Below are 72,089 nucleotides of genomic sequence, written 5' to 3'. Positions count from 1 at the left end.
ATTCGAGCCCAGAAGTACTTGCGTAAGGAATATCGTGCATTCCTGGCGCACGTTGTCGATACGAACCAGAAAACAAAAGACCTAAAAGACCTCCCCGTAGTGCGCGATTTTCCCGACGTCTTTCCGGAAGAACTCCCAGGATTACCCCCGCAACGTCAAGTCGAGTTCTGAATCGACTTAATTCCAGGAGCGACCCCCGTAGCAAAATCACCCTATCGTCTAGCACCTGCTGAGATGCAAGAACTATCCGGTCAGCTTAATGAACTGCTCAGCAAGGGCTTTATAAGACCAAGCTTCTCACCCTGGGGAGCACCAGTCTTGTTCGTAAAGAAGAAAGACGGATCGTTCCGTATGTGCATCGATTACAGGGAGCTCAACAAGCTTACAGTCAAGAATCGTTACCCTCTTCCTCGCATAGACGATTTATTCGACCAGCTGCAAGGGGCGAGCTACTTCTCCAAGATTGACCTGAGATCCGGGTATCACCAGTTACGAGTGCTTGAGGAGGATGTCCCGAAGACAGCCTTCCGAACTCGTTACGGGCACTATGAGTTCGTAGTGATGCCATTCGGACTGACCAACGCGCCCACAGTATTCATGGACTAAATGAATAGAGTATGCCGTCCTTAATTGGATCAGTTCGTCATCGTCTTCATTGATGATATACTTATCTACTCTCGAAGTAAGGAGGAGCATAGCGATCACTTACGACAAGTCCTAGGATCCTTACGATCAGAGAAGCTTTATGCGAAGTTCTCTAAATGCGAATTTTGGATCCGAAGAGTCGAATTCTTAGGACACGTGGTTAGCGAAGAGGGAATCCACGTGGACCCTTCTAAAATTAAAGCCATCGAGAACTGGTCAGCACCGAAGACGCCTACAGAAATTCGTCAATTTCTAGGCCTCGCTGGCTACTACCGCAGATTCATACAGAACTTCTCTCGGATCGCGAAACCCCTTACGACATTGACCCAGAAAGGCATGACTTTTGACTGGGAAGAGAAGCAGGAGAAAGCGTTCCAAACGCTAAAACAAGCCTTGTGCACCGTACCGATACTGTCCCTCCCCGAAGGGATAGAAGACTTCGTGGTCTACTGCGATGCATCCAACCAGGGACTCGGCTGTGTTCTGATGCAACGAGGTAAGTTCATCGCCTATGCCTCAAGACAGCTGAAGACACACGAGGTAAACTACACCACACACGATCTCGAATTAGGAGCGTTTGTGTTCGCCCTAAAGATCTAGAGACACTACATGTATGGTACAAAGAGCACTATCTTTACAGACCACAAAAGCCTACAACACATATTCAACCAGAAGGAGCTCAATATGAGACAACGACCGTGGGTCGAGCTACTCAATGACTATGAATGCGAAATTCGTTATCATCCGGGTAAAGCCAACGTAGTAGCAGACGCCCTAAGTCGGAAAGAATATTCTGGTCGAAGAGTCAAGTCATTAACAATGACTATCCGTTCGCATCTATCCGCACAGATTAAGGAGGCTCAGCTCGAAGCCTTGAAACCTGAAAATGTAGCGGGAGAATCCCTGCGAGGAATGGATAAGAACCTGGAAGTCAAGGGTGACGGAGCCTTATATCTCATGGATCGGATCTGGACCCCGAAACACGGTGGCTTCAGAGACCTGGTCATGAAGGAAGCACACAACACTCGATATTCCGTCCATCCAGGTTCAGATAAGATGTATCTGGATCTCAAAAAGTCATACTGGTGGCCTAACATGAAAGCAGAGATTGCTACCTTCGTGAGTAAATGCCTTACTTGCGCTAAGGTCAAGGTCGAATACTAGAAACCGTCAGGTCTACTCCAGCAACCGGAGATACCTGAATGGAAGTGGGAGCAGATCACTATGGACTTCATAACCAAGCTACCCAAGACAATGGGTGGACTTGATACCATTTGGGTCATCGTCAACAGATTGACCAAGTCCGCACACTTCCTACCCATCAAAGAAACTGACAAAATGGAGAATCTCACAAGAACATACATTAGAGAGATCGTACGACTACATGGTGTTCCTATATCTATTATCTCCGACAGAGATAGTAGATTCACTTCGAGGTTCTGGCAGTCACTACAAAAGTCCTTAGGAACAAGGCTGGACATGAGCACAGCCTACCATCCACAGACCGACGGCCAAAGTGAGAGAACTATCCAAACCTTAGAAGATATGTTGCGAGCCTGTGTGATCGACTTTGGGAAGGGATGGGATACTCACTTACCCCTCGTAGAATTCTCTTACAACAACAGTTATCACACGAGCATCAAGGCTGCTCCATTTGAAGCCCTCTACGGTCGGAAGTGCAGATCCCCTCTGTGCTGGGCTGAAGTGGGTGACACTCAGTTAGCTAAAGGACGAGTTCCTGAGAGCACTCTCACGGGTCCGGAGATCATTCGGGAAACGACAGAGAAGATCGTTCAGATTCGTGAATGATTGAAAGCCTCTAGAGACCGACATAAAAGCTACGCAGACAAACGGATGAAACCTCTGGAATTCCAGGTGGGAGACCGAGTCCTTTTGAAAGTCTCACCCTGGAAGGGCTTGATACGCTTCGGAAAGCGTGGAAAGCTAAATCCAAGATACATAGGGCCTTTCGAGATTCTCACTAGAATCGGCCCCGTAGCTTACAAACTCAACTTACCCCACGAGCTTAGTAACGTACACCCTACCTTCCACGTCTCGAAACTTGAAAAAGTGCCTATCCGAAGAGACTCTTCTAATTCCACTCGACAAGATCGAGATCAACGAGAGCCTCAACTTCGTGGAAGAACCAGTAGAAATCATGGACCGAGAGGTCAAACGAACCAAACAAAGCCGTATCCCAATCGTGAAGGTTCGCTGGAACGCCAAGCGAGGACCGGATTTCACTTGGGAGCGCGAGGATCAAATGAAACTCAAGTATCCTCACCTTTTTACTTAGTTATTTGTAATAACTTAGTTACTCGAACTCTAATTTCGGGACGAAATTCCCTCTAACGGGGGGATGATGTGACAACCCGAAATTTTCATTTGTATAAACTCTGCAGTCAAACACTACTAATAATAGTCAAATTCATTTTTGGAAATTTTTAGCTGGTCTTAAGTCCGTTTGGGTGTTTTTATTTTAATTTTCGTCAAACGAACAAATAAAGGGAAGTATCTTTTAGGAGTGTTGGATAGCAAATAAACAAACAACACCTTAGCTAGGTGTTTACGGCCAAACATGAGGAGTTTGGGCCGTAAACTCCTTTTTACCAAGGACTCATGCATATAGCATGAGTTTACCCATTTTTCCCTCACTTCTCACTTCCTAACTCAAGAACACCCACCATTCTCTCTCAACTATCATAAGATCATCTTCCAAATCTTCCAAAAATGTAAGTTTTTCTTCACTTGTTTTGTTGTTATAACACCTTATCTAGTGTTTATGCATAATTTCATCCATGGATTCTTCATTTCTACTTATATCTTCACGTGTTCTTCAAAACACCAAGAACACCAAGAACACACACTAGTGTTTTTGGCCCTTAAACACTCTTACAAGCTTCCTATAAGTAAGTACACTCCTCCTAACTAGTTACTTGCATAGAATACTTGCTAAACCATTGTAGAACACCAAAAACCCTCAAGAACACTTGTGTTTACGGTCAAGGGATATCCTTGAACCGTAAACACCATCAAGTGGTGTTTAAGTGCCCCTAACACCTTCTAAGGCTTGGATATTGGACTAGAACCTTGCATGCATGAGCTAGAAACCCCAAAACACGAAATGGTTGAAGTGACCATGAGTTTACGGCCGTAAACTCATGGGTTTATGACCGTAAACTCAAGGGTTTACGACCGTAAACTCCCAAGGGTGATCCAAGGACCGTAAACTCCAAAGATGAGCCATTTTGTGCCCTAAACCCTTCCTAAGCCTTTGATTCAAACCTAGAACACTTCCTTGAGGGGTATAAGACCTTAAAGCTCACAAATGCACCAATTACCATGAGTTTACGGCCGTAAACTCATGGGGGAATTGACCAAAAACCGTAAACACACGTAGGGTTACCAAATGAGGAGTAAACTCCAATGTGAGGCCATACTCTCCTTAGATGCAACCCTTAACACTCCTAGCACTTGAAACAAAGTGTTTCCATGTATTAGGATGTCTTTAATTGATAAATTAGTTGTTAAATGACTAATTAGATACATTTACGTACCACTACATGTTACATAGGATCCGTGTGTGTGTTCAAGTCCTCACTTGACACCTAGCATCCTACCCGACACTTCCATCCAAACCACTCACTTCAGGTGAGTTCATACCCCTTAATTAACCTTTTAAATGATTTTAAATGCTTTTATAGGGGGCGGGGAATACAAGTTGAACATTTCTAATTATTGCTTTAATCACATGTGATTAAGAACTAGAACAAACAGAAAGATTTACTACTGTTTTCAAATTGCTATCAAACTTATGGATTTTCAAGTGTTACAAAGCTTTTATTTAACTCTTTAAATGTTAAAACTGCTTTTAAACTCTTTTAAACTTTCATTATTTTCAAACTCATATCTACACTAATATATTTATATAAGTAAGACTTGAAGGACTTAGGACTGATAGCTCACCTTATTTCGTGTTCCTTGTTTGGTTGTGGACTTAGGGTACCCTGTTATTCGTCCGAATGTCGTTTAATTCTTAGCTATATATCATGTATATATGTGTTGGATATAAAAGCTTTCACTTCTATTCAGTACCTTTGTAAACCAAAGGCATCCAAACAACCTTACTATTTAACTATTATAGGTAAAGTTTAGGGAATACTACTCAATACTACTATTACAACGACCCATACAAGAGTCAATACACTTATGAGTCACTACAAAAGTACTACATTGAGTAACAGAACATACTATATACTATACAAGAGAACATACCATACACTATACAAACATTAAATACGAAAACAGAATGTGACATACTACTTCTCGATACGACACTTCATTGTGCTATCACCGTGTAACCAGAGTCTCCTGGAGGGAGAACAGGCATTATGTGTATAGATCTATACGGGACAGACACTCCCACATCCCGACTGCTAGCTATAGTCCGAGCCGACTAGGCCCAGGGGTGACAAAATGTCAGCATACTACGTGTGACCTGGAGGGGTGACAAAACGTCATCAATTATTCTGCCGTCGATCAACATGGTTACATACGAGTTCACATTGAAACCTTAAATTAACTAAATAAGGATTTAAGGCAAAAATAGACTTTTCGAGGCGTATTGTTCATTCAGTACCACTTGGAGTCTGTATTTCATTACTTTGTGACTTTGTCACATACTCGTTTCAGTAAACTATATTTTTATACTAATAGTTTTTACTAGGGAAAACCCTTACATTTACAAAAGGACAATTATACAAACACTCGGGTCTTGGTAGAAGACTACCTTTTTACTGGAAAACATAGGGCTTTCTAGGGAGTATACTATTTACAAAACATTTGAAATCGATCACTACACTACATTGTTATTAACATTTTTATACAAGCAATGACACTAAATACTTATGAACTCACCAGCTTTATGCTGATACTCGTTTTCAAAATAACTTGTATTCTCAGGTCATCAGTAGACAGGTACAGATGAAGCTTTTGAGAAGATGGAGCACATACAAGACTCATCTTTTATTTTGATTATACTTTTGGTGTCTTACAAACTATACATAACACGCTTGTATTACAATTATTATATTAATGCAATGGATGTTGTTGCTTGTCTTTACTATTATGCATTGTTGTGATACTGTACATGACGTCCTCCACCCCAGAACGTTTCCGCCGTTCTCCGGTTTTTGGGGTGTGACACCTAACATAAGGAATCATGGATCATAAGCCCACATATATAAGAATGAATGATTTACACAATCAATCCCCATATATTTAATTAGTCTCTTTTGATCACTAAATCAATTCCAAATTAATTCTTGATCATACTAATTAAATAATATGATTTCATATTAATATATTAGAACTTATAATATATTAATATGTCGCAAATATCCTCTTCTCACAAAAGGTCTATCCAAATGTCCCGATGCCATGCAACCCAAATGGACCATGCCGGGTCGGGTCAAGTATATACCAATTATAGTTATGGACTTAGACACTAATCCAATAGTCTCCCACTTGGATAAGTCTAATAACTATTATTGCAAGTACGACTTCATAACCCGACCAACAATCCTAGCTCTTAAAAGCTGCTGTCGAACTCTGAACAAATAACTGACGCGTCTATTAGATAAGTGATCATATATTCCTCCATTCTAGATATCATATGGACTGATACATGGATTATAATCATTCTCTCTGTCCATTTATTGTTTCCCGATTTCTGATTTGTGACGACCGACTAATTGAACAAATCAAATTAGTCCAGGCTTGGCCAAGCACTTAGGGTGTCATCACTAAATCATCGAGGGGCCCACATATATCGCTTTTATCCCTTTAAGGGTAAAAGGAATGGATACACTTTGACTCATATGCTAGTACTAACTACTTGTTGAATCATACACAAAGGCACGTTTTATAACATCGAGTTACCAATGCGTTTTCGTTCAATCAATGAATAACCAACTCATAGTCAACAACTCATATCTCTAGGTTAGAAGCATATAAGATATTATCATCTCATGATTTACTCGTGATAAAATCCATGAAGTGATTCAAATGAGCATGGGTTGAATCCAATACTCAGAACTTATGAGCACTTATGAATGTTGTAGCAACTTTTGCTATGTCCAACACCTTAGACATCTACAAGCAAACTTCATGACAGTCTTGCCTAAATACCTACTTCCAATGTATTATCGACTGTGGATGGTTTGAATAATTTAGTTATTCGGGAAGTCAAAACATGCAAAGTGAAACAAAAGAATAATACTAATCCTATATGGACCCAACACTTTGAGTGTAAATAAAAACACCTTTTTATCTAAGAACCATACTGATTACTCATTATTGATTGTATAACGTTTCGATTTATCAACTTAATACTTGAATAAGAACAATAGTAATGCCATGCTCCAAGCATACACACTATGTTTGTTTAAACAATAGCTATGCCATACTCCAAGTATGCACACTATGTTTGTCTTATGATCCTTACTTTGTGAACAGATCAATTGACAATATTTCAATGATGCTCATTTCACAATCCCAATGCTTATTGTAAATGAAATAATACCAAACTCTTGCCATTTACTATAATCTATTAGATTATAAACTTATATGCAATGATCCCCTTGCAATGAATATGCAGACAAGTCACAAAGACTTGGCTACATACATTACAAAGTATTCCAATGGAGAGCAATTCCATGGAAACGAAGTCTCACATTCAAAGTGCATTCCTTTGAACACCCTTCTTGCATTAAGTTTTCTAATCTTACACAGATTCAAAGAATAACTTCCACCTATGGAGATAATACCGTATTCCCATTTTGACTATCACTTCGAAACAAGAGTTGCTTCCTTTCAGAATATGTCAATATGGTCCTATCTCTATACTTCCAATTGTCCATGAGCAACCAATCTTTGGCAAACCTCATATTGTCCTCGACAATTGGTTAATCATTTTAGTCAAATCCAATTCTATTCCTTTTTCCCTCTTAACGCCCTAGGCATTTGGAAAATTTAGAATGGATAAATATTATAGCACATGTAATCAATCCTATACACGAAGCATATGGGACCCGATTCATGCTATAATTTTTTTTTTATTTATCATGTTCTCAAAATTCGAACTATGAAGTGGGATGCCGTAATCATAATTTAATTTTGAGAATCCAACATATATAGAATTTACTTAGTTGAACCATTCCAACATAACATTCATATATATCATTGACTAAAGTTGATTAAAATCTCAATCTATGCTTTTATAATTGGAATGAAGTATAAATCTTCCCCCTTAATTATAGCAAAACAACTTTTCAAAGCGAATTGAACCTTTTGTTTTCTATAATTAACATTGCTAATTTGCAACACTAACCGTAATAATCATGCTCCCACTAGCACAATGATTATTATCTTACTAGCACAACACTTATGCTCCCACTAGCTTTGACATGTACTCAGAAATCAACTGGACTTCTAGAAATCAATAGTTTATTGACTTTCTTGCCAAAGTTTAGATTTCTGATACAAGATTGCTTTGATAAGACTTTATCAAAATCATACACCTTTCCTTAGATAGCTTACATGCTTGTCTAGACCTATTGGCATTCTCATTAGTTAGTGTGCCGTTTAACCACACACGCTCCACTAACGACATGAGAATGCAAATATCACAATTGCTATGTACTTAAAATGTACTTAGTGAAAGCGTTTCCTCACCATCATTTTCATGAATCAGAGAGAAACCTTATGACACTTAGATTTTTTATGGTGTATGTATTCCTATCCATGTGAATTTGTCAAAAACATAATCACAAGACAGGGTTAGTGACAAACCCAAACTCATATGGACTGAACTTGTTCAATCTTAATTTCTTGCCACTTGGCAGCTCAAGGGCCTACCATTGCTTCCACATTGTTATTCAAACAATTGAGAACTCATAGAACTCACAAGTATAGTCAACTTTAACTGGAATAGGCACAGAAATAAGAATATGTCAACACGATAGGTTACAAACCTCAAGTCCTAGGCTAGTGATTAACAATACTCTTGATTAGTTCTTAAAACTTTCTCAAGATCCTTTAAGACTCCCACTGACCTCTTGACATATAAGATTCTCTTGTCAAGAACCATTCCTTGACAAAACAAATATTCAAGAGTTAGTGCAGATTCTTATCAAGTTAAACACTTCATACAATTGGTCTTAGTTGGTCTTTGTTTTATCCAAAACATCACAACTAATAAACTTCAAATATACAAGAATAGGAAACATCTTACTCTACATTTAACAAGTGTTATAAACTTTCTAAAGATTATGTCACTCAAGTTACAATCTTAGAGTATGACTCTAAGATTTGATTTTGGAACGAAGTATGATTTATATTTTGATTTAACCATTTCAATAATTCACGATTCCTCTCCTTAGCCAAACAAATGCACTAAGGTGTCCTTAGAGGATCAATTGTGATATGGTTTCATAATCACCAAGATAACCATAAACCAAGATACTTAAGCACTCTCCCACCTTTTCATATTGGAGAAACTTTTATCTTTCTGCCTAATTTGATTCTTCTCATTCGTCCTACCATACATTGAAACTCTTCCAATGTTTTAGAATTACACTTAAACTTGTAAGTATAACCATATTTACAAAACTTTAGTAAATCATGACGAATAATCTTATCATTCCTTGTGGTCGACTTGACCAGCGCACAACCAAGTGTACCCAATCCTTTAGTCCTTCACTTTACTCACATATACATGTGAGAAAGGACTTAGTCTTAATTTCCCAAAAAATGAAAATTCTTACTCATGATACAATACAACTTGCATGATTCGAAGTCTCTATCCAACTGAAACTTGGGTGATGAGAATCTTTCCTGATTTGGTAAATTATGACACTACCACAAATGAAAGAATCAAATCCATTTTCCAATATTACTTATCAATGGAATCATATAAACAACAATTTTTTCACAAATGCCATTGTAAGGATACTTAAAATAAATAAAATCAAAACCTTTTCTTTTATTTGAGAACTTGTGGAAAAATCTTATCCTTATAATGCAAATACACATGAAAAACATGTTGTTTTCTATTCCTAAGCAATATATCATAACTCTTAAGTAGCAGCTCAAAATTCTGATCACCGAACCTTGCGATCGAAATCCATCTTCGCGATCAGAATCAGCATACTCTTTCTTTAGGTTTCCTTTGATTCTTCAAAACATCAAAATATAATTTACATTATATCATGTATTAAGAATCTCCAAAAGAGACTTCATAGAGTTAGATAATGGACTTTACCTGAAGCAAAGTCAAACTTTTTGACTTTTACCATCCTTATGAACTTTTCAGGAAAATTTGGCAGCTTCGCAACCAATTTCCCTTCCTTTGGCAAAAGAAACGTATGGACCTTTTGGAAATGGTACATTTGATTTTCTCAAACTTAGCCTTTCTCTTTACCATTGGTCAAATGACTTGACCATGGCCAATCCCTTTCTATTGGGAAGAGAAATTTTTTCTGGACTTCCAATGTCACCATTGTTAATGTCCAAATAGGTTTGGGAAGTAGATCTTCCAATCTAATTTTCTTTACCAATGCTCCAAATCATTGCTAATTTAGCAGCATCAAAAAAATAGGTAAGATTACTAAGGGTCATGTCGTGATCTGTCATCAGGGAGTGACTGAGGAACGAAGTCAACAACCAGCTACCTCGAGACTTCGACACCCGACTCTCCCGGCTTGCCAACATGTGACTTAACCTCCAAGATGTAAGCACATATAGTCTTTGCTTGACAATAGGGATTGAGTGACTTAGAACTTTTCAAGTCTTGAAAATTGTGGGATAGGGAGAATTATTGGAGGAGGTGGAGGAAGTGAAGCATGATTTCCAGTCACATTAATACACAACAAAGGGATTAATCTTTCACCTTGATTGCCATGTGGGATATCATTTTCATTAGGAAGGCTTGTTCGTAAAGATTTAGGAAGACCATAGTTGTCTGAAATAGACATTTATGAGGGAGAAATTCAAGTTTAGTTGATTTAAGTCCTTAATATAACACCCAATATGAAATATTAAGGCTAGGCACCAACAAACTATTTATAACTGGAAGAGGGATGCCGTAATCCAAGTTATAAAATATTTGAAGGTAGGTAAATGACGATTTACCAATTTCCACAATGAAAACGAAATATAATTAAGTTTTAATTGGATTTGAAACTCCTAGATCTTTTGAGATACATTGAACTTTCAATGGCATGTTTGAATCTCGATTGTGCCCTCTCAAGTTTGTGACTGGGATGCCAAGGATCACAAACAAGGTGTGAATAACAATGCAAATTTACTTGGTACCCTTAACTTTATCACCTAATTGATGTGCCGGTTAACCACACACGCTCCACCAGTCTATGATAAACATTAAGTTACCCTTTGCCACACATTGTCAGTCCCATGTTAGTGTGTCGGTTAACCACACACCCTCCACTAACGACTTAACAAAGGTGCAAAGTGCAATTTCATGGGTTAGCACCTTTTCACATTTTCCTAAGTAACTAAGATTGCGAATTTATAAGTGTTTAGTTACTTAGTACTTATCATTATATTTTTAATGACGGGAGAATTATAGTCCTTATCCTACCCGTTCGGCTAACGACCCTCCACCAGTCAAGGAAGCGGTGGGTGAGAGTGGACACCCATTAAACTGCCATTTTATAGGCATTTACCTTATACCCCTCTTATAGACCGACTTCGTGAATGAGGCCTACTAACGGTAAGATTGACTTTATCTTATACATATCTATATAATTAAAATTATAATAATAGGATAAGGGTTGAATTTTCAACTTTTAAAATTCTAGGGTTTGATTTTGAATTAAAGCATTCATAAGAAAAGCTTTACAAATTCCAAAACTTGAGGGCAAGTATTGAAACTTTTCAAAACTCTTGGATTTTCATAACTTATGAGTTTAATTGAAGTTTTAAAAACTTTAATGAAGAGACTCTTGAACACCCATAACTTGTGGACAAGTTATGAAGTCCATAAAACTATTTATGAGAAAAAGTCTCTTCATTTTGTAACCTATAGCACTTTTATGAGTTTTAAGATTCATAAATGTGACTTTTCATATAACTTGAGGACAAGTTACAAAAACACATTTTATGAACTACTTTTAGATCAATTTGGATTGAAAACAACTACCACATAATTTTTTCATTAATCTAAATTAACTCATAAAACTAGGTGACACAAAAACTTGGTAATCCATAACTTGAGGACAAGTTATGGAGTCCATACAATGTCATTAAGATCAAGAATTACACTAACAAACAATTTGCACATAATTCCTATGATCTACCAAAACTCATAAGCATGAACAATCCATATCAACAATTTTCAAGAATCATATAAACATATATAAAACTTGAAACTTTGATAATAACTTTGAAATTGGTTTACCATAATTATTACCACATTAAAAAAAGTTTATAAGTTCAAAAACAACTTAGGGTAATGATTCTAGACCAATTCCAACACCAAAACTCGAAGATATGCTGTCAGGGGGTCCAACTCGTCGAGTGCATGAACCAACTCGACGAGTTGGATGAATTTAGGGATGGACTCGTCGAGTCCCTTAATGGACTCGGCGAGTCAGCTGTCCCGACAGCATACAAACTTCGATTTTCTGCAATTTGCATCAAGTATAAGTGAAAACAAGGCTTGTCTCTGATACCACTGTTGGGTTTTGAGCATTCTAACACTCCTATGGTGTACATGCAACCCTAAATACCTTGGATCTATGTTTTCTCTATTATACATGCAAATATCAATTTTCCAAGGTATTGTTCTAACTAGCATAATATAAAGTACATGTAATATAAAATCTAGTAGAATTACATACCTCTTTGTTGTAGCTTGATTCCATGGAGCCTAGTGCCCCAAGTGCCTCAAGTGTGACACCTCAAATGGTTCACACAACATCAAAGCAACTTTTAATAACCGTGAGAAGAGATACTTCACTCTAGAAATCGGTTTGCCCTCTTATGTATGAACAAGTGCCGATTTCACCAACCAATGGGGTCTTTATATAGTGTGCACATTAGGGTTACACCATGTAACCCATGACTTTACCCATTCCTTATGCTCCATGGGTTTTAACCTCCATGGAGTATCCACGGGTCACCACATGGGTTAAACCCATCATAAGGAATCATGGATCATAAGCCCACATATATAAGAATGAATGATTTACACAATCAATCCCCATTTATTTAATTATTCTCTTTTGATCACTAAATTAATTCCGAATTAATTCTTGATCATACTAATTAAATAATATGATTTCATATTAATATATTAGAACTTATAATCTATTAATATGTCACAAGTATCCTCTTCTCACAAAAGGTCTATCCAAATGTCCCGATGCCATGCACCCAAATGGACCATGCAGGGTCGGGTCAAGTATATACCAATTATGGTTATGGACATAGACACTAATCCAACAATAGTAAGTGGTATAAACTGTTGGGTTTTGAGCATTCTAACACTCCTATGGTGTACATGCAACCCTATAAACCTTGGATCTATGTTTTCTCTATTATACATGCAAATATTAACTATTCCAAGGTTTCATCCTAACTAGCATATTATGAAGCACCTATACTACAAAGTTCTAGTTAGATGACATACCTTTTGATGTAGCTTGATGTCTTCAAGCTTTAAGAGCTTAGCCCCAATAGTGTGGAAGCCTCAAATGGAATCACAAATCACCAAAACACCTTGGAAGAACTTGAGAGAATATGTATGCACACTAAAATCGGCCCACTCTTATTTTCACACACTTGTGCCAATTTTGTGAGCCAAGGACCCCTTTATATATTATGGATGATTAGGGTTACATCCATGTAAACCCTAATACCCATGACCTTTCATTTACATAGGATCCATGAGTTAAAAGCTCCATGGACCATCCATGAAAGCTTAGCCCAACCTAAATGAACTTGGCCCATTCCATATATATAAGAGTCCATATTTAATCAGTTCTTTTTGATCACTTAATTAATTCTAAATTAATTCTTGATCAATACTAATTAAATAATATGATTCCATATTAATATATTAGAACTTATAATATATTAATATAAATCATAAATATACTATTCTCAAAAGACTATCCATATAAATTGTGCCGGTGAAGTGCAACCCAAATGGACCATGCCGGGTCGGGTCAAGTACATAACAAATATAGTTATGGACTTAGACATTAATCCAACAGTCTCCCACTTGGATAAGTCTAAAACTATTATTGAGTATGACTTCAAAACCTAACTGGCAATCGTAGCTCTTAAAGCCGCTGTCGAACTCTGACCTTGCCGGGTCGGGTCAAGTACATACCAAATATAGTTATGGACTTAGACATTAATCCAACATAAACATCCTAGGATCTGCTTAGGCACTAAATAAAAATAGAAACCCTTAGGCGCACATAGCAACCAAGTTACATTAGGCAGCTGAAATGCTTCTAAACTCTAGGATTCCATATGTACGGTTTAGTTAGGTCGAACTCTATGTCTCGCTGTGTCGGATTGGGTGACGTGTGAGGATACATTATAGGATGTGCATTAGTTAACTAATATAGTATGGAGATACAAAAGGACCCCTATATGGGATCAGAGTACGGAGAGGAGGTTAGTAGTCAGTTACCTACCCAGGAGACCTACGCACTATTCAGCTGTGTCATCGACTCCTTAGGTCGACATATTCTTCGTCCTACACCACATAACTTACCGACGGGCAAGTTATATCACTAGTCTCCTTAGGATGCTATAAGGATGAAACTCCAGTTGTCTTGTAGTGTGCTGCTAGCATAACAATAAGAATCTTCTAAATTTAGAAACCCATTGAGATACGTCGAATATAAAGTAATGCATAAGATGAAAACGCATTATGAGCTTCGGGAGTTAAATACAAAATATTTTCAAACGAATACATGTACATCTCTTATTTCCCCGAGATCTTACCTCAACCCCTAAGGTCGGATCCCTTCCAACATTGTTTCAGTTCAAAGGGTGTAATGTAGAGGGAAATCGACCCATTACGACATCATTCGATATCCGGAGGAGATATTACCTCTCGGTCATCGTTATAGAGAACTACTTCACGATGGAATGTACCACCATGGCACAGTCTTCTTATCCCATTTCGGGCACGTATCAGTACATCGCTTGAGACCTATACGACAATATTTGGAGCATGTTTGGCCACTATGATCTGTTACTCTAAGCAACCTTAGAAATACCCTCCATGTGCCATGGCAACTAATCGACACTATCCCAATGTTATCTCATTGGATTATACATAAAGTTACTCGCTACTCCCAATGTGCGGGGAACGTTTGTTCTAGTGCATATTGTGGTATACGTTATGCTGACAACTAATATTTTGAAAAAGGCTTTGGCTACTGCTTCTATGTCATTCTCTCTCTATAAAATATTGATTCTTTGAAAGTCTTAAGTGAATTCTCAAATGCGTATGTCTAGACTTGCTCCATCCAAAAGAACTTCTTAGGAACTTTTCGCATCTACTTCTTTTGAGCGAGTTTTAGAATACCATCAACTACATTTCTTTCTATGCCCATTTATAATATTTGCAGAGCAATCCTTAGGTCCTTCTCCTCAACCAATCTAGAGAACTATGTTTTTTCAACCTTTTGATATCCAACATGTTAGATGTCTCTCCTTCGACCCAAAAATAATTCTAGAGGAATTGCCTAAAACTTTCATTCCTAGGCAGGTCATGTTTACAATTAACATAATTTGTGGCGTAACACCTATAACTAAAGCGCCATACTGGTTAGAAGTCTTCCGAAATACAAGAGTTATCTTGTGAACTTTAGAAACCCCTCAAAAAAGGGTTCTTTCGTCCAAATTCTTCCTGATGGGGTGCACTGGCGCTATACGTTAAAGAGAAAGATGGATCGATCAAATGTGCATCAATTATAATGAATTAAATAAGTTGACGATCAAACATCAATACTCTCTTCCCCAAATCAACAATCTGGTCGACCAACTATAAAATGCCTTGTACTTCTCTAAGATCGCCCAACGACTAAATGTAGTGACCCAAAGTTAGGAAGTTGTTTTGGTAAAACAAATAAGAATATGTATTCAAATTGGTAGAACACAAGCTGTGCAATACGTCGACCCTGATTGTAACAAAGGGCGTGGAAAATATCACAAAATATTGTGACACATAACACCAATCCCAAGACTGGGTATTGATGCAATAGGACAAGATTATTGCATACACTTTGAGGCAATCGATGGTGCATGAGTAGAATTATACTGCACACGACCTAGAGTTAGGAACGTTAGTATTCGACCTTAAAATCTAGAGATAGTACTTATATGAAACCAAATACACTATCTTTGCTTACCACAAAGGTCTTTAACATATCCCAGAGCGAAGATGCTCAAACATGAGGAAAAGGCAATGAGTACTCACTATTCGAAACTGTATCTCTGGCTTCATTCCTGCTCATTCCATTAGAATTGGATTTCCATTTCAGTATTCATGAATGCTTCATAAGGGCGTAATAATCATCTTTTACATTTTTAAAATTTTCTCATTTAGGTATTCCACTTTGCCTAAATATGATTTCTCGAGTTTAAGCATGTCATTTCAGAACCTTTCGATCCTAATATGTTTATATTACATTACCAGGACGTCAATTTCAAAAAATCTCTTATTTCAGTCTTTTATGCCACTTTTGGTATTATAAATCATGAAAGTTTCCAAAACTATAAATTTTTTAGAACATTGATATTTTTTTTTCTTTCATATAATTACTACCATTATGCTCTTAGCTATTTTTAATTTACACGTGAAGTGTATGTTATCTCTTTTTCTAAGTATTTTTATAAGTCAAGTTTAAATTTTGAACGATGAACATGGATTTTTGGACATTTTACATTTAACTTCTTGACCTAAGCCTATTATTTCTTTCCCTCGATGGAATTATGTTTGTGACAAACAAAACATAGTATCAAACCTTGGGTCATTTTCAAGATAATCACGTTCCCATTTTAAGAACAACTTAATTAGTTTTTATGAAATTTATAACATCGTTCATGTCAAACTAAAAGTGTTTACTTCCATTGATGTTCTTGCATTCTTATCAGCCCTTTATGACTCATTCTCTCTATGTGGTAAATTATTCTTACTCTATCCATTATGATCAACTTCGTCATTAACACGTACATCGGAACTAAAAGCTTCCTGTATATGGAGCGTACCCTGTTTATGATCTCTAGAAACCACTAAGTTTCTTTATGTTTCTTTACATGGCTAACCACCACAAATAGCTTGGTGACCCTTACCTTTGAGTTGGTATACCTACATCGACATTCTCTTCAGTATTTGAAATAATTTGACTTTCCGTAAGTTCTAAATTTGTACCAAAGGTTGCTTTGTGGACCGCATCCCCAATGAGAATGATACCTCAGCTCATATTGGGTGCTCCTCAAACTATCCCATTAATGTTCTTTGGATTCTTTATGAAACTTATGGAATGACTAGAAGGAAGTGACACCCCATGTCTTATTAATTAGAATTCTATTGAGTCATTACTACAATAAATAAGAGCATCATCATGAGAATCGTTTGCAACATTCACCTCTTTCGTACTCTTATATCAGAAGCTTTGGTCATCGTTACAGTTCCTAAATAAGATTTCTTTCCGATTGTTCAGTTAACATCTCCTCCCCGACTGGGACGTTTCCCTTGGAACTCTATCTATCCATGTCCTTATCAAGGATCCAATCGTGAATGCTTTAAAAATTTAGCTATCCAACCCTAATGGATATGCTAACTATTGCCCTAGTATTGGGCAAATTACCAAGTAAATGATAATAATAGCAATTACAAGACTACATCTTCTCACCCAATGTCAACAGAGGCTAGTCTTGAGGTAATTAAGTTGTGCTTATTCACGTGAATCGTTACAGAGATACCCTTTCACATTCATGTTCCATAGCCAACGAATCAAGTGCACCTTGTTTGCAGTAGAGAATGTTCTGCATTTTGGACAATGCTCATATCAAATTGTGGGTTGTCTCCACACTGGCAAGGATGTATGCACCTCCTTCACCACTAATAATTTTAGCACTCTAAGTGCTTTATGGTCTTGATACTTCTGTTCCTCTTGCGATATATATAAGGTATTCAAACCACCGGGTGGTAGCTATAATTTATTTTATTGGAGATTGACAAGGACCGATAAAGGGAATGATCTGATTTACGTAGAGGTAGATCTATTGGCATAATATGCACACTTCCTTCCCATTTGAGAATATTACCGAATGGAAACTCTTGCCCGGATTTAAGTAGATGAGATCGTAGTACGTCATGGAGTACCTATTTCCATTATTTTGAATAGAAAGTCTCCTTGTGTTGGTAGTCACTTCAGAAAGCCTCGGTACATGATTAAACATAAGCACTACCTACCATCCTCATATGTATGGAGAAGCAAATGAACTATCCACACTTTTCGAAAACATACTCCAAGCCCATATGATCAGTTTAGGAGGTAGTTGGAACACCCAATTACAGTTATTTGAGCTTTCCTATAACAACTATCACGCCAGTGTGAAATGTGCTCCCTATGAAGCACTGTACGAGCTTAAGTATCACAACTAGCAAATTAGGGTACAAAAATATATTTTCTTACTGAAATGATGTACCTTTACAAACTTGTGAACTCACCAACTATTTTATAGTTGACCCTCGTTTTTGCATGATTTTAAGGGAACAGTCAGTGATCTAAGTTAGACGTCAACATGAATTTGCAATTGATGCTTCTTTTGTTATGTATTAGACTTTGTACCAGGGAACTAAAATGTAATTCTATGTACCTTGTGTTATGAGACGTTAGCCAATCACCCATCGTGTTCTGCTTTAACGGGGTGTGACGTTTCTACCCCCTCGGAACTAGAGGAAACTCACCTCAAACTACTGAAAAATCAAATAAAAGCTCGGACTGTTGATCCGGGAAATCTACGTACTAAATATTATCAAACAATACCCTAATTAATAATTAAGTCATAAATCATAACCAGGGTCTGAACTAATCATCCTCAACCGCTAGGGTAGAAGACTATTTTACCTTTTTACTTACTGGGCCGAACTAGCTGGGCCCACTAAGTATATAGTGGCCCAAGGACCAAAAATTTCCGAAAACATAAACCTAAGGGCCAACTATGGACCAACAAATACAAAGCCCAAAATCCAACTAAGACCCAAAGCCCGAAAGAAGTCCAAGTCCAAAGAGGGCCCAAAACAAATAAAAGCCCATTGTTTGATGTACGCCCCGCGTACCCTATACGTACTCCCTACGTATGCACGTTGACCCAGAAGCAGGCTACTGACCGAGTACACGCAGCGTACTAAGGATTACACCTGGTGTATTGTCCAGAGTCCCAAACGCCAACCTAGGGTCTTTATCCCTTAAGACCTTTATGTCCAAACTTCAGATCTACTACAAAAATAAGGTCTTAACAGGTAAAGTTGGAAACTTTACAGTTTTGCATGACCTAATGGGACTCATTACTCCTTTTTTACCATTCATACCCATTATAAGAGCACTAAATTATCCATGGTCCAATATAACCCATCAAGATAGCATTTGTATGCACAAGGAACATCAGAGAGGCTAAGATCTAGCATTCCTAGCTCCTGGAGTGTCTGAAACCTACAATGAGGACTCATGGGACCAAAATATACGAAAACAAAGGCCTAAAATAGATCTAGAAAATGGAGTTATCAAGGTAGAAGCTTTATACCTTAGAAATCTTGAAATGTTTATGAAGACTCTACATCCTGACGCTCCGACTCCATCAATACTTCACCACTAAGCTTCACATTCATCAAAGTATCCAAAAACACCACAATAGCACAACAATATCTCACAAACACTCAAATGGAGGCTAGGATTTCATTATTAGTGTTTAGAGGGATGGCAGGCAGGTCATATAAATGTCCAAGAGCAACTTAAGGTGTTTAAATAGGGCTCAAACCCTAAAAAATCGGGTTTGTCTTAGGTAGTCGTACGACCAGCCTACGTGGATGCCTCCGCGACCTAATTTTCGAACTAGTACGCCCGACGTACTGGCTAAGGACCCAAATGCAAAAGGTTTTGTGTTTGAGGAAAAAACACAGATACCTGAAATGCAAACGTTACAAATCTACCGCACTTGAATCAGACTTCGTCCTCGAAGTCCGTCGCTGTAAACAACTCCGGTTAATGCTCCCTCATCTCGACTTCAGGCTCCCACGTCCATTTTGAACCCTTGAAGTGCTGCCATTGCACCTTTACTAGATCCACCATCTTGTTCCGCAGAGCCTTAGTTTTCTGCCAAGGATGGGAATCGGTCTCTCAATATAATTCAGGCGATCATCCACCTGAATATCCTCAAAGGAATCACCATAGACTCATCAACCAAACATATCCGCAGCTGAGAGACGTGAAACATGTTATAGATCTGACTGAGCTCCTTGGGTACATCCAAGTGATAAGCAATCCTTCCCACCCGGGCCAAAACCTAAAAGGACCGATATACTTGGGGCCTAACTTGCCCCTCTTCCTGAATCGGATGACACCTTTCCAAGGTGACACCTTCAGGAGTACCATGTCCCCAACCTGAAACTCTAGATCTAATCGACTCTTGTCGGCATAGCTCTTCTGTCGACTGTGTGCTGTCTGAAGTCTACCCTGAATCTACTGAATGAACTCGGTAGTCATGAGTACTACCTCAGTACTCCCCATGACCCACTGACCGACCTCCCCTAATAGGGGTGAGCATCGGAGCAGGGTACATGCCTCCGAAACTGGAACTGACTCGGAACCACCTTAAGCGGTTCTGGTTCCGTTTCCTAACATTTTGGAACCGCCTTAAGCGGTTCCGGTTCCGGTTCTCATTTTTTTGGAACCGCTACCTGTTGGGTACCCGCTAGAACCGATATATATATATATATATATATATATATATATATATATATATATATATATATATATATATATATATATATATATATATATTGCAATGCTTGGTTCAGTTATAAATCATTTCATAAAAAATTTTTGAATTTTTGTTGGAACTCGACGAATTGTGGAGCTCCGACTCGTGGTGTTGAGAAGGGTTGTGGCCGCGGGTTTTAATGGCCCAACTCGGTGAGTCAGGGTTTCCCAACTCCAAGAGTTGGCGGCTATGAAGGAAACCCTAATTGTAGGGGTTGACACCCTATTTAAAGACCTTAACTCTCTTGGATGGCCTCTAAACTAGCCTCCTTGTCCAGAAAACCCTAATTTTGTGTGTTCTCCTTCAAGGTTGAGTGTGTAAGCTAGTAGTGAGCTTGGAGAGTGGGTTTTTGGTGTTCTTTTGAAAGGGCTTGAAGATTGAAGGTGCTTGGTTTGGAAGGAAGGCTTTGGATCCACAAACTCTCAATTTGTTGCAGTTCTTCTGAGGTATAAAGTCGAAACCTTGTGTTGTTATCTTCTAGATCTCTCTGTGTTGGATGTTTAGCTTGATATTTTGGGTGTATGGTTGGGTTGTCCAAAAGGTTAAGGATTCCATGAGTTATTATGTTAGATCTGACCCTTTTATGACCTCTCTGTTGGGTTTTGAGCATTCTAACACTCCTATGGTGTACATGCAACCCTATAAACCTTGGATCTATGTTTTCTCTATTATACATTCATATATTAAATATTCCAAGGTTTCATCCTAACTAGCATATTATGAAGCACCTATACTACAAAGATCTAGTTAGATGACATACCTTTTGATGTAGCTTGATGTCTTCAAGCTTTAAGAGCTTAGCCCCAATAGTGTGGAAGCCTCAAATGGAATCACAAATCACCAAAACACCTTGGAAGAACTTGAGAGAATATGTATGCACACTAAAATTGGCCCACTCTCATTTTCACACACTTGTGCCAATTTTGTAAGCCAAGAACCCCTTTATATATTATGAAGGATTAGGGTTACATCCATGTAAACCCTAATACACATGACCTTTCATTTACATAGGATCCATGGGTTAAAAGCTCCATGGACCATCCATGAAAGCTTAGCCCAACCTAAATGAACTTCGCCCATTCCATATATATAAGAGTCCATATTTAATCAGTTCTTTTTGATCACTTAATTAATTCTAAATTAATTCTTGATCAATACTAATTAAATAATATGATTCCATATTAATATATTAGAACTTATAATATATTAATATAAATCATAAATATACTATTCTCAAAAGACTATCCATATAAATTGTGCCGGTGAAGTGCAACCCAAATGGACCATGCCGGGTCGGGTCAAGTACATACCAAATATAGTTATGGACTTAGACATTAATCCAACAGTCTCCCACATGGATAAGTCTAAAACTATTATTGAGTATGACTTCAAAACCTAACTGGCAATCGTATCTCTTAAAGCCGCTGTCGAACTCTGACCTTGTCAATGACTTGTCCATTAGATAAGGGATCATATATTCCTCCATTATAGATATCATATGGACTCAGACATGGATTATAATCATTCTCTCTGTCCATTTGTTGTTTCTCGATTTTCGATTTATGATGACTGACTGATTGAACAAATCAAATCAGTCCTGGCTTGGCCAAGCACTCACATGTGTCATCGCTAAATCATCGAGGGCCCACATATATCGCTTTTATCCCGAAGGTAAAAGGAATGGATAAACTTCGACTCATATGGCTTGTTCTACTACTTGTTGAATCATACACAAAGGCACGTTTTATAACATCGAGTTACCAATGCGTTTTCGTGCAATCAATGTATAACCAACTCATAGTAACAACTCATATCTCTAGGTTTAAAGAATATAAGATATTATCATCTCATGATCACTCGTGATAAAATCCATGAAGTGATTCAAATGAGCGTGGGTTGAATCTAATACTCAGAACTTATGAGCACTCATGAGTATTGTAGAACCACTTTGTCCACCAACTTGGACCTCTACAAACCAACCCATGACAGTCTTGATTCATATCTACTTCCAACATATGACCGACTGTGGATGGGTTGAATAACTTAATCATTCAGGAAGAGCGACTTAGTTATTCTGGAAGTCAAAACATGCAAAGTGAAACTCAAGAATAAATGAATCAAATATGGTATCAAACCCTATGAATATAAATAAACACTTTTATTTATCACCATACTGATTACTCATTATTCATTGTTTCGGTTTTATCAACTTTATACTTGAATTAAAAACACTAGTTGTCCAATGCTCCAAGCATGTACACTATGTTTTTCTTAGACAATAGCTTTGCCATACACCAAGTATGCACTCTATGTTTGTCTATGATCCTTACTTTGTGAAATAAACCAATTGAACATAATTTCAATGATTCTAATTTCACACTCCCAAATCCTTATCGAAAAATGTGAGAATTTCAAATTCCTATCATTTATCGAAATCTGTTTAGATTTTAAACTTATATGCAATGACCCTCCTGTAATGAATATGTACAAAGTCGCAAAGACTTGTTAACAGTCATTATAAGGTATTCCAATGGAGATCAACTCCATGGAAACTAAGTCTCATATTCAAAGTACATTGCTTTGGACATGCTTCTTGCATTAAGTTTTCTAATCTTACACAGATAACTTCCACCTATGGAGACAACTCCATATTCTCATTTTGACTATCACTTCTGAATAAGAGATGCCTCTTTTCAGAATATGTCAATATGGTCCTTCCAAAATTAGCACTATACTTCCAACTGTCCCTGAGCAACCAATCTTTGGTAAACCTCAGATTGTCCTCGACAATTGCTTAATCATTTTAGTCATATCCAATTCTAGACCTTTTCCCTTCTTAATGCCTCTGGGCATTTGGAAAAATTTAGAAATGACAAATATTATAGCACATGCAATCGATCCTGTACCCAAAGCAAATGGTACACGATTCATGATGTCTCACATAAAGACATGATTCTAGACCAGTCTTTTGCTACAATATTTTTATTTGCCATGTTTTCAAAATTTGACTATGAAGAGGGATGCCGTAATCATAATCGAATTTTGAGAACGCAATATATAGAATTTCCTTAAGTTGAACCAATCGAACATGAAATTCATATATATATTCTTGACTAAGGATGATTAAGGTCTCAATCTAAGCCTTTAGAACTGAAATGAAGTATATCCTCTCCCTTAATTATTGCAAAACAACTTTTTCAATCCCTGCAGCCTCACGACTTGAAACTTTTGTTTTCTATAATTAACATTGCTAACTTCCAACAATAACAATAATTATCATGCTCCCACTTACATGATGATTATTAGCATAACACTTATGCTCCCACTAGCTTTGACATGTACTCAGAAATCAGCTGGACTTCTAGAAATCAATACTTTATTGACTTTCTTACCAAAGTTCAGATTTCTGATACGAGATGCTTTGATAAAACTTTATCAAAATCATACACCTTTCCTTAGATATCAAGCATGTGTGTCTAAACAATTTCAGAACTATGAAAAGGGATGCCGTAATCATAGTCTCAATTGTTTAGACCTTTTGCCATCTGCTTCAAATCTACTTGGTGGAAGTGTTTCCTCACCATCATTTTCATGAATCGGAGAGAAACCTTATGACCCTTAGATTTTATGGTGTATGTGTTCTTATCCATATGAATCGTCAAAACCATAGTCATAAGACAAGTATAATGACAAATCCAAACTCATATGGACTGAACTTATGCAATCTTAACTTCTTGCCACCTGGCAGTACAGGGCCTGCCATTGCTTCCAAGTTGTTATGCAACCAATTGAGAACTTTCAGAACTCCAATGCAAAGCCAACTTTAACTGGAATGGGCACAGAATATGTCAACACGATAGGTTATAAACCTCAAGTCGTGTGCTAGTGAAGAACCTCAGGTTTTATTCTTGATTAGTTCTTGAAATTCTTTTTAGGATCTTTAAGACTCCCACTATCCTCTTGACATATAAGACTATCTTGCCAAATATTCAAGAGATAGTGTGGATTCTTTATCAAGACAAACACTTCACACAATTGGCCTTAGTTGGTCTTTGTTTTATCCAAAACATCACAACTTACCAATTTCAAATGTACAAGAGTAGGACACTTTTACTCTTACATTTGACATGTGTTTTAAACCTTTCATTAAGATATGTCACTCAAGTTACAATCTTGGAGTATGACTCTAAGAATTGTTTTGGAACGAAGTATGACTCATCTTCCTGATCTAACCATTTCAACAATTCATGACTCCTCTTCTTAGTCATAAGAATGCACTAAGATGACCTCTAGAGGACTAATTGTGATATGATTTCTAAATCATTAAGATGATCACAAACATGATACTAAAGTACTCTCCCATCTTTTCAGATTTGAGAAACTTTTATCTTTCTGCCTAATTTGATTCTTCCCATTCGTTCTGCCATACATTGAGACTTTTCCAATGTTTCAGAATTATACTTAAACTTGTAAGTATAACCATATTTACTAAACTTTAATAAATCAAATAGTCTTAACGAGCTTTGTGGTGGACATGACCAATGCACAAGAATGTGTACTCGATCCCTTTAGTCCTTCACTTGACTCACACATCCATGTGAACAAGTAATTAGTCTTGATTTTCCAATGCTTGAAAGTTCTCATTCATCATACTATTCAACTTGCAAGATTCCAAGTTTCGGTCTAATTGAAACTTGGGTGATGAGGAACTTTCCTGATTTGGTAAATTTAGACACTACCACAAATGAAAGAATCAAATCCATTTTCCAATATTGCTGTCAGTGGAATCATATAAGCAACAATTTTCCACAAATGCCATTGTAAGGATACTTCAAATAAATAAAATTAAACAATCTTCTTTTATTTTTAAAACTTTGCGGAAAAACTTATCCTTACAATCCACATGGAAAATTGTTGTTATCTATTCCTTAGCAATATATCATAACTTCTTAAGCAACTGCTCAAAATTCTGATGCGATTAAAACATCAACATGTGACCCAGTCACATCATGTAATGAGGATCTCAGAATAGAACTTAACAGAGTTAGATAATGGGCTCTACCTGATGTAGAGTCAAACTTATTGACTTTAACATCCTTAGGTAAATTTGGCAGCTTTGCAATCAACGCCCCTTCCTTTGGCAAAATAAACATATGGACCCTTTGGTAATGAGACTATCTCAGACTTAGCCTTTCTCTTTACCATTTGGTCAACCGGGTTGACTATAGCCAATCCCTTTCCATTGGGAAGAGAATGCTTTTTCTGGATTTCCAGCGTCACCATTGCACCGTCCATAAAGTTTTTGGGAAGTTGATCTTCTAATCAAATTTTCTTTACTATCGTTCCAAATCATTGCTGATTCAGCAGAACCAAGCAAATAGATATGATCATTAAGGTTCATGGCATAGTCTGTTTCATAGTAGTCCCAAAGGAACTCACTATGTGACTTAAAAAGTGATTGAACATCCAACTTTCTCAAGACTTTGACACCCAACTCTCCCGGCTTGTCAGTATGTGACTTCATCTCTAAGATGTGATCACACATAGACCTTGCTTGCCATTAGGGCTTGAGTGACCTTGAACTTGTGGGTTAGGGAGAATAATTGTTGGAGGTGGTGGTGGAAGAGAAGTATGACTTCCATGAGCCAAACTCGGGAAGTCATATTCATTAGGAAAGCTTGGTTTGGGAAGATCATTGTTGTCTAAACCAGACATCAACAATGGGAGAAATTCACGTAAAGTTGATTTAAGTCCTTAATATAACACCCAATATGATATATTAAGTCTAGGACCCAACCAAGTATTTTATAACTTGGAAGAGGGATGCCGTAATCCAAGCTATAAAATATTTGAAGGTAGGTGAATGACGATTCACCAATTTCCACCAAGATAAATGAAATGTATTATTAGGTTTTAATTGGTTTTGAAACTCCTAGATTCTTTTGAGATTCATTGAACTTTTCAATGGCATGTTTCAATCTCGAGTGCGCCCTTCAGGTTTTGTGACTGGGATGCCGAGGATCACAAAACAAGGTGTGAAGTACCATGCAAATATACTTGGTACCCTTAATATTTACCCCTCAATCGATGTGCCGGTTAACCACACACGCTCCACCGATACTATGATAAACATTAAGTTACCCTTTGCCTACCTTGTTAAATCAAGCTAGTGTGCCGGTTAACCACACACGCTCCAGTAACTGACTTAAGCAAAGTGCAAAGTGTAATTTCATGGGTTAGCTCCAAATTCACATTTTCCTAAGTAACTAAGATTGGGTATTATTAAAAGTTTAGTTACTTAGTATTTATCATTAATACTTTTAATGAAGGGAGGATTATAGTCCTTGTCCTACCCGTTCGGCTAACGACCCTCCACCGGTCAAGGAAGCGGTGGGTGAGAGTGGACACCCATTCAACTGCCATTTTATAGGCAGTAACCTTATACCCCCCTTATAGACCGGTTTCGTGAATGAGGCCAACTAATGGTAAGACGACTTGCTCTTATACATATAATATATTAAACTTTTAATATTATAATAGTATAAGGGTGTATTTTGGACATTTAAAATACTTGGTGGTTTAATCTATTAATTAAACTATACTCTTAATTTAATTAAATTTAAACCATGTCATTATGGAATTATTAATTCTCTTTTAATTAAACACTTTAATTATCTATTAATAAAGTCCATAAGAGTTAATTGAATTATTCAATAAAAACATCATAATTCCAATTATTAAATTCAAAATTAAAACCATTTAATTAATTGTTTAAGTTATGAACCCAAGAGTTTTAGAATTCAATTCCTTTTTTTTATCATAAAAAACTTTTTCCAAATTCCAAAACTTGAGGGCAAGTTTTGTAACTCTTGAAAACTTTTGGATTCCATAACTTATGGAGTTAAATACTTGTTTTATGATGAAACTTTTCATGTTCCATAACTTAAGAACAAGTTATAGAATTCTTTAAAACATTAAGACCAAGTTTTGTAACTCCATAAAAAACTTTGAATCAATTTTTTTAAAAACCTTTTCATATCCATAACTTATGGATGTTTCAAAAAACTCTTTAGATCAAACTTTTAAAACTAATAAAATAATCATATCATTTTATCTTTTACTAAATTTGACCTAATTCAACTCATATAGCAAATGATTCAAATTTTACAAATAATTAGTTTTTCACAAAAACAAGTAATTATCTTAAAATTTGACAAACGTCATGTTTTTTTTTTCCTTTTTTTCCAACTTTGAAAATAAAACATTTGCATCAATATAACAGAAAACTACCCATGCCTCTGATACCACTGTTGGGTTTTGAGCATTCTAACACTCCTATGGTGTACATGAAACCCTATAAACCTTGGATCTATGTTTTCTCTATTATACATGCAAATATTAAATATTCCAAGGTTTCATCCTAACTAGCATATTATGAAGCACCTATACTACAAAGATCTAGTTAGATGACATACCTTTTGATGTAGCTTGATGTCTTCAAGCTTTAAGAGCTTAGCCACAATAGTGTGGAAGCCTCAAATGGAATCACAAATCACCAAAACACCTTGGAAGAACTTGAGAGAATATGTATGCACACTAAAATCGGCCCACTCTTATTTTCACACACTTGTGCCAATTTTGTGAGCCAAGGACCCCTTTATATATTATGGAGGATTAGGGTTACATCCATGTAAACCCTAATACCCATGACCTTTCATTTACATCGGATCCATGGGTTAAAAGCTCCATGGACCATCCATGAAAGCTTAGCCCAACCTAAATGAACTTGGCCCATTCCATATATATAAGAGTCCATATTTAATCAGTTCTTTTTTATCACTTAATTAATTCTAAATTAATTCTTGATCAATACTAATTAAATAATATGATTCCATATTAATATATTAGAACTTATAATATATTAATATAAATCATAAATATACTATTCTCAAAAGACTATCCATATAAATTGTGCTGGTGAAGTGCAACCCAAATGGACCATGTCGGGTCGGGTCAAGTACATACCAAATATAGTTATGGACTTAGACATTAATCCAACACTCTCTTGGCATAAAGTTGAAAGCTTTACTAGGCCCTAAGTGTCATCCATGCATTTATCCATTATTTAGCCATTTTGGGCCCTAGGTTCCTTTCTTGCATGCATGGACGTAAAGTTGGAAACTTTACGTGATATTCTAACATTTGGACTTCAGATCTGTGTTTTCGGACTATGTTGTGAGAGTTTAAGAACTTAATGGGTTAAGACTCACTCTAATGAGCCTAGGGTTTGAGTTTGGCTCTTTATGGATGGTTTTTAAGGGTAAAGTTGGAAACTTTACCATTCTAGACATCATTTTGGGAAGATATCTGAGATTGGGAGTCCCTGGTTTCGATGGAAACAACTTAATGCATTAAGAGGTGGAATTTCTGGTCAACTCCGCGAGTTCATTGGTGAACTCGACGAGTTGATGGGAGTTTTCCCGATCTGTACAGTTAAAGGAGAAACTCGGTGATTTGAAGGACAACTCGGCCCGAGTTACTTAAAGTTAAATAAATCTAATTTTTTTTGTTAAGAGTATAAAATGTGGCTAGGCATCAACAATATCCATAACTAATGTTTTATAATATTGAAATATTCAAGAAAAGTTGCCATTATATGTGGACGTGGGAATTGGGATAAGTGAAGCTCATGTTTATAATGTTGGAATTACAGACGGTGGCCAAAAACATCCCACATCGTTTGACGGATCAGTAAATGTGAAAGAAAGGAAGATAGAAACTAAAAGATGACCAACAAGTTGTAAATATGTCTGCACTTGGTTCCACATCGTTTTTGTGCTCATGTGTATGAGAGGGAGCTCATTATAAATTATGAGGACCTTTAATAGAAAATCGATTAGAATTCTTAATATTTTTGCTTAAAATAGTTTGAAGATTTTAGAAATGGGTACCCGGAACTGGAACTGATTTTTTCGGTTTACGGGAGCGGTTCTTTAATTTTAGGAACCGGTGTAATCGTTTCTTGTTCTGGTTCCAACATCCTAATAACCGCCGGTTCCGTTTACGGTTCTGGTTCCATTAAATTTTGTCGGGTACCCGCTTATGATCACCCCTATCCCTAACATATCGCGGTCCTGCACTTCCTCCCACAGAGCATCTCAAAAGGAGGTCGATCAATGTTGGCGTCATAACTGTTGTTATACGAAAACTTCGCCAAAGGGAGATACTTATCCCAACTCCCACCGAAATTTAATGCACATGCCCGAATCATATCCTTGAAGGTCTGGATAGTCCGCTCACTATATCCATCAGTCTGCAGATGGATAGTCATGTTGAAATGCAGACGAGTACCCATCTCCTCGTGAAACCTCTTCTAGAACCTGGAAGTAAACCGGACATCCCTGTTTGAAACCATTAAAACCGGTACCCCATGTCTTGCCACAACCTCCCTGATGTAAATTTCAGCAAACCTCTGTGTAGAGATACTCTCCTGAATCGGAACGAAATGCGTGCTCTTGGTCAATCGATCCACGACGACCCATATTGAATCCACTATGCGCGCTGTTTGTGGAAACTTCATGATGAAATCTATAGTAATCTCTTTCCATTTGCAAACGAGAATGTCTATCAGCTGCAACTTTTCGTGAGGTCACTGATGCTCGACTTTCACTTTCCGGCAAGTTAAGCACTTCTCCACATACCAGGCCATAACTCGCTTCATGCATGGCCACCAATAGTTGAGTCGGAGATCTCTATACATCTTTGTTTCTCCTGGATGGATAGAGAACCTCAATTTGTGTTCCTCCTCCATCAAAAACTGGCAAGCACCACCCAAATACGGAACCACACCCTCCAATGAAGGGTCGATAACCCCCGACGATAATAATCGAAGGAAGCTACCTGACCTACTATGCGCTCACTCTTCTGGTGCTCTTCCTTTATAGCCTCAACTTGATCCTCTCAGATCTCCTCTAAGAGTGGGGTAATCATTTTCATCTTCAAACACATATCCCTGATCGGAGTCGCGACTGCCTTGCGGCTGAGAGCATTGGCCAGCACGTTCGCATTCCCTGGGTGATAAATGATCTCACAATCATAATTCTTCACCACATCCAACCATCTACGCTTCCTTATGTTCAGATTTGGGTGGTCCATCAAATACCTTGGGCTCTTATGATCCATGTGGATAGTACAGTGGACCCCATAGAGGTAACGTCGTCAAATGTTGAGGGAAAACACCATAGCCCCCAACTTCAAATCGTGTGTAGGATAATTCGCCACATGAGGCTTCAGCTGCCTTGAAGCATAAGCAATCACATGACCCCCGCTGCATCAACATTGCACCTCAAACCATGATTGATGCATCACACTACACCACAAAATCGACGCCTCACACAATCTCTGCCTTACGGTCTCAAACCTTGTCTGCTGCTCAGGCCCCCCAACAAAACGTGATGGTCTTCTATGTAAATCGGGTCAAGGGAACCGCTATCTAAGAGAAATCCTAAATGAATCTCCGATAATAACCTGCCAATCCAAGGAAACTCCGAATCTCAGATGGAGACCACAGAACCTCCCACCTCGTCACCGCCTGGACATTGGCCGGATCGACTAGAATACCGTTTTGGTTCACAAGGTGCCCCAGAAGTTGCATCTCACGCAACCAAAACTCAACTTCGAGAGCCTTGCATACAGTCTCTCCTTCCTCAGAGTCTCCAAAAGCTCCCTCACATGCTCCTCATGCAGCTCCTGGGTCTTGGAATAGACCAGGATGTTATCAATAAATACAATCACAGATCGATCCAACATAGGTCTGCAAACACAATTCATGAGATCCATGAATCCGGATGGAGCTTTGGTAAGCCCGAAGGGCATCACCACAAAGTCGTAATGACCATAATGAGTCCGGAAGGCCGTCTTCTGTGTATCATCCTCTCTGGCCCTCATATGATGATAAATCAAATGCAGATCAATGTTGGAAAACCAAGATGCACCCTGAAGCTGGTCAAATAAACCGTTAGTCCTCAGCAGTGGGTAACGGATCTTCACTGTTAGCTTATTCAGCTCCCGGTAATCAATACACATCCGAGGCAAACCAGCATTCTTCTTCACAAACAAGATTGGCGCTCCCCATGGCAAACTACTCGGCCAAATAAATCCCTTGTCTAACAGCTCCTGCAGTTGTTTAGACATTTCATGTATCGTTGGAGGTGCTAATCGATAAGGTAATTTGCCTATCGGAGCCGCACAAAGAACCAAGTTAACCCGAAATTCCACCTGCCTCTCCGGAGGGACTCGAGGAAAGTCCTCCAGAAATACATCTGGTTACTCCCGAAGATTCGGAACATTGTCCACAGTCGCCTTACCCTTCTCTCGGGTATCCACAACATAGGCAACAAATCTGGAACAACCATGCTGAAGATAGCGTTTGGCCCTAGATGCGAAACATAGAGTCGGCCTACGGTGAACACATTCTCTCTGAATCACCAACTCTCCCTCATTTGGGGTGCGAACACACACCAACTGCTCCTCTCAATAATTCATTTCCCTATTGGGGCTCATCTAATCCATCCCCACAATAACCTTGTTCTCACACAGGGGAATAAGAACAAATCAATCGGGTACAGCTCACTGAACAACTCCAAAACACAAACCCCGATGAACCCTGAATAATTGCACATGAAGATCATCATCAATCTTAACCTCTATGGATAATTCAGCTCCCCTGGAGCATCAACAAATCTCTTGATGAGCACGAGAGATACAAAGGATCGGGTAGCCCCCGTATCAAACAAAACCATAGTGGAGATACCATTCACAAGGAACAACCTAAAAATAAAACACAAAATATAATCAGGAAAATTAACATAAATAACGAGATAAGGAAAATATACATACCCGTCACCACTTCAGACGCTGCACGAGCCTCCTAGGCTGTCAGTTGGAATGCCGTGCTCATCACAACAGGCATCACCGCCTAGCCCTGTCGGCCATCAATAATTCGTAAATTCATCAGAGTACGTCTTACAACTGGTCCCCCTGTTGCTAAACTCGGGAAATTGGCCTTCTTATGGTCCCTCTAATTGCAATGGAAGTAAATCAGATCAGATACATGGGTGGTGGTGGTGGAAATACAATCCCTGCTGAAGTGACTCGTCCTACCGCATTTGAAGCAGCCATAACCACCCACCCTGCATGCCCCATCGTGCGTCTTGCTGCACTTGCCTCAGCGGCCCCGACCCTGTTGGCCCTCGAGTCAAAAACCTTGGGCCTCTTGCCCGAACCCTCTAAACTATGAACCTGATCCGACTTCCTCTTCCTCTCCATCTCCATGTCAATCTACCTCTCTCTGGCTAGGGCTATGATATCATCTAGTGTGTTTCAACTGGATCTACTCACAAACTGTATGATATCTCTCCTCAACATCTCATGATATCTCACCTTATTCATCTCCTTGTCTACCACATACTGCGGAACTAGTAACTCCGTCTCTTAGAACATAGCAGTGATCTCTACCAGTATCTCAGTAGTCTGGAGAAGGTCCTGAAACTCCCTCGCCAACTGTTGGACCTCAATCACCGGTGCAAACTCAACTCGAAACCTCGTCAGGAAAACCTCTCTAGTCATTGACTCAACCGCCTCGCCTCCTAAGGTGTGTCCGACCTCCTCCCACCAGTCTCGAGCCCTGTCTATCAGAAGACAGGATGAAAGTTTGACCTTCATCTCATCGGGAGAGAGGCCAGATCAGAAGGCATTCCTGACGTCTGCCAACCAACGTCTGCTTGCAGTCGGGTCCTTCTTTCCGAAGAACTCTGGGGCTCCACATGCTCAAAACTCACGGAAGGTCAAAGTGCGAGCTCCCATCATCGCCACCATCTCAGAATGATAAGTTCCCAAGCGCTCATCTAGAATTTCCATGATACCCTCCATGACTGTACCGAAGATTACAGAAGTCTGCTCAAGAATACTATAGGTAATCTCTGATTAAATGAACTCTCATATCTAATCATCCATATTTCCGGCCCCAGAGCCCGAACCCGAACCATCACCGGCACTCCCATCCGCACTAGAGCCTCCTCGAGTGAAGACCATACTGAAAATAAACCATATAAACGATCAGAATATATTCGAAGAATCCACATTTTGCAAGCTCCTTGTTGTCATCAAGACTCTCCTTGACATGAGTACGGATACTCTGTTTCTAGTTGTACGGGTCATACTACCTTCGACATCTATCTGTACTTTTAAATGTGACTCGAGCATTTGGAGCATGTTCATGGAGTATTTGGAGCACTTGGAACTCAATAGAGCACTTGGGGTTCATGGAGCATGTGACAAAGGAACAAATCATCTGAGAAGGGAACAGATCGTCTGACAAAGGAACAAATCAAGTGCCAATGGAACAAATCATATAGAAGGGGGGTTTGGAGCACATGGAAGAGGTTTGGAGCACTTGGGAATGATATGGAGCAACAAAGGAACTTGTTGCATCATATGATGAAGTGTTGGGCCAAGAAGGATGTTGTTGCGCCATGGAGAGTCTCTCTTGTACCATGAAGAAGTCATGTTGCGCCAAGTAGGTTCGTGTTGTAACACCCTTTTCCGCATCATTTTCTAATACGGGGTGGTGGACCCGAAGACCGATTATCATAAGGCTTAGAGTCTTTGAGGAAAAGAGGTTTAGACCAATTTGGGTGAGGGAAATGTCTTTGAGGAAAAGTGTCAGTTCGGGCTTTTATGGAAATTAGATTTTTGTTTGGGAAGTTTTAAGGCAAGTATGAGTTGATAGAAGTGTAGAGCTTCTTGTTAGTAGAGATGCACACAAAAACTGGTTTGGGTCTTTGGATCCGAGCCGATTCGGAAACCAGATTTGGTCAAAACCAGTTTTAACCGAACCAGTTGGGAATGAAACCGGTAACCAGATTGGAACCGGATTTGCATTTTGGACTAGGAATCGAATTGACCCCCGGATCAGGAACAAGTTTTGAGCCAAACCAGATTGAAACCGAATTTGGTATATTACCCGTAAAAAACGAGCATTTTGGCCAAGAATCGATTTTTTTCATTTTTTTTATAGCCGTTAAAAGACGGTATAAACAGATATAATGCATTTATCTTTGTCTTTTTTACCCCCTTAACACCTATAAATAGTATGTATTTTGCTATATTTTAAGTTTTTAATATACACACATATTTTTCACATCTTCTAGTTTTGTTTACACTTCAAAAAAAAATGAGCTCAAGAGATTCTACCCCGCCGGTACTCAAGACTCGGATGCAACGGTGGTGAAAATATTACAACCCGGTCGGAATAAAGAAGTTAGAGAAAATTTTGATATGGTGATATTGTCGAACGGGAATAAAAAAAATTCGTTGCAAGAAGTGCAGGTTGTTAATGGGTGAAGGGGCGGATTTAGGGGGGGTCACCGGTGGCACCGGCAACCCCTGACCTTTCCAGCCGCAGTGGAAAATTTTTTCAAATTTTTTTTTCTACTATCGTGCAACCCTAACTTTCCCGTGCACCCTCTAGTGTGAAATCTTGCGTCCGCCCATGAATGGATAAAGATGCCAATATTAGGTTGATGTTAAGGCGATCCGATTCAACCTAATATTACTTCCGACGGGGGCGATATTTATTTACAAAAATGAAGACGTTCGTGAAAGCTTTTGCAAGTTCGTGATTTAAGAGGGATTGCCTTTAAACCACTTCGACAACCCACGATTGACACAGATTTTACGAGAAAAAAAATGCAAACTAAATACCGTCAACTAAGTCGCACTACTCTTAGACGTGATGCTATACAGTATTTGGGTATGGCCAAACAAGATATGCAATTGGGATTTTTAAATTTAAAAACTGGTGTTTCTTTAACTTTTGATGTTTGGTCCTCCACCAGAATTGTTTCCAAAAGCTATCTTGTCGTCACGACAAATTTGATAGATCCCTCTACTTCGGTATTGAACAAATGAGTTATTGCTTTTGACCTTTTCGCGCATCCTCACACGGAGGCACAATTATTTTCAATTTTCGTAAGCGTTATAGAGACTTATAATTTAGGCAACAAAATCCTCTCTATTTTGTTTGACAATGCAAGTAACAATACCGCCACCGCAAAATGATTAATTGCCAAATACAGACCTATTTTGGATGGCTCGTTTTTTCATACTCGATGTGTTTGTCACATTATTAATCTAGTGGTACAAGATGGTTTAAAAATGATAGATTCTACGATTGAAAAATTCAAATATGTGTTAACTAGAGTTTTGGAAAAAAAAAGTTGCAATGGAAAAATATCGAAAGTTTGTCTTTTCCATTGACGTAACTCCATGTAGTCCTGTGACAACTGTCACTGTCTGGTCAAGTCAAAGTCAAAGAAAGTCAACAAGTCAAACCGGCCAACTCAAATAACCCTTGTATATTAGAGTTTACATTATGTTTACTACTGTACAACACACCATTCTAATGCAAAGTATGACTTAGAGTTTTCACGTGTTCTGAAAATCTAAACCCTAATCAGGGTAAGTGATGGAACTACTCAATATAACGTTAATACATACCTTACAAAGGCATACAACACTCATAACGAGGCATGACGGGGTTTACAAACTTTGCATTTCGAAGTTGAACACTCACAAAGGTCACAAACAAAGCCTCTCTCAATCTCTCTCACTCTATCTAAGTCTCTCCCATTGTATCTATCTCTCTTCCCAAATGTCTCCAAGAATATGAAATATCTCCCATTGTATCTATCTCTCTCCCCAAATCTCTCCAAGAATATGAAATATCTCCCATTGTATCTATCTCTCTCCCCATATCTCTCCAAGTATGTGAAATCTCTCCCAAATCTCTCCAAGAATATGAAATCTCTCCCATTGTATCTATCTCTCTCCCTAAATCTCTCTGGGTATGTGAAATCTCTCCCAAATCTCTCCAAGAATATGAAATCTCTCCCAAATCTCTCTCAAAATCTCTCTCAACTTTTTATAATCACTCGGGGCATCCCGACCCTTAATTTAGTAAAAAACAACTCGAAACGGGAAGATAAACGGAAAATCAGTCATATGGAACCGAAACCTCTTAGGAACCGAACCTCTTAGAAGCGAAACCCTAAGAGGCGAAACCCTAAGAACCGAAGCTAGCTATAAGAACCGAACCTCTAGGACCGAACTGCATAAGACCAAAACAATTTATGGGACCGAAGTCGCCCTTCGGTTCGGATCAAGCCTTTGGGCCGAAGCTCCGCCTACATTCGCCTTCGCTTCCATCCTACTTTCGGTCCCTCTTCCGTGTTCGCCTGCGATGCTGCTCGGACCGAACCCTCCTTTCGGTTCTCATCACACCCGAACCTACCTTCGGTCTTAAGCACCAAACGTGGGATTTTCACCCAAACTCATATTTTGGCATATAAGAACCTAAATATTCATAATTTAATCACTTTTTGAGGGAAATCTTTGTCCAAGAATAAAATCTATTGGGTAAGATTTTGAGGTGGAGTGTTGACTTTTCCATAAAGCATAGACACAAGCTACCTCCCATACCCACTCTATGACCACCCTCAGTCACTATTCATCCCTACCTAGTCAATTATTTGTCCTTTCACACTCTTTTCCAGCAAGTTATCTTGATCAAAGATCTGGAAGATCCTTATCTCTCCTTCCACATTACTCACTCCTTCACCAAAAAGCAAACTCATTTCTCTCTCACTCACTCTCTCTAAACTCGAAATTGGTGGCTATTCTTGAGCATTCTCCTTCACTTTTGGGTAAGTAATTTCATCTTTCACTTGATTATCTTACACACCTTTCACTCAAATCATGGATTCCTTACACAAATATCATCATATTTGTTCATAGAATCTTCGAATCTTCAAGCATCTCCCAAGTGTTCTTGACTGGGAAACTTCTTCTCTTCAACATCCATCATAAGAAACCACTCAATGTGAGTTCATACCCCTACATTTTCATGTTTTCTTCAAGTTTTAGGGGGGAATACAAGCTAATACACCAAAAACTTAACTAAATTCAAACAACAACTTTCATCAGAAAAGTTGAGTTCCATTCACAGACTGTTTTGACTGACTTAAACTTAAAATCTTTCAAAACTGTTTAATATGCAAAGAGTTCAGGTTCATACCTTTAAAATGACTACTTGCAATTTATGGTGATTTTTACAAAACTGTCTATCACTGTAGCTACGAATTCGAACCAGTCTGTGAATATGAAAGTTTTCACACCAGTTAGAGACTACTAAAAATCATAATAAAAATTATGAATAAACTAGACACATTTTCTAAACTCTCAGAGATTACGGATTCAGTTTTTGACTTCGTATGATTTTTCTATGATGTTTTTAAAACAGTGCAGAAAGGTTAAAAACTAATTACATAGCTTACAATATTAACAACACTTTGTAGTATGTTGAGCAAAGTGCATAACAATAAGTTTCTAAATGTTGGATGCATTTCCTGTTAGTTTATCATCATAAACAGAAATTAGTCATTCATGATAAGGATTTTCATTCATTTCGAACACATACAATAAACTACAATAAGTATAGTTTAGGGATTTTACGGTACAAGCATACTACATGAAAAAGGATTACTCTCAATACAAACGGGTTTTTCATATACTACATGATAAATTATAATAGTAATAGTTTATGGATTTCACATCACAAATTTATTACATAAAGGGTGATTTGACTTCCACCACGGAAAAGGTTTTACATTCAAACTATACATAAACTCGTTAACGTAAGTTGTGAGACAATTATTCAATTGTACTCTTAGAGTACGGGTTAAAAATTTCCTGTTTAGTTATAACCAGAATCTCTTGTAGGGAGAGCGTGATAATTGTGTATAGATCTATATTGGGATTGACATCCCACACCTCGCTGCTAGCTACAGTCGGACCTGCAGGTCTACGGGTGACAAGAGTCATAGGATCTTGACGTCTGAAAAACGTTGTAGCAGGTTCATTCTCGTTACAGTATGGTTATAACGACTCACATAGGGAGTTAACAATATTTCAAGTTTACGGGGAAAATTCTACTCTAAAAAGGGGTTTTATCTATTTAAAACTACAAACACGTTGTAAGTACAAAACACACACATATTCTCAGTCTTGGGATTTAAGACTACATGATTTTCATAAGGAAAACATTGGATTTTTCTTGGATACATATTACAATTTCAAACACGTTATATGTACAAAACACACACATATTCTCGGTCTTGGGATTTAAGACTACATGACTTTCATAAGGAAAATATTGGGTTTTCTTGGGTACACATTACAATTACAAACACGTTATAAGTACAAAATACGTCACCATTACAAACAAAGGTTTTCAAACTCTACATCCAAAAGCTTATGAACTCACCAACTTAATTGTTGACACTCTTTTAAAACTACTTGTATTCTCAGGAAACCAGTGAAACATGTTACCAACTGCTTTTGAGGATGGAACGTAAGACGTCAATTTATACATTTTGTCATCATGATGTAATTGATTTTGAAACATGTAAACACATACTATGGTGTAACTTTTTTTTTCAATTATATTTATGATGATTGTATTTACTTTGAGCACTATTATACTCGTTGTTATGATACTACACATGAAGTCCACCACCCTCGGACGTTTCCGCCATCCTTGGTTTGGGGGTGTGACAGATTGGTATCAGAGCATTGTTTATAGTGAACATAGTATATCAAACCACATAAGATATACAAACTATAAATGCATTAAGACTAAAAGTCTCTGATTTAACATTTTTAAATAGCTATACTTTTAGAAATGAAATAGTTTCTGGTCAAAAAGTATGAATACATGCGCACATACTAGTATAGTGTCATATCTAGAACAATACAAAAGTAAAATGAGGAGTTGGACTCTACGAGTAGGCCTTGGGATATGTAATCAGACTTGGGACGAATATAGCCTGATCAACTATATGTATCCGAGGTGTGACTGATGTATGCCGGGGAATGGTCGTAGTGAGCAACAAGCCTAAAGTTATATATAACTTAGATATCATAGACTTAGAATCCGTGATCATTGCTTTACTTCCTGTTCCGTGTTTGGTTGTGGTTTTGAAGTATGATCCCTTATTCGAAGGTCTATTATATCTTTTGTTATATGTAACTGGTATGCACCATGTCATTATAGAAGTAACTAAGGAGGATCAAACCCCTATAAGTATTTCTAGGAATATGATTATTATATGCCTCTTACCTCACCCCTATTCTCGCACAGACATCATAGCAAGATACTACTCACCAGGAGACCCCTGCTTTCTGAACCCGGTGAGTTAGTGGGTGATTAGGAAAGGAGTCGGAAGTGGAGCCAGAGGTCATCAACTCTCCTTACATAGCCAAGGTTCTCGCAAACCGTTTCGACTACATCGGACCTGTGCCCCGTTGGGCAGCATTGATCGAGGGGTGGAGTCGCCATCAGCGACAACGATCGCTATTTGGAGACCAACGAGATTGCGACGACCTCAACGATTGGGGACCGGCTGACAGAGCCCTCCCGATGAAGACCCAGCAAATCACAAATATCGAGTTAGAGAACTACGTGCTGCTACAGACGCTACCATCTCACAAACTCAAGACTTAGAATGAAACTACTATTTCAGAGATCAACTCATTTAGGACCTTGTCGCCACTCGGGCGAAGGCAAGAGAGCGTCAGGATAGACACTCGACACTCGAAGAGAGAGTGGTCGCAACCGAGCGTAGGTTGGTAGAACTACAGGACGCATCGGCTTCATTTCAAGCACCACCGGGGGCTTATTATCCTGAGTAGAGTTCATGTTACTCACAAGACCTTGTAGATTAGGTCTATGAGTATGCGTTGGTGCTACTCTCCTCCATGTGTAGGCTCGAACCTGCAAGTTAGTGATTACACTAGTCGAGGGATTTATTTGCGGTCCAAACTTTTCCTTGAAATGATGTGGTGTAGACCTGCATCAGGCTCAAAACCTTTCTCTAAAAACTGAATATACTAGAATCATACAAATGAAATGGGCATGTGTATTATTTCATTGGGAACAATACTACTAAAAATTCATAAGTTTATTATATATAGACTCTCATTATGAACTGTTTTCAGAACACCATAAAAATAATCGAAACACGATACACTCAGAACTAAGATAAACTTAGTTAGACAACTCACGACGTATAGATCCTTATTCAAGACTCATTACCATCACACTTTTTTTTAAACCTCATAGTTGAAAGGTACCTTCTTCGTAGACCTATAGGGTGCGATCATGCCAACACTAATGCACCGGATCCCATCATAACTCCCCAGCTAAGTTTATTTGGGCAAACATAATCCTAGGATGGGTAAAACCTAACAGTCGTACGAAACCTACTTCTACCCACTACCATAACTCCATCTCAAGAATGTTAGTAGAAACATCAAGAATAGTTCAGTAAAGTACAAAATTTATATATGTGTATCTAAATGGTAAAGATATAACTAGAGATAATCATCCCCACTCATGAAATCGTTTCTCCCCATGCAACGGAGTTATGTCTTCACAAAGAGGTAACCAGCCAACAAGCAAAGCACAGATCCTGTAGATAGACTCTGCTACTTTTCAAGCTGCGGTCACGGCAGCCGTGACAGCCGTCATGGCGCAACTCAATGCTAACAACGCCAACAGAGACGAAGGCGGTGTCGGCAATACTAACTGTAGTAACAGTAATGAACCCAACAGGTGTCTACCAATGAAGACGCCTCAGACCACAAACCCAAGAGCAAGAAACGAAAGCTTTGGGTCAAAATGAAGCGCAACCTAATGTCTGACACATGCATACCTTAGAGTACGGGTTAAAAATTATTCAATTGTACTCTTAGAGTACGGGTTAAAAATTTCCTGTTTAGTTAAAACCAGAATCTCTTGTAGGGAGAGCGTGATAATTATGTATAGATCTATATTGGGATTGACATACCACACCTCGCTGCTAGCTACAGTCGGACCTGCAGGTCTATGGGTGACAAGAGTCATAGGATCTTGACGTCTGAAAAACGTTGTAGCGGGTTCATTCTCGTTATAGTATGGTTATAACGACTCAAGTATACGGGGAAAATTCTACTCTAAAAAGGGGTTTTATCTATTTAAAACTACAAACACATTATAAGTACAAAGCACACACATATTCTCAGTCTTGGGATTTAAGACTACATGATTTTCATAAGGAAAACATTGGATTTTTCTTGGATACATATTACAATTTCAAACACGTTATAAGTACAAAACACACACATATTCTCGGTCTTGGGATTTAAGACTACACGACTTTCATAAGGAAAATATTGGGTTTTCTTGGGTGCACATTACAATTACAAACACGTTAAAAGTAAAAAATACGTCATCATTACAAACAACGGTTTTCAAACTCTACATCCAAAAGCTTATGAACTCACCAACTTAATTGTTGACACTCTTTTAAAACTACTTGTATTCTCAGGAAACCAGTGAAACAGGTAACCAACTGCTGAGGATGGGATGCAAGACGTCAATTTATACATTTTGTCATCATGATGTAATTGATTTTGAAACATGTAAACACATACTATGATGTAACTTTTTTTCAATTATATTTATGATGGTTGTATTTACTTTGAGCACTATTATACTCGTTGTTATGATACTACACATGAAGTCCGCCACCCCCGGACGTTTCCACCATCCTTAGTTTGGGGGTGTGACAATTCCTCATTGGGATGTTGACACTAGAGTTCAAAGTGCATGATGTTCGAAAGTTTGACACGTCAAATAATCGCTTTGCAAATATTTTACAACACAATTTGAAAACGAGAAAACCCGGTTTCGGATTTTGATTGGGATTTGATGGAAGAGTTAGTGGTAATGATAAAAGTTTTTAAACAATCAACCATATTTTTATCGGACGTGTATTATCCTACAAGTCCGTTGTTACTAAATGAGTTATGGTTGATGTCCGCACAATTGGAGCGTTTTGAACAAAGAAGTTAAATATTTGTTTTGGTTACGAGACCAATGAGAGAAAAATTAGTCAAATATTTTAATGAAATGCCACCACATTTTACTTGCATCGCGACATTAAACCCATGTATCAATGTTACGGGTGTGGAGGCTTTCATTACCAAAATTTCCATCTCTTTAAATTTGAACAAAGATGACTCAAACAACATCCGTAACCAAATACACAATTTTAATAATAATTTTACTAATTTGTTTGACATTTACGCTACAAAATATGGCAATATGTCAAACACTTTTGCAAGTGTAACTGACTCTACTAGTGTTGCATCGGGTAATAGTGGGGGTCGAACAAATTTTCATATCGACCTTTATAACTGCCTTTTGTAGGAACAAAACAAACGAGAATGCACATTAACCCCTAGTAGCGTACTTGGAATTTATATGGGGTCAAACTTCTTAAAATTCATGAGTGCACCATAATTTATAATTTTTGATCTTTTGGCTTGGTGTAGAGAAAAGGAAGCAATATTTCCTATTTTCTCTGTCATGGCCCGCGATTTACTAACCGTCCAAGCTTCCACGGTAGCTTCAGAATCCGCTTTTTCTTTTAGTGGTAGAGTTTCATCAAAGTTGAGGACAAATCTTACCCCGATTGCGGTATAGGTTTGCGTTTGCTTGAAGGATTACTTGGATTCGGTGGAACGTATACAACACTTGGATCACTAGAATGCCCACTAGCACAAAATCTTGAACCGGAGATAATGGAAGAAGAATATGAAAAAGTCTTATCAACACCTCCGGAAGTAAACGAAGACGATGACGATGATAACGAAGACGAAGATCAAGAATATGGAATTGATGATACTGTTGGATTAGTGTCTAAGTCTGTAACTATTTTGGTATGTACTTGACCCGGTTGTGCATGGTCCTTTTGGGTTGCCTTCACCAAAGCAACTTCATAAGATGATTTATGAAGAGAAAGGTTATTATGATTTATTAATATATTATAAGAATAATATATTAAAAGAGAAATCATATTGTTTAATTAATATTAGTCAAGAATTAATAAGAATTAATTTTGTGGCTAAAAGAGATTAATTAAATAAAGGGGACTGATACTGTAATTATAAGATAGTTGCATAAATTGGGCTAATAGACTCCATAGAAGTTGGAGTGGACGACATCTATGGGGAAACCCATTAGAATTCGTCCAAGGCCTCTAAGGAGGGAGTCCATGGGCTGCTTAGGGCCTAAGCAATCAGATTAAGGTTTCCTGGTTGAAAACCCTAATAGCCTAACTATATAAGGAACCCCTAAGGCCCAAAAAACATGTGGAAGTAATCCCTAAGGGTTCTTAGACGTTTTGGTGCCTCTCATCCTCTCTACTATTCATCATTCTCTTGCTCTTGGTGGTTGTGAGCCATTAGAGGTGTGACACTTGTGACACTAAGCTTATTGAAGATCAAAGAACTCTTGTAACCATTGAAAGGTAAGATTTAAACCCTAATTCATATGTTAATCCGATTATTGTATGCTAGATCTAGGGTTTATAAGCTTTGGATGATTATTGCATGTTCATTAGACAAACTAGATCCAAAAGCTTTAGGGTTTTGCATGTACACCATAGGATTGTTGTAGTGCTCAAAACTCATCAGTGGTATCAGAGCCTAGGCTGTATGTTTGATGTATTTGATGCTTGTATGATCATTCTTGGCATGAAAATCGAATTTTGTGCCCTCTGCCTGACTGACTCGGCGAGTCCAATCCCTAACCCGGCGAGCCGAGGGGTCAGACAGAGGATATTTCGGGATTTTTTTGGATTTTGGTTGATTTTGATGATAGATAATTACCATAAACGTTTTTTATTGATAAAATCCGACTTTTATTGATATTATGTGATTATCCTTGCCAAATTAGAAGATAATTGTCATTTAATTGAATTATTATTTCCTTATATGATAAAATTTGATTTTTTGAATTATTTGATGAATTGTCTTGCAAGAAATTGGATTATGTCAAATTTAGATAACCACGAATTAATTGTTTAATTGTTATTATTTGTAATTTGATCTAGAATGTTCTTGATATTGTTTTGAAAAGTTTCAAAACTTGCCTTCAAGTTTTGGAATTTAAATTTTTATTAAAAAGTTTAATTTCGAAATATTTAAATTCTAAAACCTAATGTTTTGAAAAGTTCAAAACTTGCCCTCAAGTTTAGGAATTTAAAATTTTGATTAAAAGTTTAATTTTGAAATATTAAATTCTCAAACCCAAGTTTTTGAAAAAGTTCAAATTACACCCTCATGGTTTTATTAAATTAATTAAGTGTATAATTAAAAGAGAGTTAATAAATCCATAACGATATGGTTTATATTTAATTAAAGTAAAAAGTATAATTTATTAAATTAGTCCACCTAGTATTTTAAAAGTGTAAAATACACCCTTAAACTATATATAAAATTAAATGTCTAATATTATATATGTATGATTAAAGAGTCAGTCTTACCGTTATTAGGCCTCATTCACGAAGCTGGTCTATAAGGGTTGTTTAAGGAAGCGGCTTGTAAAATGACCGCCATTGGGTATCCACTCTTACCCACCGCACTCTTGACTAGTGGAGGGTCGTTAGCCGACCGGGTAGGATAGGACACAACCTTCCATTATAAGTATAATGAAATACGAAGTAACTAAACGCTTTATAAATTCCCAAATCTTAGTTACTTTAGGAAAAAGTGAATTTGATGCAATTCAATGGAATTACACTTTGTACCCTTGCCGAGACAATTAGTGGAGCGTATGTGGTTAACCGACACACTAAGTTGGGATTGGCATTGGTGGAAAAGGGTGAGTAGATGTTTTTCATAGATCGATGGAGCGTGTGTGGTTAACCGGCACGTCGATTAGGTGACTGTAACATTGAGGGCACCATGTACATTCGCATGGTTATTCACACCTTATTTGTGATCCTCGGCATCCTAGTCACAAATGAAGGGCATAATCGAGATTAAACATGCCATTGAAAAGTTCAATGAATCTCAAAAGATCTAGGAGTTTAAATTCATTTAAAACTTAAACTTTTAATTTTCGTTTTTCATGGCGGAAATTGGTAAATCGTCATTTACCTACCTTCAAATGTTCTGCAATTTGGTCTACGACATCCCTCTTCCAAGTTGTAGAAAATTGTGTTGGGTCCTAGCCTTAATATCTCAATTGGGTGTTTTATTAAGGACTCAATCAACTAACTTGAATTTCTCCCATTTTGTAGATGTCAAAGTCTGACAACTATGGTCTTCCCAAATCCTTGGGAAAAAGTTTTTCACATGAAGATGATGTTCCACGATTGGATTGTGGAAATGGAAATCATGCTTCACTTCCTCCACCTCCTCCAATAATTCTCGCTGACCCACGTGTTCGAAGACTTGAAAATTTCAAGGTCACTCAAGCCCTGTTAGCAAAAAAGACACAAAGGTGGAAAGTCTGTATGTGCTCATGTCTTGGATATGAAGTTACATATTGATAAATTGGGAATGTTGGGTGTCGATGTCTCAAGGAAGTTGGCTGTTGACTTGGTTCTTCAGTCACCTCCCGAATCATATAGTAAGTTCATTAGAGAGTACTATGTGATGGGCCACGACGTAACCCTCATTGATTTGAATTATTTGATTATTGCTGCTGAATCAGCGATGATTTGGCACACTGGTCAAGCAAAATTTGTCTGGAAAATCAATATCCCATCCTTCTATGGGAAATGGCAACATTGGAAGTCCAGGAAAGTTTTCTCTACGCAAGAGAAAGGCTGAATCTGAGATAGTCGCGTGTACCATCCCAGAAGAATCCATATGTTTCTACTGCCAAAAGAGGGGGCATTGGTTACGAAGCTGCCCTGACTACCTGAGAGATCTAAGAGATGGGAGAGTCAAGATGTATGACTCTACTTCAGGTAAAATCCACTATCTGACTCTATTAAGTTCCTTTTTAGATTCTTAATACATGATGTAATATGATTACATTTTGTGTTTCGTAGGATCGAAGAAAAGAAAGGAAGCTTAAAGAAAGAAGTGAGCTAAATCTGGTGATGAAGAAATGGATTTCGATCGCATGATTCAAAGATCGGATTTTTAGCTACTACTTTAGAGTTAGGATAGATTGCTAAATAATATTTACACAGTTTTCATTTATAATCGCATTGTAAGGACAAGATTTTTCCGCAACAAAATAAAATTTTGATTTTGTCTTATTTATGTTTCCTTGCTATGGATTTTATGAAAATTGGTGTTTGAATGTTTCTATTGTTAGCAATATTGTGAATAGATTTGATTCTTAGTTATGTTATTTATGGTAATGTCAGAAATTTACCAAATAAGGAAAGATTCTCATCGCCCAAGTTTCAATTGGACAGAAACTTGGAATCATGCAACTGACATTGTGTGATGAATGAGAACCTTTGTATTTGGGAAATTGAGACTAATTCCTTGTTCACATAAGTATGTGAGTCAAGTGAACGACTAGGAGATTTGGTACACAATGTTGTGTACTGGTCGAGTCCACCACAAAGAACGATAAAATATTCGTCATGATTTGCTAAAAGATTAGTAAATATGGTTATACTTACAAGATTAAGTATGATTCTGAATCATTGAAAAGTTTGATTTATAGCAGAACGAATAAGAAGAATCAATTAGGCAGAAAGATAAAAGTTTCTCCAATCTGGAAAGAAGGGAGAGTACTTTTGTATCATGTTTTATGATTGTCTTATTGATTGTGAAACCATATCGTAATTGATCCTCTAAGTAAATATTAGTGCACTGGTATAGATAAGAAGAAAAATCGGAAATTGTTGAAATGGTTAAATCAATAGGTGAATCATATTTCGTTCCACAATCAAGTCTTAGAGTCGTACTCCAAAATTGTGATTTGAGTGACATCATCTTAAAAAAATTGAACACACTCCTCAAATGAGAAGTAGGAAAATATTTTCTTGCTCTTGCACGTTTGAAATTGGTAAGTTATGATGTCTTGGATAAGACAAAGACCAACTAAGACGAATTGTGTGTAGTATTTGCCTTGATAAGGACCTACACTAACTCTTGAATATTTTTTTTTTTCAAGAAATGTTTCTTGACAAGAGAATCTTGTATGTCAAGAGGTCAGTGGGAGTCTAAATGATCTTGAAAAGGTTCAAGAACTAATCGAGAGTAAACTTATTAAACACTAGCGCACGACTTGAGGTTTGTAACCTATCGTGTTGACATATTTTTGTTTCTGTGCCATTCCAGTAAAGTTACCTATGAATATGAGTTCTACGAGTTCTCAATTGACTGTATAAGGGCAAGCACACTGATCAATGGAAAGTACATTGATAGATAGGGGTGAGCTGCTAAATATCTTGGAAGCAATGGTGGGACCCTTGATGGCAAGAAATTAAGAATGAAAAAGTTTTGTCCATAAGAGTTTGGATTTGTCACAAACATTATCTTATGATTATGGTTATGACAAATTCACATGGATAGGAACACATACACCATAAAATCTAAGTGTCGTAAGGTTTCTCTCCTTCATGAAAATGATTGTGAGGAAACTCTTTCACTAGGAAGATTTTAATGAGATAGTGATTATGTAAATGGCATTCTCAAATTCGATTATGACTACGGCATCCCTCTTCATAGTTCGAATTGTGAGATTTGGCAATTTGGTTTGAACATTCGAGACTTATTGATATAAGTTTTAGAATTGTTTAGACACACATGTGACCTATCTAAGGAAAGGTGTATGAGTTGTTTTCTAGAAGCTTAGATAAAAGATTGTCGAAGCGTATCGTATTAGAAATATGATCTTTGGAAATCAATAAGTAATGTTTTCTAAAAGTTTAGCTGATTTATGAATATATGTCAAAGCTAGTGGGAGCATAAGTGTTATGCTGGTAAGGATATAATCATCATGTTAGTGGGAGCCTGATTATTATTATTTTAAGTATTGCAAGTTAGCAATATTAATTATAGAAAACAACAGTTTCACTTTGCAAAGTTGCAGGTGTTGAAAAGTTGTTTTGCTATAATTAAGGGAGAGAATGTTATACTTCGTTTCAAAATCTAAAAGCTATGCTCGAAAAATTTTAATCAAATTTAGTCAAAGGACATATATGGATGTTATGTTGAAAAGATTCAACTTAAAAGGATTCTATATATGACAATATTATTAGCAAGGAACCGGTAAGTATCACGTTTTTCATTATGAATTGTGTCCCATACGCTTCGGGTATAGGATCGATTGCATATGCTGTAATATTCGACCATTCTAAATTTTCCAAATGCCTAGGCATTAAGAGGGAAAAATGACTAGAACTGGATTTGACTAAAATAATTAAACAATTGTCAAGGACAATCTAAGGTTCGCTAAGGATTGGTCGCTTGTGAGCGTTTGGAAGTATAGTAATGAATGGACCATAATGACATTATTATGATTAGCTATGATTCTATTAATAATGAGTTGTCGTATGGAAAACATGGTAATATTTCCATATTGGGAGTTGGATATTGAGAATCCATGTCTAGATTAGAAACTTTTATGCAAGAATGATGTTCAAAGGAATGTACTTTGAATGTGAGACTTCGTATCTATGGAATTGCCTTGTTGCAATCTCCAATAGCGAACTTTGTAATTTCATTGGCAAAGTCTTGGTGACTTTTGTGCAATAAGATTACAAAAGGATAATTGCATAAAATGTTAGAATCTAACATATTCTAATAGTGGCAAGAATTTGGTATTCTTACACTAATGATAAGGATTAGGAATTGTGAAATGAGCATCATTAGAAATGTTTTCAATTGATCTATTTCACAAGGTATGGACCATAGGTAAACAGAGTGTGCATGCTTGGTGCATGGGACAACTGTTGTTATAATTCAAGTAATAAGTTAATTATCCGAAACATTATACAATGAATAATGTGTAATCAATATGGTGACTAAATAAAAGGAGTTTTATTTATACTCACAAGTTTGGGGCCATATTGGATTCGATAATTCTTGTTTTTCACTTTGCATGTTTTGACTTCCTGAATAATAAGATTATTCAAACGTTCCACAGTCGCTAATATTTTAGGAGTAGATATGAAAGAAGATTGTCATGAATTGGTTTGTAGATTGTCTAAAGTGTATTAGACATAGCAAAAGTTTTCTGCAACGTTCATGAGTGCTTATGAATATGATTTGAGCATTGGATTAAACCCACGCTCACTTGGATCGCTTCATGGAGTTTATCACGAGTGATTTGTGAGACGATAATATCTTATGTTGTTGAAACCGAGATGTGTGAGTTGTATTCTCCAAGTCAGTTGCACGTTGATAATATGTAAACGCATCAGTAACTTGGTGTTATAAAACATATTGTTGTGTGTGATTTGATGAGTAGGTACAAGCGAGCATTGAGTCAAAGTTTATCCGTTCCTTTTACCCAAAGTGGGATAAAAGCGATATCTGTGGGCCCCTCGATGATTTAGTGATGACACCCTAAGTGCTTGGCCAAGCCTAGACTAAGTTGATGTGTTCAATTATAGTCTGTTGTCAGTCGTCATAAATCGGAAATTCGGAAACAACATATGAACAGAGAGTATGATTAAAATCCATGTCTCAGTTCAAACGATATCTAGAATGGAGGAATATATGATCCCTTATCTGAAGGACATGTTACTGATAAGATCAGAGTTCGACATCGTCTTTGAGATGCTACGATTGCTAATCGGATTATACATGCACTATAGTTACTAGACTTATCCAAGTGGGAGACTGCTGGATTAGTGTCTAAGCCCGTAACTATTTTGGTATGTACTTGACCAGGTTGTCCATGGTCCTTTTCGGTTGCCTTCACCAAAGCAACTTGATAGGATGATTTATGAAGAGAAAGGTTATTATGATTTATTAATATATTATAAGAATAATATATTAAAAGAGAAATCATATTGTTTAATTAATATTAGTCAGTCCAAAGCTCTTGATAGGATGATTTATGAAGAGAAAGGTTATTATGAAGGGAGGTCGGTCTATGCTGGCGTGGTAACTGTTGTTATACGAAAATTCCGCTAACGGAAGATACGTAACCCAACTGCCACCAAAATCCAAAACACGTGCGTGTAGCATGTCCTCGAGAGTCTGTATCGTCCTCTTGCTCTATACATCTGTTTGAGGGTGGAAAGTGGTGCTGAAGTGGAGACGAGTACCAATCTCCTCGTGTAACCACTTCCAAAATCTGGAAGTGAAACGGATATCTCGGTCTGATACCACCTAGAGAGGCACTCCATGTCGTGCCACTATCTCACGCACGTATATCTCGGCCAACTTCTTGGCCGATATGATCTCCTAGATCGGGATAAAATGAGCACTCTTGGTCAACTGATGCACGATGACCCATATCGAATCTATTCCACGTGCGGTCCTGGGAAGCTTGGTGATGAAATCCATGGTGATATCCTCCCATTTCCACATGGGAATGTCTAACGGTTGCATCTTGCCGTGTGGTCTCTGGTACTCAGCCTTGACCTTCCTGCAAGTCAAGCATCGCTCCACTTACCAAGCAACGTCCCGCTTCATGCAGGGCCACCAGTAATCAGGGCGAAGATCCCGGTACATCTTCGTAGCCCTAGGATGGATGGAGAACCTCAACATATGGGCCTCATCCATCAGAACCTTCCATACTCCGCCCCGGTACGGAACCCAGACGCTCCCATGCAGGGTCAACAACCCTCGACTGTCATAATCAAACGAGGCCACCTGACCTATGATCCGCTCGTACTTCTAGCGCTATTCCTTCAGGCCCTCAACCTGTGTCTCTCTGATCTATTCCAACAATGGAGTAATCACCATCATCCGCAGACAGATATCTCGAATCGGAGCCGCTACTGCCTTGCGGCTCAGGGCGTCGGCCACCATATTGGCCTTTCCTGGGTGGTAAAGGATCTCACAGTCATAATCCTTCACCACATCTAACCACCGACGTTGCCTCATGTTCAGATTCGACTGATCCATGAGGTACCTCAAACTCTTGTGGTCCGTGTGAATGGTACAACGGACCCCATAGAGGTAATGTCGCCAAATCTTGAGGGCGAAAACCATAGCCCCCAACTCTAAATCATGTGTCGGATAGTTAGCCACGTGAGGCTTCAATTGCCTCGAAGCATAAGCTATCTCGTGACCCCGCTGCATCAAAACTGCACCCATGCCCGTAATCGACGCGTCACAGTAAACCACGAAGTCATCAACTCCCTTAGGCAGAGTCAAGATCGGTGCCTCACATAACTGCTGTGTAAGCGTCTCGAAGGCTGCCTGCTGGTCAGGCTCCCAGCGGAATGTCACCGACCTCTTGGTCAGTCGGTTCAAAGGAACAACGATCTTGGAGAAATCCTGAATGAATCTCTGATAATAACCCGCTAGACCACGAAAACTCCGAATCTCAGTTGGAGACCTTGGAACCTCCCACTGCATCCCGGCCTCTATCTTAACCGGATCAACCAGAATACCCTTCTGGTTGACGAGATTCCCAAGAAACTGCACCTCGCAACCAGAACTCAAAATTGGTGAAATTCGCAAAAACTCTCTCCCTCCTCAGTGTCTCCAGCACCTCCCTCAGGTGCCCCTCATGCTGCTCATGAGTCTTGGAATAGACCAAGATATCATCAATGAAAAAAAATCACAGACCAATCCAGCATCGGTCTGCACACGTGGTTCGTGAGATTCATGAACGCGACTGGAGCGTTGGTGAGCCGAAACGGCATCACCATGAACTCATAGTGACCATAGCGAGTCCTAAAAGCTGTCTTCTGCACATCCTCATCCCTGAATCGCATATGGTGATAACCCGATCGCAGATTAATCTTGGAGAACCAATATGCACCCTGTAGCTGGTCAAACAAATCATCAATCCTCGGGAAGGGATAACGGTTCTTCATCGTTACCTTATTCAGCTCCCGATAGTCTATGCACAACCGATGCGACACACCCTTCTTCCTCACAAATAGGATCAGGGCTCCCAATGGTGAACTACTCCGTCTGATAAATCCCTTGTCTAGCAGCTCTTGCAGCTACGTAGACAACTCCTGTATCTCAGAAGGAGCCAACCGATATGGTGCCTTGGCTATCGGAGCCGCACTAGGGACCAGGTCAGTCGTGAACTCAACCTGTCTCTCCGGAGGTATCCCAGGTAAATCCTCCGGGAATACGTCCGGGTACTCTCGCACTACCGGTACATCATCCACTGTCGCCTTACCCTTATCCCGGGTATCCATAACATAGGCCACATAACCCACGCAACCATGCTGAAGGTAGCGCCTCGCTCTCGTTGCTGAGCATAGAGTCAATCCACCCTGAGGCCTCTCACCCTGTATCAATAACCCTCCCCCACTAGGAGTCCAAATCCTGACTAGCTGCTGTTCGCAGTCGATCACGGCCCCATTGGAGCTCAACCAATCCATACCCACTATAACCTTATTCGCTCGCAGAGGAATAGGGACCAGATCCACCGAAAACTGCTCGTCGAATAACTGTAGTGTACAACCTCTGTGAACCATGGCAACTCTAACGGTCCTGTCATTTGCTATCTCCACATCAAGTGGGCAATCCAGCTCCTCCGGAGCTCCTACGAATCGCTTGATGAGCGTGAGTGACACAAACGATCGGGTAGCACCCGAATCAAACAGTACCAAGGCTGATATACCGTTCACTAAGAACGATCCGATATCAAACACATAAATATAAGCAATAATCAATACAAATAAAGAAATAAGGAGAAGGTACAAACCCGTAACGACATCAGGAGCTGCACGTGCCTCCTCTACTGTCAACTGGAAGGCTCTGCTCTTCGCCACTGGCGTCTATGTCCGGCCCTGACGGCCGTCTGTAATCCTTAATTGTAACAGGGGCAGGTGTCGCCACCTTCCCTGCTGCTGGCAAACTCGGACACTGGGACCTCTTGTGGCCCCTCTAATTGCACAGAAAGCAAATCAAATCAGATGATGTGATAGTGGTGGTAGCATCCCAATACTTGCTGATATGCCTAGTTCGTCCACACTTGAAACAACCCGAACTACCAGCCCTACACGACCCATCAACCATCCTTCCACACTTGCCGCAGCGGCCTCGGCCCTGCTTGCCCTTACCTCGGGAATCTACCTTGGGCTTTTTGCCCGAGCCCTCCACGCCAGACACAGACTCTGGCTTCCTCTTCCTCTCCATCTCTAAATCAATCTCTCTTTCACGAGCCCTAGCAATCATGTCCTCCAGTGGCTTGCAGCTGGAACGGCTCACAAACTGGCGTATATCACTCCGCAACATCTCATGATATCGGGCCTTCTTCATCTCCTCGCCCGCCACATACTGCGGAACGAGAAGGGCCCTCTTCCTAAACTTGGCGATGATTTCCGCCACAGTCTCTGTCGTCTGCTCCAAATCCTGGAACTCCCTCGCTAACTATTGCACCTCAATCACAGGTGCAAACTCGGCCCTGAACCTGGTCGAAAAATCACTCCAGTTCATCACATCCTAAACTGCATCATATCCAATGGCTCTCCCAACCTCCTCCTACCAGTCATGTGCCCTGTCCTTCAGAAGACAGCACACAAGTCTAACCTTGTCCCCCTCGGGACATCTGCTGGTGCAAAATGCGTTGGCGACATCTGCCAACCATCTGGTGCTAGAAATGGGGTCCCGAGCCCCATGGTAGCCGGGAGCTCCACAAGCCCTGAACTCCCTGAAAGTCAATGTGCGCGACGCCATCATGGCCGCTACCTCAGTGCGGAAAGCGCTCAGCTTCTCATCCAGAAGCTCCAAAATACCCTCCTTGACCGAACCAAAGATCACAGGAGTCTGGTCTAGAATGGTACGTTTGATATCAGACGAGACGAACTCCCTCGTCTGCTCGTCAAGCTGCCCGGCACCAGTACTCGAGCCTGATCCCTCACCAGTGCCTGAAGTGCCAACTGGCCTAGTGCGTAGCGTCACCATACTAAAAATACACCATAACAAACATAGTATACTCATCATATCTCGAGGGATCTAACAAACTACAAGTTTCCTAGATTCATCTCAGCCTTCCTTGCTTTGAGTACGGATCCTCTTCTTTCAGTAGTACGGGCCCATACATACCTTCCACATCTATCCATACTTTCCTCAAGAACTGCCTTGACTCCACCAAATCCCTTCTACCACTACTACTGATCTCATGCTAAACTCATCCTAGGCTTGCCCTAGGGTAATCACCAACCCACTCTCCGCCATCAGCTGCATAAGAAGTTCCTCCTATCTCCCATAACTAGCTCGTGAATACTATTACATATCGCTAAGACTAGATAATTCTTCGAATGAGAGATCCTACCCTACAACGGTTAGACTCAAACAAGAGTTGCGCAATATATTTACACCTAACCTTCTGATATTATTTAGTCCTTGCAATATGTAACGTAAAATATTCATTTACTAGTTAGTAAAAGATAACTAGAACTCCTAAAATCACAAAGCAAGCAACATTCAAGCTTCCAGTCAACATAATCAAGCATATCTCTCTCAAGTTATCCCTGCCTAAGCTGTACTAGCATGCATTTCATAAAGCTGAGATACATATAACAGGCACATAAGGAATCCTACTTAGATCCTTAGTCCAAATCTAGCATGCAATTCTTATGAAGCTGATACACATATAATAGGCACATAAGGAATCCTTCCTAGATCCTTAGTCCTACTCTAGCATGCAATTCTCATAAACATATCATAACATAACTTGTATGGGTAATTTGGGAGTACTTACTTGAGCTCGTCTGATTGCATGCACAACACCCTTTTTCTATTTTCAAAGTTCCTTTCTCTTTTCAAAATTCTTTTTGTAAAAATGGTTTTCTTTGAAAATTTTCATACTAAGTCCTTAGTTTGAGTTCAGACACACCCGAGAGTGTGTGTGAATCCCTCAAACCAAGGCTCTGATACCAACTTGACACATCCCAAAAATACAGACCAAAAATTTCGCTTTTAATTATTAATAAAACCATAGTTATCCAAAACACATGTCATAATATCTCAAACATCATATGCATGCATATCAAAATATCATAGTATAAACATCCCAAGCTGAACAAATGGTGTGTGCGCTGCAATCATCCCGAGCCCTTCCCCTTGCTACCAGAAGTACCTGAAACCAAAATTGATAACTGTAAGCATGAAGCTTAGTGACACTCACCAAACTACCACATACCATACACACAACATGCAACTAAGAGATACGGGCCCCGTCTACTCTCATGGAGATTCAGGCCCCGCCTACACTCCGCTCTCTAGAAGATTCGGGCCCCACCCACACTCCGCTGTCTAGGAGATTTAGGCCCCGCCCACACTCTGCTGTCTAGGAGATTCGGGCCCCGCTCACACTCCGCTGTCTAACATGTATACAAGTATCACACAGACAACAAATATATCTACTCCTATCAAATAGTCACATAACTATACTCAAATAATATTACGAGATTCGGCCCTCGCCCACACTCGGCTGCTATGAGATTTGGGCCCCGCCCACACTCAACTACTATCATATCACATATACGGGCCGACCTTGGTGTCGTAGACCCGTTCCTACTGAAGGAAACTCACCACGCAAGGCTGACTACTGAAAAATCGAGTGAGGAATCTCTGACTGCTGCTCCGGCGACTTCCCGGCTATCAATTTCATAATAACACTTGATCAGAATCTGATATTTCTTCTTAGGGTAAAATGACCATTTTACCCCTAGTCAAGGTCAACGCGTGGGTCAAAGTCAGTCTTCCAACTCCTTCTTCTTCTTCAAGCTTCAAGAACACAATAGATTGATTAAAAATGGCTCACACACTCACAAGATGCTCTAGGGTTTTGTAGATTAGGGTTTGGGACAAGGAGGTTGTAAATGAGGCCAAGGGGTGGGGATTAAGATGCTTAAATAGGGTGCAAAACCCCGAAATTAGGGTTTCACTCTGTCAGGCCTACTCATCGAGTCCAGAGCTCTTGACTCGTCGAGTATGTGGCTGAATCTCGTGTCCAAGGCTAGCTTCTACTCGACGAGTCTGGGGCTTCCAACTCGTCGGGTATCCTTTCAAACAAGAATAATTTGAAAATAAATGTGTACCAGAGTCCGGGCGTTACAATATATATATATATATATATATATATATATATATATATATATATATATATATAGAGAGAGAGAGAGAGAGAGAGAGGTCCCGTTGAGATTAAAAATAAAATAGATATCTTGAGATTCAACCTCAACCACATATTTCACGTTGGCCGTTCAAACCCTTCTACGTACCGGCACGGCATGCCTGTTATAATCATAAATAATTATATAGTGCCACCCGTTCATTTCTCCTCCACCACCATCCCCACAAACTGTTAGAGTCGAAGTGTTGTAATTAGTCGAAGTATATTTTAGTGTATTCAAACATTTTTGTAATCTATTTTACTAGGGCATTGTATTCGAAGCTTAACGCTTAGACCTTAGTATATTTTTTGTACGCTTTCCTCTCCTATATATAGGAGTGCTTACTAGGGTCATAGTAACGAAGTCTTTTACAGAATTACATCTTGTACTCTGTAAAAATTGAAAGCGTAATAGAGCTGAAACAAGATCATATTTACATCCTGTGTCTAAATCTCAAATCATTACTTGAATTCATACTCTGATTATATCATTACTCGATTCATTGTTTCATCAATTGGTATCAGAGCAGGAATCATATCTCTGATATGATTTTCATCTTTTCAAAAGTTTTTAAATCAACTTTTTGGTTTAAGAAATTCTGCACTTTTTGGAAGTGAAAAATTGTCTAGATCTTAGTCTGTGATTCGATTCTACATTTGAATCATTGAATCGAGTGTTCTACTAGTGATTCTGATTTGAATCATATAGTTTGTTGTCAAATTTTCAAAGTTTCTTCAAAAATTCTCAATGAATTATTCCGTACATCAATGGCGTCTTTCAATCTTAACTCTATGACTTCATTTTCTCATCTTCTAGGATCATCCACCAAAATTTCTATGCTAATTCCTGAGTATTACGATCAAAGGGCTGATCGTATGCAGGATTATCTCAATGGATTGGATGAAGAACTGTGGAATTGCATTTCTAGCAATCTCAATCCACCAATGAATGTTCAACCAATTGGATCATCTTCTGGAAATTCCGAAGTTGAGAATCAGTCTGATCGTCTGAAAAAGCTAGAGAAGAGATGCGTGAGAGAACTAAGAGGTGCATTGCCTCCAGTTGTTTACAACTATGTGAGGAGTTGTACAACTGCAAAGGAGATCTGGAACAATCTCAAGGAGAAATTTCAGGGGAGTGAGAAGACAAAAGTTAACTCTGTGAAGCAATGCTTAGTGGAACTGAAGGACTTCAGACAGAAAGATGGTGAAACGATTTTACTACGATCGTCTTAATGAATTAATCTATCGATGCAATCGATATGGAATCACCAGATCAGCCATGGAGTTCAATTTAATTTTTGTTATGGGTCTTCGTAAGGAGTGGCGTAGTGTGAGCATGATGGTTAAGAATCAACAGAGCTTTGATACGTCAACTTTGAATGATTTGTACAATCAGTTGAAGTCTCATGAAAGCGAAGTGAACGAAATTGCTGAAGAATCAAAGGCAAGTTTGGGAGGTCCACTAGCTTTGGTTTCGAAGATCTCTGAAAGGGAAGCTGAGAAAGATGTTTCAGATGAAGAAGAAGGGTTCATCATGAACTCAGATGATGAAGCAATTGCTTTCTATTCAAACAATCGTGTGAAAAAGTTCTTCAAAAAGCCTTTTAATCCGAAGGCAAAATCATCTGAGACAAAAGGGAATTTTGTAAGTAAAAGTACTGGGGATGAGAAGAAAAAGGAAGAGAAGAAAGATACGAAATTTGTTGAGGGTAAAACAGAGAAGAAGTTAAAGGGAGATGCTGGGATTGACTGTCATTATTGCAACGGAGCTAATCATTTAGCTAATGATTGCATGCTGAGGAAGAAAGATGAGAAAAAGAATAAGACAAAGGATGAAGGGTATTATGTGGAAAAGTTGGAAGAGGTGTGTGTGAAGGCAAAGAATCTTTCGTTAGTTGCTCGTGGTGAACAAGAAGAAGATGGAACTTATCAAATTTGGTAATCTGGATCAGATGATGAGGAGATGCAAAATCCAACCCACAGAGCAATGTATGCAAAGATGGAAGAAGATTCAGATGAGGAGGAATACGAAGTTCATGGGAGATGCTTCGTATTAAAAGCTGCTGACAAATCTCCGATGACCACGAAGGTACGTAATATTCTTGAATCTTTTAATATTCCAATACATGCTTATAATTCTGAATTAGTATCTTTCGATGAAACTGTTACTTATTTTGATTCGATTGTGGTATCTGCTAGCAATGAGGCTAAGAAGTTGTCTATGCAGTTGCTAGAGACACAGAAGAAACTAGATTCGAAAATTACTAAGATAGATTGTTTGGAACTTCAAATAACTAATATCATGATGGATAGGGATAAATTGTCTAGTGAAACGAAACTGTTGTTAGCCCAGAGGAACATTTAATGTAATTCGGCTAAAAGATTGTATGGGAAATTAACTGAACTTCATCATTTATGCGAAATCAGTAAAGAACAACATAGAAAATTACTGCCATTTTTAGCTTATGAAAAAGCTACGGTAGATAACATTTCGTATGACTGTGAAAAAGAAATAGCTGATTTTAACAAAGTTCCGAATGATAAATATAGATATGGATTAGTTAAAGTTGATGAATGTCTTGATGCGAATGAATTAGTTGATATTGTGAATGATACTTTGACTAAATCTGAACAAATTCGAATTTTGAAAAAGTCTGAGAATTCAACGTCTGATTCTCAATCTAATTTTGCTGATATTGAAGATAATTATGATAATATTAGTGAAATTAGTGAGCTTGAAGATGTTGATTGTTCTCAGTTGTCTGTTGTTAATATTGCTTTAACATCTAAAGGGAAAGAAAAAGTTAAGGATTTGATGGTTGAAAATGAAACTGATATACCTTCAACTTCGAAAGTTTGTGAAATGAACTTCGTGGATCTCAAAGACAGCCAAACTGACGATAGTGATGATGAAGATGAAGAGAAAATTTCGAAAGAAAAGGAATCTTCAAAGGAAGAAGAAATTCCTCGAATAGTTGTTGATCAAGTGTATGGTGATACACAAAAGTTCGAAAAAGTAATGACTGAAAAAGGTGAACATTATCTTGAAACGAATACAGTCGTTTATCCAAATTTCAAATGCACAGATGATGTCATTTTCCCAAATCAAGTTTTCGTCACAACTGGAAATGTTGAGAAAATCAAACCAGAATTATAGAAGTTGGTTGAGGAGGATAATTCAAAAACAACTGAAGAAGGTTTTTTCGCAAATCAAAGCATAGTTGAAAACAACTTAACAAAGAATTCGTATGTATTTCAACGTCAAAAAACACAAAGACAATGGGTTGAAAAATCAAAAATTGAAAAAGAGAATTCAAAACCTGTTGAAAAAGAAAATGAAAAAGGTGTTAAATTAAATTCTAAGGAATTTAAAGATCAAATTGACAAATTTTCGAAGGAAAACAACATTTCGAAAAGACAAGCAAGAAAGAAAATATTTTGGCAAAATGTTGAGTCTCAAAAGATGTCTGAATCACAATCAAACAAAAATGTTTTCAAAGCCAAAAATTCCTATTTTTCAACAAAAACTCAACATTCATCTCAATCAAATCATACAAAGTCTGAAGTCAATAAGCAACCAAAGTTTTCGAAAGTTTCTGAAACTAACAAATCAAGAGCATTTTCAAATAAACCTAATCCAAATCAAACATTTGTTCAACGACAAAATTTTAAATCACCAGTTGATTCATCATATGCTTCTTCTTTTCTAACAAAACCCAAAGTTAGTTTTGTCCCTCAAAAGCCAAATTTTCCTAATCATACAAAGAAAGAAACTATGAAAAAGTCGTGTGAAAAAGGAATGACTTCAAGGAAGAATATTGATCATTGGCTTGAAGGCAAAGGAAAGATGTATCAGTCGAATGCATATTAAAAGGAACAAATTCATGAAGCATATGAAAAATATGTGAATACTTCTTCGAACGGAAGTTCATCTTCTAAGGATTCGAACATCTCGGTCAAAGCTTGGAAACCAGTATCAAAGGCAAAAAATGTTCATTCTCAAACTCAGAATTCAAAGGGTAGTATAAGTGCACATTCGAAACCATCAAACACTTATTTTCCGGTTACTTTAGATGATGAAGTGAATTTAATTGATAGTCTCAAAACCAAAGTTTGTGATTGGGTTAAAAGTTCTTCATTACATTCGAAATTGAAATCTAATTTCCAAGGACCCAAAAAGCCTTGGGTACCTAAATTTTTCCACTGATTGCAGGTACTGAGTGACGAGCAATATGATAACAAGTGGTATATTGATAGTGGTTGCTCTCGTCACATGACTGGGAAGAAGGAGAATTTACGAGATTTTTGAAGTCTCAAAAATGTTGGAGTAGTAAAATTTGGGAACAATAAAAAATGTCAAGTCAAAGGATATGGGAAGATCACAAATGGACAATTCACAGTGAATCGTGTAGCATATGTTGAAGGTCTTCAACATAACTTGATAAGTGTTTCTCAGCTTGTTGTGGGCACTGGCAATCAAGTTCTCTTTAACGAAGAAGGAAGTATTATTTCGAATGTCAACACAAACGAAGTGTTACTGAAATCCAAAAGGAAAGGTGACATGTTCACTCTAGACATCAATCCTATTGTAGGCAAACCTGCTGTATGTCTTCTTTCGAAAGCCACATCTGATCTAAGCTGGCTATGGCATCGAAGACTTTCACATCTCAACTTTCGAAACATCAACAGACTGGTGGTACAAGATCTGGTAAGAGGTTTACCTGTACTTAAATTTGATAATGATTCTTTATGTGCAGCTTGTGAAGTTGGCTAGCAACATAAACAAGGTCATCCAATTACGATTGATTCGAAAATTGTTGCACCTCTGGAGCTTTTGCATATTGATTTGTGTGGCCCTTCGACTGTTTCAACTCTCAACAAGAAACGGTACATTTTAGTTATTGTTGATGATTTTTCCAGATTTACGTGGGTTTATTTTCTCAGGCTTAAATCCGAAGTTGCACAAATCATGATTGACTTTATCAAAAAGATGGAAATAACGTTGAAGAAGACTGTTCGAAAAATCAAGAGTGATCATGGAACTGAATTTAAGAACAATGTTCTTGATTCATTTTTGGTGGAAAAAGGGATTTCGCATAATTTTTCATCTCCTTACACACCACAACAAAATGTTGTTGTAGAACGAAGGAATCGCTCACTATGCGAAGCAGCAAGAACCATGTTGGCATATGCGAATTTACCTCAATATCTTTGGGCTGAGGCAATATCCACTGCATGTTTTACTCAGAACAGATCTTTCATACACAGGCGTTTTAATATTACACCATACGAAATTCTGAATAATCATAAACCTAATGTGAAATTCTTTCATATTTTCGGATGTAGGTGCTTTATTATGAATCTGAAGGATCATCTTTCGAAATTTCAAGCAAAAGCTGATGAAGGGATTTTTCTTGGCTATTCGCACAATTCTGTCGCATATCGTGTGTTAAATAAGCGAACACGAAAAATGGAAGAAACTTTCAATCTCACATTCGATGATTACTATGATAAACAAAATGAACATAAATTTGCAAATCATCCAATTTTACAAGACACACAAGTTGAAACTGAATCTTTACAAATGGATGATATTGATTATGATTTGATTTTTGGTATTTCAGATCATGCAATCGATGCTGAAATACATGCTCCTGATAATCACATACCCGACTTTGCGAAGTTTACTGATGATTCACCATCAATTCCTCAAGAAGGCGAAAGTATGCAAAATAATCCAGTGGAGGGGGAGCACTTGGATTCGAATACTTTGAATGATGATGAGCATTCTATCGAGGGGGAGAAAGAAACATTAAATGCTGATGTTGAGGGGGAGTATAATGTTGAGGGGGAGCATATAGTAAATATTACAAATAATAATGATTTTTTTGATGTTTGTTCGATTGCAGGTTCTGAGAATGATGACATATACGAAGATGCTCCTTTAGAATTTGATCCAGCATATCCACCAATTGAAAAATGGACAAGAGATCATCCAAAGGATCAAGTAATTGGGAATCCACAAGAGGGAGTTTTAACGAGAGCTCAAATTCGTGCAAAGAATGAGGTATTGAATAATCATCAAGAATTTTGCATGTTCAATGTTTTCATTTCCAAAATTGAACAAAAACAATTAAGGTTGCAATGGAACATTCAGATTGGGTTGTTGCAATGCAATCTGAATTGTCCGAATTTGAACGAAACAAGGTTTGGAGATTAATTCCTAAACTGAAAATGTTTCGATTGTCGGGTTAAAATGGATTTTCAAAAATAAAACCGACAAAGATGGAAATATTGTTCGAAACAAAGCCAGACTTGTTTTTAAAGGATACTCACAACAAGAAGGAATCGATTATGAAGAAACTTTCGCCCCTGTCGCAAGACTCGAGGCTGTTCGAATATTTCTTGCTTATGCAGCTCATAAAGATTTTGATGTTTATCAATTGGACGTGAATGGTGCATTCTTAAATGGAGAGCCTGAAGAGACTGTTTATGTGGAACAACCCCCAAGTTTTATTAACGAAGAATATCCAAATCATGTTTATATTTTAGATAAGGCAGTTTATGGTTTAAAACAAGCACCAAGAGCATGGTATGCCACTCTAACTTCGTTTTTGAAACAATCTAAATTTAAACAAGGATCTATTGATCCCACATTATTTCGAAAGAAAGTTGGGAATCATCTAATGCTTGTTCAAATTTATGTTGATGATATTATTTTTTGCTGATATTGAAGATAATTATGATAATATTAGTGAAATTAGTGAGCTTGAAGATGTTGATTGTTCTCAGTTGTCTGTTGTTAATATTGCTTCAACATCTAAAGGGAAAGAAAAAGTTAAGGATTTGATGGTTGAAAATGAAACTGATATACCTTAAACTTCGAAAGTTTGTGAAATGAACTTCGTGGATCTCAAAGACAGCCAAACTGACGATAGTGATGATGAAGATGAAGAGAAAATTTCGAAAGAAAAGGAATCTTCAAAGGAAGAAGAAATTCCTCGAATAGTTGTTGATCAAGTGTATGGTGATACACAAAAGTTCGAAAAAGTAATGACTGAAAAAGGTGAACATTATCTTGAAACGAATACAGTCGTTTATCCAAATTTCAAATGCACAGATGATGTCATTTTCCCAAATCAAGTTTTCGTCACAACTGGAAATGTTGAGAAAATCAAACCAGAATTAAAGAAGTTGGTTGAGGAGGATAATTCAAAAACAACTGAAGAAGGTTTTTTCGCAAATCAAAACATAGTTGAAAACAACTTAACAAAGAATTCGTATGTATTTCAACGTCAAAAACCACAAAGACAATGGGTTGAAAAACCAAAAATTGAAAAAGAGAATTCAAAACCTGTTGAAAAAGAAAATGAAAAAGCTGTTAAATTAAATTCTAAGGAATTTAAAGATCAAATTGACAAATTTTCGAAGGAAAACAACATTTCGAAAAGACAAGCAAGAAAGAAAATATTTTGGCAAAATGTTGAGTCTCAAAAGATGTCTGAATCACAATCAAACAAAAATGTTTTCAAAGCCAAAAATTCCTATTTTTCAACAAAAACTCAACATTCATCTCAATCAAATCATACAAAGTCTGAAGTGAATAAGCAACCAAAGTTTTCGAAAGTTTCTGAAACTAACAAATCAAGAGCATTTTCAAATAAACCTAATCCAAATCAAACATTTGTTCAATGACAAAATTTTAAATCACCAGTTGATTCATCATATGCTTCTTCTTTTCTAACAAAACCCAAAGTTAGTTTTGTCCCTCAAAAGCCAAATTTTCCTAATCATACGAAGAAAGAAACTATGAAAAAGTCGTGTGAAAAAGGAATGACTTCAAGGAAGAATATTGATCATTGGCTTGAAGGCAAAGGAAAGATGTATCAGTCGAATGCATATTCAAAGGAACAAATTCATGAAGCATATGAAAAATATGTGAATACTTCTTCGAACGGAAGTTCATCTTCTAAGGATTCGAACATCTCGGTCAAAGCTTGGAAACCAGTATCAAAGGCAAAAAATGTTCATTCTCAAACTCAGAATTCAAAGGGTAGTATCAGTGCACATTCGAAACCATCAAACACTTATTTTCCGGTTACTTTAGATGATGAAGTGAATTTAATTGATAGTCTCAAAACCAAAGTTTGTGATTGGGTTAAAAGTTCTTCATTACATTCGAAATTGAAATCTAATTTCCAAGGACCCAAAAAGCCTTGGGTACCTAAATTTTTCCACTGATTGCAGGTACTGAGTGACGAGCAATATGATAACAAGTGGTATATTGATAGTGGTTGCTCTCGTCACATGACTGGGAAGAAGGAGAATTTACGAGATTTTCGAAGTCTCAAAAATGTTGGAGTAGTAAAATTTGGGAACAATAAAAAATGTCAAGTCAAAGGATATGGGAAGATCACAAATGGACAATTCACAGTGAATCATGTAGCATATGTTGAAGGTCTTCAACATAACTTGATAAGTGTTTCTCAGCTTGTTGTGGGCACTGGCAATCAAGTTCTCTTTAACGAAGAAGGAAGTATTATTTCGAATGTCAACACAAACGAAGTGTTACTGAAATCCAAAAGGAAAGGTGACATGTTCACTCTAGACATCAATCCTATTGTAGGCAAACCTGCTGTATGTCTTCTTTCGAAAGCCACATCTGATCTAAGCTGGCTATGGCATCGAAGACTTTCACATCTCAACTTTCGAAACATCAACAGACTGGTGGTACAAGATCTGGTAAGAGGTTTACCTGTACTTAAATTTGATAATGATTCTTTATGTGCAGCTTGTGAAGTTGGCTAGCAACATAAACAAGGTCATCCAATTACGATTGATTCGAAAATTGTTGCACCTCTGGAGCTTTTGCATATTGATTTGTGTGGCCCTTCGACTGTTTCAACTCTCAACAAGAAACGGTACATTTTAGTTATTGTTGATGATTTTTCCAGATTTACGTGGGTTTATTTTCTCAGGCTTAAATTCGAAGTTGAACAAATCATGATTGACTTTATCAAAAAGATGGAAATAACATTGAAGAAGACTGTTCGAAAAATCAAGAGTGATCATGGAACTGAATTTAAGAACAATGTTCTTGATTCATTTTTGGTGGAAAAAGGGATTTCGCATAATTTTTCATCTCCTTACACACCACAACAAAATGGTGTTGTAGAACGAAGGAATCGCTCACTATGCGAAGCAGCAAGAACCATGTTGGCATATGCGAATTTACCTCAATATCTTTGGGCTGAGGCAATATCCACTGCATGTTTTACTCAGAACAGATCTTTCATACACAGGCGTTTTAATATTACACCATACGAAATTCTGAATAATCGTAAACCTAATGTGAAATTCTTTCATATTTTCGGATGTAGGTGCTTTATTATGAATCTCAAGGATCATCTTTCGAAATTTCAAGCAAAAGTTGATGAAGGGATTTTTCTTGGCTATTCGCACAATTCTGTCGCATATCGTGTGTTAAATAAGCGAACACGAAAAGTGGAAGAAACTTTCAATCTCACATTCGATGATTACTATGATAAACAAAATGAACATAAATTTGCAAATCATCCAATTTTACAAGACACACAAGTTGAAACTGAATCTTTACAAATGGATGATATTGATTATGATTTGATTTTTGGTATTTCAGATCATGCAATCGATGCTGAAATACATGCTCCTGATAATCACATACCCGACTTTGCGAAGTTTACTGATGATTCACCATCAATTCCTCAAGAAGGAGAAAGTATGCAAAATAATCCAGTGGAGGGGGATCACTTGGATTCGAATACTTTGAATGATGATGAGCATTCTATCTAGGGGGAGAAAGAAACATTAAATGCTGATGTTGAGGGGGAGTATAATGTTGAGGGGGAGCATATAGTAAATATTACAAATAATAATGATTTTGATGATGTTTGTTCGATTGCAGGTTCTGAGAATGATGACATATACGAAGATGCTCCTTTGGAATTTGATCCAGCATATCCACCAATTGAAAAATGGACAAGAGATCATCCAAAGGATCAAGTAATTGGGAATCCACGAGAGGGAGTTTTAACAAGAGCTCAAATTCGTGCAAAGAATGAGGTATTGAATAATCATCAAGAATTTTGCATGTTCAATGTTTTCATTTCCAAAATTGAACCAAAAACAATTAAGGTTGCAATGGAACATTCAGATTGGGTTGTTGCAATGCAATCTGAATTGTCCGAATTTGAACGAAACAAGGTTTGGAGATTAATTCCTAAACTGAAAATGTTTCGATTGTCGGGTTAAAATGGATTTTCAAAAATAAAACCGACAAAGATGGAAATATTGTTCGAAACAAAGCCAGACTTGTTTTTAAAGGATACTCACAACAAGAAGGAATCGATTATGAAGAAACTTTCGCCCCTGTCGCAAGACTCGAGGCTGTTCGAATATTTCTGGCTTATGCAGCTCATAAAGATTTTGATGTTTATCAAATGGACGTGAAATGTGCATTCTTAAATGGAGAGCCTGAAGAGACTGTTTATGTGGAACAACCCCCAAGTTTTATTAACGAAGAATATCCAAATCATGTTTATATTTTAGATAAGGTAGTTTATGGTTTAAAACAAGCACCAAGAGCATGGTATGCCACTCTAACTTCGTTTTTGAAACAATCTAAATTTAAACAAGGATCTGTTGATCCCACATTATTTCGAAAGAAAGTTGGGAATCATCTAATGCTTGTTCAAATTTATGTTGATGATATTATTTTTGGCTCAACTGACTCTGCTTTGTCTAAGGAATTCGAAGATTTGATGAAAAGTAAGTTTGAAATGAGCATGATGGGCAAAATCAATAATTTTCTTGGATTGAATATTCGTCAAAACAGAAATGAAATTTTCATCACTCAAGAAAAATACACGAAGAATCTGCTCGAAAAGTTTGGATTGACGAATAACACGAAGTTACGTGTTCCAATTGCAACAGGCGTAAAGTTGACACCGTCGTTAGATAAACCAGCCGTTGATATAACTCTTTATCGAAGCATGATTGGTTCATTACGTTATCTTACAGCAAGTAGACCTGATATCATGTTTTCTGTGTGTAATTGTGCCATGTATCAGTCTAATCCACGAGAACCACATCTCACTGCTGTGAAGAACATATTTCGTTATCTTAAAGGAACAATTTCGTTAGGATTGTGGTATCCTTCGAAAACTGGATTCTTCGTCCAAGCATATTCGGATGCAGACTTGGGTGGTTGTAATCTTGACCGAAAAAGCACGAGTGGTGGATGTCAATTTCTTGATGGCAAATTGGTGAGCTGGCAGTCGAAAAAGTAAACATGCGTATCAATCTCAATAGTTGAAGCAGAATATGTGGCTGCTGCTGCTTGCACTTCATAAATAATATGGATTCAAAGTCAATTACGTGATTATGCAATTAAAATGAAAAAGATTCCATTATATTGTGATTCTCAAAGTGCAATAAGAATTTGTCATAATCCTGTGCAGCATTCGAAGACTAAACATACAGCTCTTCATTATCATTTTATCAAGGATCACGTGGAAGATGGAAATATTGAAGTACATTTTGTGAAAACAACTGATCAGTTAGCTGATATTTTCACGAAGGCATTAGATGAAAAATCTTTTGTGCGAATTATAAAAGGACTTGGAATGATCGATGGAAATTTTGTTCCATACGAAAAAGAAGAATGATGGGTGACACAGAATAAATCAGAGGCGCTGAATAAAAGATAACGCAAAGTCATTCAGTATTCAACGGTTACTGTTCATGGTCAACGCTTCGACCGCTTCGAATTCGCACGTTTGTCACTTATTTTAAGTGTTGATTCAGTGGTTACTGTTCATATTCAACGCTTCGATCGCTTCGAATTCGTACATTTATCACTATAAAATTTTGTCTGTTTGCAAAAAGTTTTGTATTTCAAATTTTCAAAAAATCAAAAATCCAAAAAGATTTTTTTTTGTTTTGTATTTCAAATTTTCAAAAAATCAAAAATCCAAAAAGATTTTCTTTTGTTTTGTATTTCAAATTTTCGAATAATCAAAAATCCAAAAAGATTTTCTTTTGTTTTGTATTTCAAATTTTCGAAAAATCAAAAATCCAAAAAGATTTTCTTTTGTTTTGTTACTTCATTTTTGAAAATTCAAAACTCCAAAAAGATTTTAGATTGTTTGGTAATTTTTTTTTCGAAAAATCAAAACAATAAAAATATTTTGATTATTTCTTCTTTTTAGTATTTTGTTGCAGATTATCATGACGTTACAGAGGGGACTTAGCATGCAATATTTGGGTCAGGTATTAATTTTTCATATGAAGTGATTAATTTTTCATCATTCGAACTAGTTAGGTTGTCCCTAGAAGCATGCTGCTGCATGTTGACCAAAGCCTCCATGACTCAATGTGTGTGTACGAAAACCTTAATGAAATTATTCATACGAAAATTTCTTCCCAATCAAGCTTATATTCACATTAGTCTCTGAGCTACGTTACTCTTCTCAAAATGAGTTAAGAGTTTACTGTTTAGTCCAAAAATCTAACAGAGGTACTTTTCATGTCTTAAATCCATCTTTTTCATCAAAGTTCTTACACGATCACACACGAAGACATATGTCCGAGAGGTCTCTGATCAAAACAATTGAGACTTAGACATATCAAAAATCTGTGTTTATGATCTGACATCATGAGACCGTGATGAAAGTGAAACCCAATTTTCATAGTCTTGTTAAGGAATTGATGGGGAACTAAGTTCCAGATATTCACGAAACTTTTGTTTCTATACCCCTATTCGAAAATCCAAATGATATTCATTTCGAATGAGTGGTCTTGATCAAACATTCGAAACCCACGATGTTTGTTAACCAACAAGATCCAGCACACAATTTTTTTTTCTTGAGTATGGTTTCAGGGTTAGTTTCATTCGAATATTCTCGTCATGTTAAAATTTTATCTAAACCAACTTGTCACTGACTACACTGGTCAAACAAGTAATTTCTGTTACAATTTCTCACCTTATGTTAAGGTTGATATGTAACGAAATTTTTAAGCCACCTATGTAGCCTTACAAAAGAAGCCCTTCGAAACTTCTCTATAAGTTTTCGATTGTAATTCACGGGAAACCACACAAGCAGTTGATCATTTCTCTTAATGATTAATGAAGTAATCTTCGCCTGGGATTTAATCTGCTTTTGTGTCAATGGTTTGACATCACATTATCCCATATTATTCTTATATTTGTTTCTTGTCTATATTCTTTGGAACACTGCACTCACGAAATCCTTGAGGTTCTGAGTAATACCAACTCAGGCTGATGATTTCGAACATCTGGCATATGACTTTGCTTTTTATCCCAAAAGTGAAAGAGCCCTGCCTCCATTCGAAGGGTTCTAACCGTTACAAATCATCTTTGGGATAACAATACAGGCTATCTACATATGACGTATGGTATTCTGTCCGGTTCTCAAGGAGATGTGACAGTTACTTTTTGACGCATGGCTACCTTTCCGCAGTAATGTTCCGATTTTCAAGGTGCCACGCCGGATATCATTAAATTCACATCCCGCTTCAAATTCAAACTTCAGGGTTACATATAAAAGGGGATTCAAGGGTTCATTATCAGTTTACGCATTCCAAAAGCAAAAATTTTCTAAATTCTATGATCTTTCAAATTCTTAAACCCTAACAATGGTGTCTTCTGCTCATGTCGATCCTTCCACTGAAGATATTTCATCCGCACCAGTCATGAAGATTCAGTCCACTAACTATTACGTGGATGGTGAAGTTTCTCAATACCCAGAGGAATTGAAGATGCTCATCATTGCTCTGAAACACTCTGTTTTATCCCCGGCGATGTTCAATTCCTTTTCTGTTCCATTGTCCTGGCTTTCTCAAGCAGGATCCACTGCAACTTACAATAAAGCATCTGAAACAATCACTTTCCATTTGGTGAACAATAAAAAGGTTAGGCTATCAAAGAAACTCTTCTGCCAGATTCTTGATATTCCGAATTCACCTCCTTATGTTGATTTCACATTCCCACAAATAGTCCATATGTTTAATGAGATGGGTTATCAGCCCCCATTGTCCAAGATAAGTGACTTTAAGAAATCTGGTCTTCCTCGGCTATGGAATTTCTTATTTGGGATTTTTCTCCGATGTTTAACCGGAAGAACAGTTGGATTAGACAAAGGAAGGATGGAGGTGTATGCAATGGTTGCAGGCCTATACTATGATCTTCAAGCGGATTATTCCACACAATTATGGAAGGAATTCCAAAAGGGTGTCGAACATACGAATGCAGTTCATGGCATTTCATGTGCACGATACTGGAGCCTTATTTTGCAGTATTTTTATAATAAGGAAGGGATTATGGTACCAAATGACGAAGAGAAAGTTACTTTTCAATCATATCATTATGCGAAGGAAGTTGTAGATAATGCTGATGATTTCCCATCTGTGGCTCGCATTCCAGAGGCGATGCTCAAACAGGTTAATCCTACGAATTCTGTTTTAGTGGCCTATTTGAAAACAATCGATTCTTCTGTTCAGACTGGGATCTTGTTGCCTAGGGAAGAGAAGAAGTCTAAAAAGTCAAAGAAGGTTGATCCTGCTTCATCTGAAAAGAAAACCAAGGATTCGAAATCCTCGAAATCTCCAAAGAAAAAGCCTGAAAATGTTGGAGTATCTGTTGATGAAACACAAGTGATTGAGCCCATCATTGAAGAAACTCAAGAGAATGTCATCATTCCTTCGAAGACTGGGATGTTTCGTACAATCAGGATGAAGTCATCTCGCAAACGCATGTCTCCTACACAGAAAATGGTACGCAAACCTCAAATCACTCATCAAGGAGTGTTAATTCGTGAAGTACCAACACCTGTTTCTCCGGTGTCGAAAAAAAGAATGGCTGAGGATATGGCCAAGCGTTTGTCACAGAAGAAAAGGAAGACTCGAAAGTTGGTGATTTCAACTGAGTCAACCGAAGATGAAGATGACCGAATTCCAGAAACTCCAGAATTCACTCATCTCATTACGAGTTCTACTCCTAAGAAGACTGATGTCATACCACCCGAAGTTTCGATTGCCAAATCAATTTTTGAGGAGGTTCGAACTTCAGGCATCCCTGCACACGTATCTGATACAGATG

The sequence above is a fragment of the Lactuca virosa genome, chromosome 1 (assembly GCF_052849685.1).
Source record: "Lactuca virosa cultivar CGN04683 chromosome 1, Lactuca_virosa_CGN04683_v6, whole genome shotgun sequence".
Classification (NCBI taxonomy): Eukaryota; Viridiplantae; Streptophyta; class Magnoliopsida; order Asterales; family Asteraceae; genus Lactuca; species Lactuca virosa.
Note: the sequence above shows the minus strand (reverse complement) of the source record.